At 37.2% G+C, this 72,089-nt stretch overlaps 3 pseudogenes across 1 annotated transcript; 1 reads left to right on the top strand and 2 right to left on the bottom strand.

Annotated features, from left to right (window-relative positions):
- VN1R75P (vomeronasal 1 receptor 75 pseudogene) overlaps positions 1-298 on the top strand; it is a 474-nt pseudogene extending 176 nt beyond the window's left edge.
- LOC644669 (ankyrin repeat domain 30B pseudogene) lies at positions 36,966-53,673 on the bottom strand (annotated as a pseudogene). Its single transcript, NR_027417.2, has 7 exons — positions 53,476-53,673; positions 49,303-49,417; positions 49,071-49,140; positions 46,666-46,772; positions 42,914-42,978; positions 38,909-40,175; positions 36,966-37,526 (listed from the first exon to the last, which is right to left on the bottom strand). The product of NR_027417.2 is annotated as an ankyrin repeat domain 30B pseudogene (transcript).
- Positions 44,250-44,354, bottom strand: RNU6-721P (RNA, U6 small nuclear 721, pseudogene; annotated as a pseudogene).
- Positions 53,674-72,089: the final 18,416 nt, after the last annotated feature.

Below are 72,089 nucleotides of genomic sequence, written 5' to 3' on the forward strand. Positions count from 1 at the left end.
TAATCATGTGAAACACAGCAAGAACTGCCCTTTTTGTGTCTTCCCTATCATTACCACCAGCACCAGAAACTCCAGTTGTCCCAAGCTCAAAATAAAAGCCCTAAGGTACATTGGCTTCTCCAATGCTCTGTGCTGGGTGCCGAACATGGTGGTAAATATTAGAGTTCATATGGCCATGACTGACTAGGTGACAAAACAGCACAGAAACTATGTATCTTTCATACTATTCAGACAGGTTTATGACAAAAACACAGGTCAGAATTTGAAACATTGTCATTTTAATAGTTTTTATAAATATATTTTTAAATTCACAGATGAAATATGTATTTATTTTGTGAAATAGTATTTTGAAGTAAATATACATTGTCAATGCCTAATTTTAGCTAATTGTCAAATGCTTTGCCTCACATAGTTACTATTTTTGTGGTGAGAAGACAATATTTACTGTCAGTATTTTTTCAGAAATACAATACATGCATTATAATCTCTTGAACTTATTTTTCTTATCCAACTGTAATTATGTAATCAAGATATGTTTTGTAGAATCCACATGTGAGTGAAATCATGAGATATTAACCTTTCTGTGCCTTATTTCAACAACTATAGTGTCCTTTAGGTTTATCTTTGTGATTAAAAATAAGATTTTCTGTTGAAAATACAGTATTCAATTGTATATATATACCATAGTGTCTGTATTTCATCATTGGATGATGGACACATGTTGATTCTATGTTTTGGCTTCCGTAAAGTGTGCTGCAACAAACACAATTGCAGATGTCTGTTCATCAATCTAGTTTCATTTGTTTTGTGATAGATATCCAGTAGTTCAATTACATGTTAGAGTTTAATTGTTTTGCAAAATTTCTATTTTTCATAATGGCTGTTTTTATTTACATTGACACAAACAGTGTGAAAGCTCCTCTCTTTCTCTTTTTTCAAGTTTACCAACAATTTTTTAAACATTTTAACAGGAGTGAGTTTATATGTTAGAGTTGTTTTTGTTTGCCGTTCCTTGATGATAATTGACTTTGAGCCATATTCATCTGTCTGCCAAGCTATATGTATGTCTTTCTTTGAAAATTATTTATATAGATCTTTTGCTTATTTTTCATGGTTATTTGTTTTTTGTTGTATAGTCCTATGAGTTTCTTGTACATTTTTGATATTAACTGTTTTCACATGTGTAATTTGCAAATATTTTCTTCCATTTTTCAATTATGTCATTCTGCTGATTGTATCTGTTGGTGTGCAGCAGCTTCTTAATTTTAAGGAATCTGATTTGTCTATGTTCCCCTAAAATTTTGAGGTTAAATCCAAGAGTCACTGCCCAGACCAATGTTATGGGGCATTCATTCTATATTTCCTCATCTTAGTTTTAGATTTTCAGGTCTCATATTTAAGTATCTAATTTGAGTTAATTTTTATATATGGTGTGAGATGAAGGTCTGATTTTATTATTTTGTATGTGGATATATATTTTCTCAATATCATTTATAAAACAGACTGCTCTTTTTTTAAAAAAAATTGTCATCTTTATTTACAATCAGTTGTCTGTAAATACATGAATTTATTTCTGGTCTTTCTCTTTTGCTCTGTTGGCCTTTGTGTGCATTTTTATGTAAGTAACACTCTGTTTTGATTACTGTAGCTTGTTGGACATTTAAAAGTCAGGTAGAGTGATTCCTTCAGCCTTTTATTTTTCATTTTTTGCTGGATTTTCTTAGCTATTAAGGCCTTTTGTGGGGCAATATACATTTTAGATTTTTAAAAAAATTTCTGTGGAGAATTTAACTGGTATTTTAATAGAAGTTTTATTATATCTGTATATCAGTTTGTGTAATGCAGATATTTAACAATATTAATCATGCCCATTTATGAATTAGAATATCTTTTTGTTTGAATATTATTTTCTAACTTTTTTTTTAGATTATAATGTACAGATCTTTCACCCTTTTGGTTACATTCATTTCTAAGCATAGTTACTGCTGCAATTATTGTAGATGGGATTGTTTTTTGGTTTTATTTTCAGATACTTTATTGTTAGTGTATAGAAATGTTACTGAATTTTTTATATTGATTTTGTATCCTGCAAGTTTAATAAATTTGTTTATTCTAATAATTTTTTGTGAAGTCCTAGGTTTTTCTATACTTAAGATTATATCATCTGCAAGGAAAATATAATTTATCTTCTTCATTTTATTTAAGATTGCTTTGATTTTATTGAATAATTCTTCTGTCTTGGTCATTTTGTATTATGTTCAGTAAGATCAAAGAAATTGGGCTGGGTGTGGTGGCTCACACCTGTAATCCCAGCACTGTGGGAGGCAGAGGTGGATGCATCACGAGGTCAGGAGACCAAGACAATCCTGGCTAACAAGATGAAACCCCGTCTCTACTAAAAATACAAAAATTAGCCAGGCGTGGTGGCAGGCACCTGTAGTCCCAGCTACTCAGGAGGCTGAGGGAGGACAATGGTGTAAACCTGGGAGGCAGAGCTTGCAGTGAGCCAAAATTGCACGACTGCACTCCAGCCTAGGCAACAGAGTGAGACTCCGTCTCAAAAAAAAAAAAATGGATTGGAGAAATTGGACATCCTTGTCTTGTTCTAGCTCTTAGAGAAAAGTCTTAGTTTTTCCTTATTTAGTATGTTAGGTGTGCATCGTTTTTACATATGACATTAACTTGAATTGCATTTATTTTATAACTGGTTCAAGAGATTTATTATGAGGAGATATTGTTACACTTTCATTATGCATCTATTTGAATGTTACATTTGTGTCATCCAATCCCACAAAAATACAAAAGATACTTGCAGACTACTATAAATATCTCTGTGCACACCAACTAGAAAGTCTAGAGGAAATGAATAAACTCTTAGAAATATACAACCTCCCAAGATTGAATCAGGAATAAACAGAAGTCTTGAAGAAACCAAAAATGTGCAAACAAATTGAATTGGTGATAAAAAAAAAACCTACCAATTATAAAAAGTGCTAAACCAGATGCATTCACAGCATGATTTTATCATGTATACAAAAATGAGTTGGCTGTAATTCTACAGAAAGTATTCCAAAAAATCAAAGTGGGACTCCTTCTTAATTAATTCTATCATATAATATCAGTCTCATCTTGATATATTAATCAGGTAAAGACACAACAAAAAAAATTACAGGCCAATATCCCTGATGAATACAGACACAAACATTATTCATGAAATGCTTGCAAACTGAGTCAGGAAATCAAAGTTATTTCACTGCAACTATGTGGACATTATTCTGTGAATGCAGGAATGTTTTAACATGTGCAATCTATAAATGTGATTCAGCATATAAAAATAATTAACAAACAAAACCACATTACCTCAATAGATGTGGAAATAGCAATTAATAAAATGTAATATCTATTTTTGAAAAAAATTCTCAAAAAACTAGGCATTGAAGGAACATACCGCAAAATAATTACACCCATATAAGACAAATCCTCAGCCAACATCATACTGAACAGGTGAAAGATTAATGCATCCTTCCTAAAAATTGAAATAAGAAAAGAATGTGCACTTTCACCACTCCTATTCAACACAGTTCTGAAAGTTTTAGCCAGAACAATCAGGCAAGATAAAGAAAGAAAAAGCACTCAAATAACAAAAGAGGAAATCAACTTATCTGTCTTTACTGATGATATAATTTTCTACCTACTTCAAAGACTACTCGAAAAGACTCCTAAGCCTAATAAAAGACTTCAGCAAAATCTCAGCAACAACAACAAAAAGCAAAACAACATTCAAAAATGAGAAACATTTCTATACACCAGTAACACTTAAGCAGAGCAAAATTAAGAACACAATCCAGTTTACAATAGCCAGAAACAAAAAATAAAATAGTAATCCATTAAACAAAGGAGGTTAAATATCTCTACTAGAAGAACTACAAACCACTACTGAAAGAAATCAAACACAGTGCAAATAAATGGAATAGTATTTCATGCTAATGGATTAGAATTATTAAAAAGTTCATACTGCCCAAAGCAATTGACAGTTTATTTCTATTTCTATCAATCTACCAATGCCATTTTTTATAAAATTAGACAAAAAAACTATTCTAAAATTTATATGAAAACAAAAAAGCTCAAATAGCCAAGGCTATACTAAACAAAAAGAATAAACCTGGAGACATTATGTTACCAAACTTCAAACTTTACCACAAGCTACGGTAACCAATATAATATGGAAGCAGATACACACACACACACACCCCTATTGAATAGAAGAGAGAGCCCTGAAATGAAGCTGAACTCTTGCAATTAATTGATTTTTGACGGCACCAACAGAAACAAATGGAAAGAACTCCCTACCCAATAAAAGGTGCGGGAAAAACTGTTTAGTCATATGCAGAAGAGGAAAACTCGACCGCTACTTCTCATGATATAGAAAATTAACTCAAGACACATTAAAGACTTATCTGTAAGAGTTCAACCTATAAAAATCCTAGAAGAACACCTAGAAAATTCTCTCCTTGGCATTGGTCTCTGTAAAGAATTAATGACTACATCCTCAAAAGTGAAAGCAACAAAAATAAAAATTAAAAATTGTGACCTGCACAGCAAGAGAAACTATTAACAAAATAAACAGACAACCTATAGTATGGGCTAAAATATGTGTAAACTGCATACAATAAATAACTAATATATATGTTTTATAAGGAATTTAAGAAAAAATGTTGACAAAAAATGTGAACCTATACTTTTAAAAGAAAGACAAAAAAAGCAGCCAACAAACATGAAAAATTGATCAACATTTCTAATTATTAGAGAGATGTAAATCCAAACCACAATGTGATACCATCTCACCCCAGTCTAAATGGCTATCATGAAAAAGTAAAAAAAAAAAAAGATGTTAAAATTGTGTAGAAAAGAGAACCCTGATATACTCTTAGTGGGAATGCAAATTAGTTCAGCTCCTGTAGAATGCATTTTGGGGGTTTCTCAAAGGACTAAAACCAAAGTTACCATTTGACCCAGCAGCCTCACTACTGGGCATATACCCAAATACAAATAAATTACACCTGCACTCATATGCTTATTGCAGCACTAGTCACAATAGCAAAGACATGGAATGAAACCATGTGCTCATAAATTTTAAGATGGATTTTAAAAATTATGTAATTACACACCATCCAATACTATGCAGCCACTGAAGAAGAATCATGTAATACTCTTTGCAGCAACATGGATGCAGCTCAAGGTCATGATCCTAAGCAAATTAACACAGAACAGAAAACCAAATACTACATTTTCTCACTTATAAGTGGAAGCTAAAATTGGGTACACATGGAAGCAAAGATGAGAACAATAAACACTAAGGATTCCAAAATGGAGGGAGAAGGGGGTACAAGGGTTTAAAAGTACTTGTGATGTATAATGTACACTACTTGGGCAATGGGATTATTAATTGCCCAAACCTCAACGTCATGCAGTATACCTATGTTACAAATCTGCACGTGTATCCTTGAATCCAAAATAAAAATAATAAAATACTTTGTGATATAATGCCATGTTAGATTTCTCCAGTTTTGTTTAATGGTTGGAATTAAGGGTGGAAGACATAGAATTTTGTCCCCTTTAGACATAGGGGTGAATGTTTCTATAACAGGTCTCCTGACATCCTATAAGCGATTTTCTCTGAAAGCTCTTGGCCTTAGTCTTGGGTGTGCAGCTAAAATAAATGACTGTCCATCAAGCTTGTCCAACTCACGGCCTACAGGCTTCATGTGGCCCAGTATGGCTTTCAGTGCAGCCCTAAACAAGTTCATAAACTTTCTAAAAGCATTATGAGTTTTTGGTGATTTTTTTTATCATCATTGGTGTATTTTATGTATGGCTCAAGACAATTCTTCTAGTGTGTCCCAGGGAAGCCAGAAGATTGGACACCCCTGCTCTACATTTTTATTTTTCATCTATTTACAGTATGCTAGATGATAGTGTTAACTTATTACTCTTTGGGAAACAAAGATGGTCTGTGGTTTAGTTTTTTTAGAACCATTTTTGAAAATATGAAGCTATGATAATCATACCTAAGTGACATAATAAGGAAATAAAATTTCTAGAAAAAGCATGAAAGTGTTATGGTTAAAGTTCAAGAACAATGAAACAGGAGTATTGGTTATTTAAGACAGCAGTCCTGCAAAGGCAATCATTTCATCACAACCATTTTGGTGACAAAGAATAATGTGTCAGAAGGAATTTTTAGAATAATTTTCTGATTATGTGGCAGTGTTAAATTTTTATTTGTATTATTTGTCATATATAAGTCTGTAAATCAAAAAGAAGATGGCATGACTTTCAGATGAATCTTTTCACACATATATTCTCTGTAGAAGGGCACTGTTGTGTTTTTAAAAAGGGTTAGCATTGCTGGCTTTCATTGTGCTGATATGCTTGCGTGCTAAATGAAGGCAGAAAGTGAAGCAGAGTCAACCAGGATGTCTCTAGTTTCTACATCCACATCATCTGAAATCTAGTGTTATGTCAACTAGAAATAATCCTGGGGCTAAGTATTCTAAAACTAAAAAAAATGCATTGATAAATATAGTTTTAGTTTATTTTTATAGTTTATAAAAATTTATTGTTTCTGACTTATTACAAGTCAAAACAATTTGAACATGCAGATAACTAAAAGTTCCATCTAGATGATGGTATTAATATTTAATAACTTATGATTGTGAGCCACAATTGCCCCATTTGGCTTACTGAAAAGCAGTATTTTAAATGGAGAATAGGATTTCCATAATTCCAAGCATACAGATCTTTTAAGATAAGCACTATGTTTAGATGTGAATAGATTGTGTTTGTAGTAACAGAAACTTTAATATTTTTTCTAATAGGAGCAAAAAAGCAATAAAAATAGGTAAAATTAGTTCAAAAGAAACTTCACATGTGGTCATTAAAGGAGTAGCTGGGTTTACAGGCATGTGCCACCATGCCCAGCTAATTTTGTATTTTTAGTAGAGATGGGGTTTCACCAGGTTCATCAGGCTGGTCTCGAATGCCTGACTTCAGGTGATCCCCCCACCTCGGCCTCCCAAAGTGCTGGGGTTACAGGTGTGAGACAACATGCATGGCCGGAAAAAGTATTCTTATGTTACTGTTTCTGAAACTTTCAGAAACTTTAGTCGACTCAATGGATGATGATGTACATGCAGACCACAAATTATAAATAAAATAATAGGCTCCTTTTAGCTTTTAACATTAAAACTAAATATATGTCAAAAGTAAAATTAGTGGCTCTTTTAAGTCATGAGAAGAATGTCAGTGTTAGAAAGCCTTTACCAAAATATTTGTGTTAGGCTTAGTAATGAGTGCTTTGCACCAAAAATTAAGTTCATTTGTTTTTATATGTGTCTTTTTTCTTTTTTTGTTATTTCTAGAAGTATTTTAATTTTAAAATGTAAACTATGACTGTGTTAAATGCCTTCATTTCCATGCCTTTTTGTTAATATTTTGCCTGACTGAAAAGATGAGTTTAAAAAAAAAATTTCTTGAATCAAGACCATTAATTAACATAGAGACAAAATAGCAATGAAAATCGACCTTGATTAGTAAAACAATTATCTAGCTCTTGGTAATCCTTACCTGTCTCACTCAACATAAAGTCTACATCTTTGCATCTCTCTTAGTTATAAGGAAGTGGCGTTTGATCGAATTGGTCAGCACAACATTGGGTAAAATGTAACTATGTTTTGGTCTGACAGTTACGCTTATTTATTACCAAAGAAGTTGATTTTTTTAGTATGTGATATTTTACTATTTTCTATTTATTTAGGGAAACTAAACTGACAAAGCATGAAATTAAAATTTTATTTCAAATGGAAAATGCTTAAACATGTTTTATCGTAACGAAAGCTAAAAATATTTTTGGATAAATTAAAGAACATCTCAAGTACTTCAAGTTACCTTCCCCTGACAGTAGATTATATTTTACTTTATTGCTAAAATTGAGTTTGGCTGTCTTTTTTGGCTGTATTCATCATTCTATTTTTTTGTGCAATATTTGCATCATGCATCTCACATTTTAATAGTTGTAGTTCATGTGATGTGATTTTCAAACAATTGTCCTATTGACATGGCAAGCCATCTGCTTAATCAGCAGTCACTTTATTTTCAGTCTTTTCAAAGCCACTTTGTCTGAAAAGCAAAGAGACAATTCAACCCAGTGTGCCAAGCTGGTCCCCTCCAGTGACCATCTATTCAAATTCACACAGGCAATCTCTGGTGAAGGAAGGAAGGTGCACTTCAACAGCATTTTCACAGCAAAGTGGAACAGATATTATAACATAAAAGATGAAACATTGCCTTCAAGGAAAAATAGTTGATTTTTCTTATTCTGTGTACAGGAGTATCTGATGGTTGTAAGGTTGAGAATAAAGAGTAAAGTTGTGCCAGGCTCGGTGGCTCAGGCCTGTAATCCCAGCACTTTGGGAGGCTGAGGCAGGTGGATTACAAGGTCAGGAGATCAAGACCATCCTGGCTAACACGGTGAAAGCCAGTCTGTACTAAAAAATACAAAAAATTAGCCAGGCGTCATGGCGGGCGCCTGCAGTCCCAGCTACTAGGGAGGCTGAGGCAGGAGAATGGGGTGAACCCGGGAGGCAGAGCTTGCAGTGAGCCGAGATTGCACCACTGCACTCCAGCCTGGGCAACAGAGTGAGACTCCATCTCAAAAAAAAAAAAAAAAAAAAGTAAAGTTAGAGAAAGAAAAAGCTTTACATTAGTAGTACCTTCTTGTTTGTCTAACACATCCTGAATGGTTTTGTCAAGTGTTAGGTTGCCATATCCATCATTTGTTAGACTCTGATAATCATTTTCTATCTTACCAGTGTAATTATGCAATTGACATCATCTGGAGTTGATGTCGTTGATTCTTAGGTTCTCAGACATAAAACTATTAAATTATTATTGATAAAAATATTAGGTTTTATTTGCCTGTTTGTTTTACTACAGAATATTTGATGCCAGTAAGCTTAAGTCCCTTGAACCTTTGAAAAAAATGCTTTAGCTTTTCCTGTTTGGAAAGTCAAATTTGGTCAAAAGTAAATATAACAACAAACTTGAATATAAATTATTTTTTAATTTTTAATTGAATCCAAACAATTGAATAAAACAATACATTTGATATTTACTTCAGTATATGTCAGAAATTTTCAAAAAATTCAAATAGATACAAATTTGTGACTGAGCTGAAACTTGAAAAATATACCTGCTTTCACTCTGATGGTAGTTTCTTTTGCTGTGCAGAAGATCTTTAGTTTAATTAGATCCCATTTGTCAATTTTGTCTTTTGTTGCCATTGCTTTTGGTGTTTTAGACATGAAGTCCTTGCCCATGCCTATGTCTTGAATGGTAATGCCTAGGTTTTCTTCTAGGGTTTTTATGGTTTTAGGTCTAACATTTAAGTCTTTAATCCATCTTGATTTGATTTTTGTATAAGGTGTAAGGAAGGGATCCATTTTCAGCTTTCTACGTATGGCTAGCCAATTTTCCCAGCACCATTTATTAAATAGGGAATCCTTTCCCCATTGCTTGTTTTTGTCAGGTTTGTCAAAGATCAGATAGTTGTAGATATGCGGCATTATTTCTGAGGGCTCTGTTCTGTTCCATTGATCTATATCTCTGTTTTGGTATCCATGTCCTTTGTAGGGACTTGGATGAAATTGGAAATCATCATTCTCAGTAAACTGTCGCAAGAACAAAAAACCAAACACCGCATATTCTCACTCATAGGTGGGACTTGAACAATGAGATCACATGGACACAGGAAGGGGAACATCACACTCTGGGGACTGTTGTGGGGTGGGGGGAGGGGGGAGGGATATCATTGGGGGATATACCTAATGCTAGATGACAAGTTAGTGGGTGCAGAGCACCAGCATGGCACATGTATACATATGTAACTAACCTGCACAATGTGCACATGTACCCTAAAACTTGAAGTATAATAATAAAAGAAAAAAAAAAGAAAACTATACCTGCTTTCATGACAAATCATTTTATGATCACATTAATTTTCAATTTAGCCATGTTTTGTAGTAGACTTCAGTAAAAGTCAGCTGTGGTCCAAATGTAAATACTGACATATTAGAGAAGAAAATGTTGATGATAAAGAATATAAAACAAAGCATAAAAGTGCTTGCCTTGATTTATTCCCAACCACCAACTCTGAGACCAAGATTTAACTGTTACATCAACATTGTCCACAGTGGAAAAAGCAGAATTTTAAAATCAAACACATCTCAGCTTGATTTGGGACATTAGCTGTGTGTCCAGGATAAATTATTCCACAAGCTTGAAGCTTTACTTTTTTTTTAGATGGATTCCCACTCTTGTCACCCAGGCTGGAGTGCAATGATGTAATCTCAGCTCACTGCAACCTCCACCTCCCAGGTTCAAGCAATTCTCCTGCCTCAGCCTCCCAAGTGGCTGGGATTACAGAGGCTTGCCACCACGCCTGGCTAATTTTTGCATTTTTAGTAGAGATGGGGTTTCACCATCTTGGCCAGGCTGGTAGTGAACTCCTGACCTCAGGTGATCTGCCCACCTTGGCCTCCCAAAGTGCTGGGATAATAGGTGTGAGCCACTGCGCCCTGCCTTAATCTTTATTATGTATAGAATTACTATTTCTTCCAGGGCTATTTTAATTCATACATTGTAGCTATAAGTATTTTTCATTAAAAGTCTTGTCTAAATATGGTAAATATTTGAAAATAAGATTATCATTTAAAAATATTTTATTGTAATTGTATACGTTCTGTTATATTTAATGTATTTTTTAAATGGTAATTTTTTATTTGTTGCAGGATGTCACAGTACCCAAACGGAGGGACTGGCTGAAGCCATGGCAGAAGAATGTGGATCGTGAAGATTTTATGGACATGTATTAGTTTCCCAAATTAATACTTTTATAATTTCCTATGCCTGTCTTTACTGCAATCTCTAAACACAAATTGTGAAGATTTCATGGACACTTATCAATTCCCCAATCAATACCCTTGTGATTTCCTATGCCTGTCTTTACTTTAATCTCTTAATCCTGTCAGCTGAGGAGGATGTATGCCACCTCAGGACCCTGTGATAATTGCATTAACTGCACAGATTGTAAAGCATGTGTGTTTGAACAATATGAAATCTGGGCACCTTGAAAAAAGAACAGGATAACAGCAGTTGTTTAGGGAATAAGAGAGATAACCTTAAATTCTGTCCACTGGTGAGCTGGGTGGAACAGAGCCATATTTCTCTTCTTTCAAAAGCAAATGGGAGAAATATCACTGAATTCTTTTTCTCAGCAAGGAACATCCCTGAGAAAGAGAATGCACCCCTGAGGGTGGGCCTATAAATGGCCTCCTTGGGTGTGGCCATCTTCTGTGGTCAAAACTGTAGGGATGAAATAAACCCCAGTCTCCCGCAGTGCTCCCAGGCTTATTAGGAAGAGGAAATTCCTGCCTAATAAATTTTGGTCAGACCGGTTGCTCTCAAACCCTGTCTCCTGATAAGATGTTATCAATAACAATGGTGCCTGAAACTACATTAGCAATTTTAATTTTGCCCCGGTCCTGTGGTCCTGTGATCTTGCCCTGTCTCCGTTTGCCTTGTGATATTCTATTACCTTGTGAAGTACGTGATCTTTGTGACCCACACCCTATTCATACACTCCCTCCCCTTTTGAAAGTCCCTAATAAAAACTTGCTGGTTTTGTGTCTTGGGGGGCATCATGGAACCTACTGACATGTGATGTCTCCCCTGGATGCCCAGCTTTAAAATTTCTCTCTTTTGTATTCTCTCCCTTTATTTCTCAAACTGGCAGACACTTAGGGAAAATAGAAAACAACCTACTTGACTATCAGGGCAGGTTCCCCCATATTTATTGGCATAATAGACTAAGGGTTTCTATATTGACTTTGGTAATTTTTACAAATGGTTTTTGCCTGGTACTGTTGAAGTTAGGTTGAATTTTGAACCAGTAGATTTGTTGTTTACCTTATGTGGTTTTGGGTTCATTTGTTCTATATGTATAATGCGTATCCTTTTGGGGATAATTTGGCTTTATTTCTGCTTTTTTATTTTTACATCTGGGACTGGAGAAATTGCTAGAATTTCAATAAGGTTGACTTGAAATCAGGCAACAGAAAATCCCAGAAAACACTGAAGGTTTTATGTACTGGATAATGCCTTTAGGTGAGGCTTATACATAAAACACAATTCAGTAAAATTTATATAATCATTACAAGTTTGTTAAATTTGATAACAAAATGCCTATGACATATTAGGCACTTGTCTTAGTTTGTCTTTGACATGCCTATCTTGGAGAAGCTGATATTACATGAAAGGATATTACTAATATAATATAATAAGAAGTGGAACAAATACTTATGTGCTAGAAACATTCCCCTTAATAACCCTTAAATACATTTTATTCTGGCTCAATTCTTTTTTTTTTGAATTGATGGAGTTTCTCTCTTGTTGCCCAGGCTTGAGTGCAATGGCATGACCTCGGCTCACTTCAACCTTCACCTCTTGGGTTGAAACTATTCTCCTGCCTCAGCCTCCCAAGTAGCTGGGATTACAGCACCTGCCACCATGCCTGGCTAATTTTTTGTATTTTTAGTAGAGATGGGGCTTCACTATATTGGCCAGGCTGTTCTTGAACTCCTGATCTCAGGTGATCTGCCCACCTCGGCCTCCCAAACTCCTGGGATTACAGGCGTGAGCCACCACACCCAGCTGACTCAATTCTTTTGGCACAACTATTTTTTGTCCCACAGGCTTCTTCCCACCAAATTTAAGCCATGGTGTTTTCAAGTTTGTATTTTTAGTTTTATTTGCTTGTTTTGTTTTTTACTTTTTTGGAAAGGGGAGTGTGGGCTTACCTCTGTGAAATGAGATCAGCCTATTTGTAGTTTTACCTAGTAAGCTTCATAGTTGACATCATTATATTGAGTTTCCCTAGGCCACCCTGAGCTTCAGAGCTGACCATCCTACCTCATTCCTCTTGGTTTTTCAGGCTCTGATGTTAAGTCCCTCTCACTTCAAATTTGAGCTTTCATAATGCCTCAGTTCGAAAGAAGCAGAAGAAAGTGTTGCCATATTTATCTGGGTGAGGATCAAGACTTTACATCCAACATTAATAGTAAAAAGCAACACTTTTAATAATGTGGACATGTTTCACTCAAATTAAATATAAGCAGTTTTAGCAACATGCCAATATAGTCAAAATAAATAACTATCAAGTTAACCAAAATGTTCTGCTTTAGATTTTCCCAGCACAAAGATCAATATGTATGCATTGGTGGATGTTAGGGTTTTTTTGGTTTAGGTTTTGTATGTTTCTTTGTTTTTATTTTTTACAGATTTTCATCCTACTTTACATTGATGTAAATCTAACTACCCAAGGCTTACCAGAAGCTTTATTTTACATTATTTCTACCAAAAATTCATATCCTCAAATATTAAAGGTGGCATTCTGTATTACCATTTTTCAAGTAATGTAGTCTGCATTTATTAGTACATTTCAATATATGTTTTTTACATGGGGTAAGGTTATAAAAATGCCATGCAGTTGATTTTCTAGGTAACAACAGAATCTGTTTTCTCAAACAGTAGCATGAGAATTCTTGATATACCACCTTCAGAGGTACTGAAAACAACTATATAATTTTGCTGAAATTTGGATTTTTTCATAATTTCTTCAGAGGCTGAGTCATGGCAACATATGACAGCTGAATTTATTCTTCTTGTCTAAATGTTGTGGAGCCACATCCACCTGTGTAAATAACACTAACTGGGTAAAATATTTTTTATACTAAGCCAGAAATCATTATACCTGGTGGTTTTATTTTAAATATATGAACAGTATTCTATAACATTCAAATAAGTAATAGAAATTTAATTCTATATATATGGAAAGAAAATTTATACAGGCACACTGAGAATAAATTGGAATCTGGAACTGAATGCTGGTTAGCATGGCCTATAAAATCATAAGCAAGTTAATTACTTCTAAGATACAATGAGGGTACAGGCATTGGATGAGGATGCTCCTATTCCAAATAGGAGAACTGGACAAAACAAAGGGGCTAAAGGCCCCATGCAAGTCCAGAATCCAGCAGGGTGGTCATTGAATTTTAAAGCTCCAAAATAATCTCCTTTGACTCTATGTCTCACATTCAGGTCACACTGGTGCAAGAAGTAGCCTCCCATGGTCTTGGGCAGTTCTGCCCCTGTGCCTTTGCAGGGTACAGCCCCATTCCAAGCTGCTTTCATGGGCTGGCATTGAATGTCTGCAGCTTTTCCAGATGTACAGTGCAAGCTGTTGGTTAATCTACCATTCTGGGATCTGGAGAACAGTGGCTCTCTTCTCACAGTTCCACTAGGCAGTGCCCCATTGGGTACTGTGTGTGAAGGCTCTGACCTCACATTTCTTTTCTGCACTGCCCTAACAGAGGTTCTCCATGAGGGCTCCACCCCTGCAGCAAACTTCTGCCTGTATATCCAGGCTTTTCCTTACATCTTCTGAAATCTAGGTGGAGGTTCCCAAACCCCAATTCTTGACTTCTGTGCACTCACAGGCTCAACGCCACATGGAAGCCAACAAAGCTTGGGGCTTGTACCTACAGAAGCAATGGTCTGAACTGTACCTTGGCCCCTTTGAGCCACAGATGTAGTGGCTGGGACACAGGGCACCAAGTACCAAGGCTGCACAAAGCAGCAAGGTCTGGACCCTGCACACAAAGCCATTTTTTCCTCTTAGGCCTCCTGGTCTGTGATGGGAAAGGCTTCTGTGAAGGTCTCTGACATGCCCTGGAGACATTTTCCTCATTGTCTTGGTGATTAACATTAGGCTTCCTGTCGCTTATGCAAATTTTTGCAGCTGGCTTGAATTTTTCCCCAAATAATGGGTTTATCTTTTCTATAGCATTATCAGGCTGCAAATTTTTCCAAACTTTTATGCTCTGCTTCACTTTTAAATGTAAGTTTCAATTTCAGATCATCTAAATTCAAAGTTCCACAGCTCTTTAGGGCAGGGGGAAAATGCTGCCAGTCTCTGCTTAAGCATAGCAAGAGTGACCTTTGTTCTAGTTCCTAATAGGTTTCTCATCTCCATCTCCAGACCCAAAGTCGCTTTTACATTGCTAGGTATCTTTATAGCAGTACCCAACTCTACCAGTATGAATTTACTGTATTAGTCCATTCTCACACTGCAATAAAAATCTTCCCAAGACTGGGTAATTTATAAAGCAAAAAGGTTAAATTGACTCACAGTTACTCGTAGCTGGGGAGGCCTCAGGAAACTTACAATCATGGCAAAAGGCAAAGGAGAAGCAAACTGGACCTTCTTACATGACAGCAGGAGAAAGAACATGTGTGTGTGTGCAGAAAAAACTACCATTTATAAAACCATCAAAATTCATGAGAATTTACTCAGTATCACAAGAACAGCATGGGGGAAACCACCCCCCATGATCCAGTCACTTCCCACCAGGTGTCTCCCTTAACACCTGGGGATTACAATTCAAGATGAGATGGGGGTACACAAAGCCTAACCATATCTATCATAAAGACATAGTCCCAATTCCCTGATATCCCTGCTTCCTGACCCCTGTGTGAGACAGGCTATGTGTGTCCCAGAATGGCCTGTTTCTCTTGATTTGGGGGGCAGTGTATTAAGCACCTTTCAGCAAAATTCACCTTCTCTTTATGAATTAAGTCCTAGGCACCATTCACAATGCCAGCTCTCAATAAATTTGTTACTGTAATTTTTTTCCAGAAGTGATATCGGAGCGGAAACACAAAGCAAAAGAAACCTAAAGATAGGTAATGCTGAATGGTTGGAAAGTATATTTATGAAAGAGCTATGCTTCACAAAAGCATCTTTGCTATGATTCAAGGGAGAAATCGTTAAACACCAACCCCATCATATCCACATAAATCCAGCAATCTAGAGACTGTTGGTCTTTTTTCTTTTCTGCATTATGTTTCTGCTCTCAGTAAAGCAAGTTTTTAATTGTAATATTGAAGCATTGGAAATTTAACACTAAGATACTTTCAAAAATAAGTGCTTTTTTTTTTTTTGTTTGTTTTTGTTTTTTTTTGACAGAGTCTCACTCTGTCATCCAGGCTAGAGTGCAGTGGCGTGATCTCGGCTCGCTGCAATCTCTGCCTCCCAGGTTCATGCCATTCTCCTGCCTCAGCCTCCTGAGTAGCTGGGACTACAGGTGACTGCCACCACACCTGGCTAATTTTTTTTTTTTGTATTTTTAGTAGAGACGGGGTTTCACCATGTTAGCCAGGATGGTCTTGACCTCCTGGCCCCGTGATCCACCAGGCTTGGCCTCCCACAGTGCTGGGATTACAGACGTGAGCCACCGCGCCCGGCCAAAACTAAGTTTTAATTATAGTAGGGAAACTAATGCAAGGCCAGAAATTATTGACTTTGTTCACAGAATGCTAATTTTCCCCACACAAAATATGCAGAGCTATGTTTCATTAATATGCAGAGCTATGTTTTATTACCAAAACACACTATTCCAAATGCTCAAAAGGAAAAAAGATATTTGTACTCTGTGCTAAAACAGATTCATCTGTGGTATTTAAATGACAAAACTAGAATTGTTTCAACCCAGAAATCATTGGTTAAAATTTCCATGATTAAAGTTTTGCTCAAGCAAATCTTAAAACACAGGTATGTATTTCAGAAGATCAACCAAATTCAAGAGTTTGGATCCCATTTTGGGTACCTTATAAGTAGAAATTTCAAAATCTTCCTCAAAAACATCTGCATCTGTTTTCCAGATTCTTGCAACCCAAAACAAAACTTCATAGAAACTCTCCACAAGAGTTGGTAGACAGCTAAACCTTCTCCAAATTGAGTTATGGACAATAAGGTCTTGATTATAGCAGAACTGGAAGGTCTATTTACAAGCCTGCACACAGTACTATGTAAGTTGGCTGCTGGGGCACATAGATTGGCAGGGAAAGGCCAGGGAGGCAGTTGAATTCCTGGCATTTTTCAAAGCTTTTTTTCCTAGTTTCATTATTCCTAGAATTTTGAAGCTTATTAAGACATTCCCTATCCTATGTCATACTCTAGAGCACTCTAGTAAGAATCCTGATAGAATAAACTCTTTTTTTGTTTTTAAAAGTGTACATTTCAATGACTTTTAATAATTTTTTTATACTTTAAGTTCTAGGGTACATGTGCACAACTTGCATGTTTGTTACATATGTATACATAGGCCATGTTGGTGTGCTGCACCCGTTAACTCGTCATTTACATTAGGTATATCTCCTATTGCTATCCCTCCCCCCTTCCCCCACCCCACAACAGGGCCTGGTGTGTGATGTTCCCCTTCCTGTGTCCAAGTGTTCTCATTGTTCAATTCCCACCTATGAGAGAGAGCATATGGTGTTTGGTTTTTTATTCTTGCGATAGTTTGCTGAGAATGATGGTTTCCAGCTTCATCTGCGTCCCTACAAAGGACATGAACTCATCATTTTTCACGGCTGCATAGCATTCCATTGTGTATATGTGCCACATTTTCTTAATCCAGTCTATCATTGATGGACATTTTTGTTGGTTCCAAGTCTTTGCTATTGTGTAATAGTGCCCCAGTAAACATACATGTGCATGTGCCTTTATAGCAGCATGATTTGTAATCCTTTGGGTATATACCCAGTAATGGGATGGCTGGGTCAAATGGTATTTCCAGTTCTAGATCCTTGAGGAATCACTGCACTCTCTTCCACAATGGTTGAACTAGTTTACAGTCCCACCAACAGTGTAAGTGTTCCTATTTCTCCACATCCTCTCCAGCACCTGTTGTTTCCTGACTTTTTAATGACCGCCATTCTAACTGGTGTGAGATGGTATCTCATTGTGGTTTTAATTTGCATTTCTCTGATGACCAGTGATGATGAGCATTTTTTCATGTGTCTGTTGGCTGCATAAATGTCTTCTTTTGAAAAGTGTCTGTTTATATTGTTCACCCACTTTGTGATGGGGTTGTTTGTTTTTTTCTTGTAAATTTGTTTGGGTCATTTGTAGATTCTGGATATTAGCCTTTTGTCAGATGAGTAGATTGCAAAAATCTTCTCCCATTCTGTAGGTTGCCTGCTCACTCTGATGGTAGTTTCTTTTGCTGTCCAGAAGCTCCTTAGTTTAATTAGATCCCATTTGTCAATTTTGGCTTTTGATGCCATTGCTTTTGGTATTTTAGACATGAAGTCCTCACCCATGCCTATATCCTGAATGGTACTGCCTAGGTTTTCTTCTAGGGTTTTTATGGTTTTAGGTCTAACATTTAAGTCTTTAATCCATCTTGAATTAATTTTTGTATAAGGTGTAAGAAAGTGATTCAGTTTCAGCTTTCTCCATATGGCTAGCCAGTTTTCCCAGCACCATTTATTAAATAGGGAATCCTTTCCCCATTGCTTGTTGTTGTCAGGTTTTTCAAAGATCAGATGGTTGTAGATGTGTGGCATTATTTCTGAGGGCTCTGTTCTGTTCCATTGGTCTATATCTCTGTTTTGGTACCAGTACTATGCTCTTTCAGTTACTGTAGCCTTGTAGTATAGTTTGAACTCAGGTAGTGTGATGCCTCCAGCTTTGTTCTTTTGGCTTAGGATTGTCTTGGAAATGTGGGCTCTTTTTTGGTTCCATATGAACTTTAAAGTAGTTTTTTCCCAATTCTGTGAAGAATGTCATTGGTAGCTTGATGGGGATGGCATTGAATCTATAAATTACCTTGGGCAGTATGGCCATTTTCATGATATTGATTCTTCCTATCCATGAGCATGGAATATTCTTCCATTTGTTTGTATCCTCTTTTATTTCCTTGAGCAGTGGTTTGTAGTTCTCCTTGAAGAGGTCCTTCACATCCCTTGTAGGTTGGATTCCTAGGTATTTTATTCTCTTTGAAGTAATTGTGAACGGGAGTTCACTCATGATTTGGCTCTCTGTTTGTCTGTTATTGGTGTATAAGAATGCTTGTGATTTTTACACATTGATTTTGTCTCCTGAGACTTTGCTGAAGTTGCTTATCAGCTTAAGAAGATTTTGGGCTGAGACAATGGGGTTTTTTAAATATACAATCATGTCGTCTTCAAACAGGGACAATTTGACTTCCTCTTTTCCTAATTGAATAATTTTTATTTCTTTCTCCTGCCTGATTGCCCTGGCCAGAACTTCCAACACTATGTTGAATAGGAGTGGTGAGAGAGGGCATCCCTGTCTTGTGCCAGATTTCAAAGGGAATGCTTCCGGTTTTTGCCCATTCAGTATGATATTGGCTGTTGTTTGTCATAAATAGCTCTTATTATTTTGAGATATGTCCCATCAATACCTAATTTATTGAGGTTTTTAGCATGAAGCGTTGTTGAATTTTGTCAAAGGCCTTTTCTGCATCTATTGAGATAATCATGTGGTTTTTATCATTGGTTCTGTTTATATGCTGGATTACATTTATTGATTTGCGTATGTTGAACCAGCCTTGGATCCCAGGGATGAAGCCCACTTGATCATTGTGGATAAGCTTTTTGAGGTGCTGCTGGATTCTGTTTGCCAGTATTTTATTGAGGATTTTTGCGTCGATGTTCATCAGGGATATTGGTCTAAAAATCTCTTTTTTTTGTTGTGTCTCTGCCAGGCTTTGGTATCAGGATGATGCTGGCCTCATAAAATGAGTTAGGGACGATTCCCTCTTTTTCTATTGATTGGAATAGTTTCAGAAGGAATGGTACCAGCTCCTCTTTGTACTTCTGGTAGAATTCGGCTGTGAATCCGTCTGGTCCTGGACTTTTTTTGGTTTATGCCCAATCAAAAATTTTTATCCAGAATATATGAAGATTTGTAGGAGATTTTTATATATTCTGGATATAAATTTTTGATTGGACATAAACATTGCAGATATCTTCTCCCACTTTAACTTGTCTTTTCTTTCTCTTAATGGTGAATTCGTTAATACCAATTTCTTAATTTTAATGTAGTTCAAGTTATCAGACTATTTCTGTGTAGTTAATGCTTATTTAGTCTTGCTTAAGAAATTTTTGTCTACCCCGTTGTCATAAAGGTATTCTTCTATGTTACAGAAGCTTTTCTTTTTGAATTTTTAACGTTTCAGATTGAGCTTTATAACCCACCTACGATTGACTTTTGTTTGTGAAGTAAGATAAGGGCTAAATTCTTTGATTCCCCCATTTTGATATCCAAATTATCTACCACCATTTATTGAGAAGATTATTATTTCCTCACTGCACTGCAGTTTCACCTTTGTCATAAATCAGGTGATGGTATAAGTAAAAGTTTGTTTTTGGTTTCTCTATTTGTATGTCCTGCTAATACCATCTTATTTTAATTGTAATAAAGTTGGAAACATCTGATGGTACACATTCTTGAGCTCTGTTCTTCTTCAGAACTTTCTTGGTTCTTCTTGTCCTTTTAAATTTTCAAAAAAATTTTAAATTAGCTTGTCAATTTTCAAATTACCTGATAGGATTTTGAGTAGGATTGCATTCAACCATAATTTAATGAGTAGAAATTACTTATTCACAATATAAAATCTTTCTATTCATAAACATTGTATGTCTTTTTTATGTATACAATATTTATATCTGTTTTAAAAATTTTACTTTAGGTTCTGGGATACATGTGCAGAATGTACAGATTTGTTACATAGGTATACATGTGCTGTGGTGGTTAACTCCATCTATCAACCTGTAATCTAAGTTTTAAGCCCCACATGCATGAGGTATTTGTCCTAATGCTCTCCCTCCTCTTCCCCTCCAACCCCTGACAGGTCTCTGTGTGTGAGGTTCCCCTTCATGTGTCCATGTGTTCTCATTATTCAACTCACATTTGTGAGTGAGAACATGCACTGTTTGGTTTTCTGTTTCTGTGTTAGTTTGCTGAGAATGATGGCTTCTAGTTTCATCCATGTTCCTGCAAAGAACATGAACTCATGCTTTTTTTATGGCTGCATCATATTCCATGGTGTACTCTAATTTGTACATGTACAAATTAGAACTCAGGATTAGGAAACTCACTCAAAACCACACAATTACATGGAAATTGAACAACCTGCCCCTGAATGACTACTGGGTAAGTAACGAAATTAAGGCAGAAATAACAAAGTTGTTTGAAACCAGTGAGAAAAAAGAGACAACATACCAGAATCTCTGAGACACAGCTGAAGTGGTGTTAAGAGGGAAATTTATAGCACTAAATGCCCACAACAGAAAGCTGGAAAGATCTAAAAATCGACCCCCTAATATCACAATTAAAAAACCTAGAGAAGAGTAAACAAATTCAGAAGCTACCAGAAGACAAGCAATAACTAAGATCAGAGTAGAACTGAAAGAGATAGAGACATGAAAAACCCTTTGAAATATCAGTGAATCCAGGAGATTAATAAAATAAATGGACCACTAGCTAGACTGACAGAGGAAAAAGAGAAGAATCAAGTAGACATAATAAAAAATAATAAAGGGGGCTGGGTGCAGTGGCTCATGCCTGTAATCCCAGCACTTTGGGAGGCTGAGGCAGGTGGATAACGAGGTCAGGAGTTTGAGACCAGCCTGGCCAATATGGTGAAACCCCATCTCTACTAAAAATACGAAAATTTGCTGCATGTGGTGGTGTGTGCCTACTGTCCCAGCTACTGGGGAGGCTGAGGCAGAAGAATTGCTTGAAGCCCCGAAGTGGAGGTTGCAGTGAGCCAAGATTACACCACTGCGCTCCAGCTTGGGTGACAGAGTGAGACTCCATCTCAAAAAAAAAAAAAAAAGAATGATAAAGGAGGTATCACTATTGATCCCACAGAAATACAAATTACACTCAGAGAATACTATAAATGCCTCTCTGCAAATAAACTTGAAAATCTAGAAAATATGGATACATTCCTGGCACATACCCCCTCCCACGACAAAATCAGGAAGAAGTAGAATCCCTGAATAGACCCATAACAAGTTCTGAAATTGAAGCAGTAATTAATAGCCTACCAACCAAAAAAAGCCCGGGACCAGATGGATTCATAGCTGAATTATACTGGAGATATAAAGAAGAGCTGGTACCATTCCTTCTGAAACTATTCCGAACAATGGTAAAAGAGGGACTCCTCCCTAACTCATTTTATGAGGCCAGCATCATCCTGATACCAAAACCTGGCAGAGACTCAACAAATACAGAAAATTTCAGGCCAATATCCCTTATGAACATTGATGTGAACATCCTCAATAAAAGACTGGCAAAGTGAATCCAGCAGCACATACAAAAGCTTATCCACCATGTGCAACACTTTTTTTAAAGGCATGCTTCAATAAAGAAACATTTCCATTTAGTCAGGAGACTATCTCTTTGAGTCTAACATAGATTACAGCCTTGACATGAATAAGATTCTTCTTTTATGTACTCAATAAATGTTTACTTACAGCCTATTTTATGCTGGGTAGTATTATGGGAACTGGAGAGAGAAGGTCTGTCTTTATGGAGCTTGCAGTACAGTGACAGAGATAGAACATAAATGCATAAACAGTTGCACACTGAAGTGATGGATGTACTAAGTGCTATGAAGAAATACATTAGCCAAGTGTGGTGGTGCTCACCTGTGGTCCCAGCTACTTGGGAGGCTGAGACAGGAGGTCTGCTTGAGCCCCAGAGTTTGAGGCTGCAGTGATCCATGATTGTGCCACTGCACCCCAGCCTTGGTTACAGATTGCGGCCCTGTCTAAATAAAAAGTATAATAATACAAAGAAAATAAGGTAGGGTAATCACATTCATGGTGTCAGCGACTGCTACTTTAGATAAGGAGCTCTGGAACAATCTTTTTGAGGAGATGACACTTGAGCAGGTTAGAAGAATGGTATGACGGAGTAAGTTAAGCGAATGTCTAGAGGGCAGAGAGAAGAGACACTGTGCAGAGTCTGAATACAGACAGCACTTGATGAGCTCAAAGATCACTACAAAGTCCAGTCAGGCTGCAGGCACTGGGAGGAGGAAAGGAGAATGCACCGTCTGAGGAGCAGATAAACACAGACCATAGTAAAGAGCTTGGATTTCTTTGTTAATTGTGATAGGTAACCACTGGAGGATTCAGAGCTGGGAATGAAATGGTATAAGATATGTTCTTACAGGAATAGCCCAGCTTTGTGGGAGTATAGATTACAGATTACCATAAATAGAATAATAATAAATGTAAAGGCAGCTTAGGAATGGTTATATCTGTCCAGGGGTTGATACTGGTGGTGTTAGAACTGTGAGGTCCAGTATGATAGCCACCAGCTGCTTTTAGTTTTTTACACTTAAATTAATTAAAATACCATAAAATTTATTCCTACCAGGGACTTGGGAGGAAAGGGAGAATGAGGAGTTGTTGCTTAATGAGTACAGAGTTTCAGTTTGGGGTGAAAATTTTTTTGGGAAATACATAGTTTTGATGATTGCAAAACATTCTGAATGTAATTAATGCCTCTGACTTTTATGTTTAAAATGGCAAAGCTTATTATATGTGCTTTACCACAATAAAACATTATAAAATTAATCACAGAACCAAAACTCTAAAACCATTTTTTAAAATTGTATAAATTTAAGGATTGCAAGTGCAATTTTGTTACATGGGTATATGGGGTAGGAGTGAAGTCTGAGCTTTTAGTGTGTTTATCACTGGAACAATGTACACTGTATCCACTAAGTAATTTCTCATCACCCTTACCCCTCCCACCCTCTCACCCTTCTGAGTCTACAGTGTCTTATCATTTTACACTCTTTGTTTATGTGTACACATTATTTATTTCCCATTTTTAAGTAAGAACATGCAGTATTTGATTTTATGTTTCTGAATTGCAAAACTATAAAACTCTTAGAATAAAAAATAACAATAAATCTTTATGGCCTTTGATTTGGCAGTAGTTTCTTAGATATGGCACCAAAAGCACAGTGATAAAAGAAAATGTACTGGGCTTCATCAAAATTAGAAACATTTGTGTTTCAAAGGATGTAACAAAGAAAATAAAACGACAACCAGAAAAGTGGAGAAAATGTTTGCAACTTATATATTTGATTAGAAATCTGTATCCAAAATGCACAAATAACTTTTACAACTCAACAACAAAAAGAAAAAATACATAAAAATAGGCAAAATATTTAAATAGACATTTTTGTGAAGAAGATATAAGAGCGTCCAATAAGTACTTGAAGAAAAGCCTAACATCACAAGCCATCAAGAAAATGCAAAATCAAAACCACAAGCAGATATCACTTAACATCCACTAGTGTACCCACAATAAAAAATGACAAATGGTTGGGCACGGTGGCTCACGCCTGTAATCCCAGCACTTTGGGAGGCTGAGGCGGGCGGATCACGAGGTCAGGAGATCAAGACCATCCTGGCTAACATGGTGAAACCCCATCTCTACTAAAAAATACAAAAAATTAGCCGGGCGTGGTGGCAGGCGCCCGTAGTCCCAGCTACTCGGGAGGCTGAGGCAGGAGGATGGCGTGAACCCGGGAGGTGGAGCTTGCAGTGAGCTGAGAGTGCGCCACTGCACTCCACCCTGGTGAGGCCGTAGAGAAATTAGATCTTTCATACATCGCTGGTGGGAAAGTAAAATAGTGCACACATTGGAAAACTGAGGTGATTGCTGAAAAGGTTATGCATAGGTAACTTATGACCCAGCAATTCCATTCTTAGGTACATACCCGAAAGAAATGAAAACTTATGAATGAAATATACAAAAGTTTGTACCTAAATATTATAGTGGCATTATCATAATTCTGAATAATACATACTAAATCGAAGGGATATTAAAAGTAATATTGATGAAATAAAGTTAGAAATATAAAATTTTTACCAGCGATTGATTGAGCTGATTCAAATTACTTCTTACAGTCTTCAATTCCATATTTTGTATATTCGGAGAGTGAGTTCAAGTTGCTTCACTTCTAACTTTTTCTTTTGTTGCTCTTCGATTTTTCCTAATTCTTCCCTAATTTTTTCATTTAATATATTGGCATTTCTTCTCTTCTTCTTGGTTTAAAGTCAATCTGCCATTAAATATACTTATCTTAAAATTCATTTTGTTAGAAAATAGAATTCACTTTGAGATCTACTTCTTTGTATATTGGTTTATTATTCCAATAAAATTTCTATATTCTTGAATATGTTTTTTCTTTCTAGTTCTGAGGTATTTAATTTATTACTGAACTCTCTTCCAAATGATGCACATACTTGAAAAATAATGAGAAAGAACACCTTCTAGTTAGAAAGATTCTGTTACTAGTAACTTCAACAACAGTTATGGAAAAGAATACTGGAAGTTATCCAGTAAAATTATAAGTTGAAAATTATTATTTTAAAAATATAACAGTCAAAATTACTCCTCAATAAGGACAGATCATTTAGAGTTAACTAATTAAAATGACGTTACTTTTTATAAACAAGTTTACATATTCATTAGACATAAATATTCATCTTTATAAAATAAGGCAAGTATCCTTAAAAACAATTATAATATTAAAATCTGAGACTAGGCTGAAAAATCTAATATCTGTTATCCCATATATGTTTTGTTTCTTTTTTTAGTAATACTTTAAATGTATCTTGTTGATTATTATACATTTTATCAACAAATTTTAAATCTCTTTTAGAATAACACAGAATATATTTAATTAAAATATAAAAATAATAAGCATAACCCTGAATTAATTTTATTTATGTAGGAGAGAGAGAGATGTTGAATATACTAGTCATAAATTACTCTATATTTTTCTTTATACTCCATGCATATTAACATTACAAGTGTATAATTAAAGGAAAATGATTATTGGGGGTAGAGGAACCTATAATTTAAGCAAATATTTTTATAGTGAAGAATTTATTCCAAGTCAATAATTAGAATGATAGAAAAAGATTTACATGCAGTTATGCCTTGCAGCACTTATTATAACACAAAAAATTAAAAATAAAAAATTAATTTGTTAAGTAATAATGGGATTTCCAAATAATGGCCTTCTATGCAGCCATTAAAATTGTGATTTAAATAAATATGCATTTAATTAACAGGAGATGTATTCACAGTTAAGAAATTGTATTGTTTAGTTGAATTTGACACTCTACAAGGCAGAGATTTCTTTCTCCAGTTAAACCTCAGAAGGTATGTCAGCTAGTACAAAAAGTATCCTATATACTAGTATGTCATACCTCACACTGCAGAGCTCTTGTTCTCTTTTAAGTTTTTGATTCTCTATGATTTTATTTCTTTTGCTTCTGTTAGTTCCTTCTGTAGTACACGAAGCTTATTTTTCATTTGTTTCATTTTTGCTGTAAGTTGTTCACAGGGATTTTTTTTTCTTTTTTTTTTTTTTTGACGGAGTCTTGCTCTGTTGCCTAGGCTGGAGTGCAGTGGTGCGATCTCCACTCACTGCAAGCTCTGCCTCCCGGGTTCATGCCATTCTCCTGCCTCAGCCTCCCGAGTAGCTGGGACTACAGTCACCTGCCACCACGCCTGGCTAATTTTTTTTTTTTTTTGTATTTTTAGTAGAGACGGGGTTTCGCTGTGTTAGCCAGGATGGTCTTGATCTCCTGACCTCATGATCTGCCCGCCTTGGCCTCCCAAAGTGATGAGATTACAGGCGTGAGCCATGGCGCCTGGCCCACAGGGATATTTTTTAAGTTCCCTTGCTCTTTCACAAGAAATAACTGCATCCAAGATTTTTGATAGGCTAGTTGAATCTGTCTCAAGGAGGAGATAGAAATAAAATATATTAGTACTTTTGGGATATAGAGAACTGCATATTTTAACAATCACTAATTCATACACTGATCAAATATATATTGATTGCCTGCCACGTGGAAGGCATTATACTAAGCTCTGCAGATTAAACAGAAAAAAACAAAAACCTCTGCATTTGTTTAACTTAAAATGTGCTAAAAGACAAAGCCCCAGAAAAGTGACAGTTATAAATTCAGATAAATACTGTAAGAAACAGATTGCTAAGATTTAGATCTATACTAGGCTCATGGAAAATTCCCCCAAGGGATGTATAGCTACACTGAGGAATGAAGAATGAAAAGGAAGCAGTTGAGCAAACAGGGAAGGAAAGAATTTTAGCCAGTCTGTGGCATGTGCTGAAACTCTAGTGTAGTCTTCCTCTAGCCAAGGGAGAGCAACAGGTATGATTTTTCTTCTTAGCTAAAATAACTAAAATCAAAACACACAAAATAAATTAAACAATTTTTCAGATACTGGACATTAGGCAAAGAAGATAATAATCCCTGAAAAACAGAAAATAAAAAAACGAAAGAAAGCAAACCTTATGGATGTTTCAGCTTCCTGTCTTGGCAGAGATTCCGAGACATGACACAGGAAGAAAAAACTGAGGTGGGATCTACCAGACTCTCTTGGTTACACTGATGAAGCTTAGAGTCTGGTAAAACCAAAGCAGGCAGATATTACAGAACAAACACTGAGGAGGAGAGAGAGATACAGAAGCAACGGCAAGAAACCCCCTGTCAGTATTTAGCAAAATTTTGAAAATTGCATGGGAGATAGAAAACTACCTAAGAACAAACCGGGTGGGGGTGGGGGTTGGCTTATAAAATTAGAGGAAATCACACCTGGTACTCATACAGTGCCAAGAAGAGTGTCTGTTTTTATAGATTTGCCTGGGAAAACTCAGACTTCACAGGAAAATGAATACTCAGAAAGGCCTTGTCTCAGGTATGGGGAGTTAGCTCACACCATAAAAAGAAAAATGAAAAGGATCAAGCTGTTTATAAGTAACTCAACTCTATTCTACTATAAAAATCAAGAAAATAAATAAAGTAACAGAAGATACTTTTAAAAACCAAATTGCACTTTTAGAGATACAAATTACAATGCTGGAGATGAAAGCTACACTGAGTAGATATGAGCATAGATTAATTTGCCATCATGAAAGAAAATATTTACAAATTTGAGACACTAGTGAACTATGAGCAAACTTCCAGCAGGTAGTATATAAGTCCCCAAAGAGGTAGGAGGAGAGGCAGAATCAAAAATTTGAGGAAAAATTGGCTAAATATGTTCTAAACTTAACGAAAGCCATAATCCCACAGATCTAGGCTGGGATCTGGTTGATAGAAAAGAAATGAAAATATGATTGTTATTTCTTATACCATCTATGATATGATATAATATTACTTGAAGGTGGATTGTGATGAGGTAAATTCATACATTATAAATCCTAAAGCAACTACTAAGACAGCAAAGAGTTATACCTAATACCAAATAAACTTATACCAAAAAAGATATGACTAAATTGTAAAGAAATGTAAAACTAGATTAATAACTAAAAAAGTTATGCATATACAGATATGTAACTAAATCATAAAAATTACTAAACTAGTCTGAAGGAAGCAGAAAAAGGAAAAAAGCAAAGCAAAGAAGATCTGAGACTAATAGAAATCAAACAGTGTGATGACAGACAACTCTAATCATATCAATAATTACATTATAAATTAAACTGATCTAAAAACCTCTGCTCAAAGGCAGATTATCAGAATGGATAAAAGAGCAAGTCTTATCTGTATAATGAGTATAAGAAATAAACTTTAAATATAAAGACAAAAATTGGTTAAAAGATGAAACAAGATATATCACACTAACACTACAAAAGAAGGCTGAGGAAGAGTGGTTGTATTAATACCAAAGTACATTTCATAGCAAAAATATTACCAGAAATAAACAAGGTCATTTCATAGTGACAAATGGTTCAATTAATCAAGAAAACATAACAGTCCTAAATATTTATGTATATAATAACATAAATGCTTCAAAATACATGATACAAAAATTGATAGAACTGCAAAAGAAATAGACAAATTCCCAAGTATAGCCTAAAATTTCTAAACCCCTTACTCAAGTGGTATAATAAGGAGGCAGAAAATTCTGGAAAAATGTTGGCATGTGTACTCACCACTCTAGACATTTTCCCACTACCTGTGTATGTATGCCGCTTTAGTTACAAAAAGTTAGGTAGGATCTTGGGAGATTTCTTCTTGGATACCAGAATTATCAACCACATCAACAGTATACCTAACAACCAAAATAATTCTTTTGAACAGATTACCACGGAAGAACTTGTAAGTTAAATCCAGTAGCCTTTTGAGTAATTTTACTGCTTGAAATTCTCACATTTAAAAGAAATTTGCAACATCACTTTCTCAGACTCCTCTCCTACATTTGTTTAACCACTGCTCAGTCTCCTTTACCAAGTCCTTTGACTCTTGTGAAATGTTGATATTCCCAGGGTTTTGTCAATGGCTTTCTTTTTATTCTACATCTTCTGCCTCATGGATAAGCTCATTGAGATCTATGCCTTTGCCTAATAATTATAATAAAGGTATTCTAAGCCTGCATCTTCAACCAGAGTTCTATCTCCAGCTAGAAATGCATATAATCCGATTACCTACTGAAAGTATCCCTCATGAATGTTTCATTGAACTCAATATGTAAAGAAAACTGTTGGTCTGTCCCATGACTGTTTGCACTTCCCTGTTAACCTGACAAATTCCTACTCCTTCCCCATGAGCATTGTAAATGCTTGTGCACAATCTGAAAACTTATGAATGACCTGAGATTTTATCTGTCCCTAGCTTTTTAAACTCAATTATCACTAAGCCATATTAACTGTACCTCTTTTCTGCCTTTGCTTTATCTTTCCAGTGCCACTGGAAATACAAACTTATTTATTTTATATTTATATTTCCTTGTTAAACGTGGCCCCTTAACTGATGGCTTTCACAGGGAAAAAGAAACCCTACAAATTACTGTTCTTATTTTTTAAGTTAAAAAAATTAATCAAAATAAAATAATGCCAAAGAAGGACCTACATGTTTAAATGTGTAAATTGAGCTTCTGAACTTTATTCATTTTACCCTTGATGGATCAAACTTTCATAATAGATTGATACTAGGCCACAGATTGGTTACAAAAAAAAAAAAAGACTATCACATGAACTACTACAAAAGCTTAATCTTTCAATCTTTTTATGTGATTATCCTCCATCTATCTTCTATATAAAGGGCCAGAAACTATAGGCCACAGGCCAAATTCAGCTTTCTAAATGGTTTTTTATACAAACTTTTATTGGAGTACAATCATGCCTCTTTGCCCATACATTATCTATGACTCCTTTCACTCTACAATGGCAGAGTTGAATAGCTGTAATAGAGACTACATGGCCCAACATATTCGCTATCTGGCACTTTACAGGAAAAGTTTGCCAATCTCTGCTTTATACCATGACAAGAATGCCCTGATACTCAAATCTAATCTTGTGACTCCCCTGCTCAAACTTTTCCACTGAATTCCTGCAGAAAACATTGCTGGCTTCCTATGCATAGTCATTATTTATTCTTTATTGCTGCAGAAACACATGCTCATTTAGATATTTATTATTCCATTACCCCCATCCCATCTTAAAAGAAAAATCATTATTGTAAGCTAATCACAGTAATTACATTTGCTTTCCTAGTGATTGGTATAGAAATAAGCATATGATATAATCCAGCCAATAAAATGTTACAGAAAGATTACTGAAAGCTTCCAAGTTTTCTTCCTATTTAAAAAAAAAAATGTGAACAAAAGCAGCCCTCCCAGCCTTCAGATATTGTTTTCAGATAGCATGATGATTGGAGCTGTTGCTAATTAGCCAACCAAGAAAGGAAACATGAACAAAACACTGCCAATAGCACAACTAATAATGGGGTGGGGAGTGAGATCCTATAACATCCCTGTACCACCAAAACAACTTTGGTTTCTATGGTTTTAGCAATTGTTAGTTAGTTCATCTATTATTTACAGCCAGAACTATTTTGGGAATTTTTCCAGGGCCTACAGAATAAGATCTACTCATTTCTACACTATTGAAATGTGTTACCTAAGCTTGCGTTATCTAGACATTCAAGCCATTCCTGACTACTCCCATACCACACTATTTCCATTAGGGAACCCTAAGTGCCAATAAACTCTACAAAGTTCACTCAAGCATCTTACCATTTGTACTTGCTTTTGTAGCTGTTTTTTTGTAGGACATGTGATCATCTTAGATGTTCCTTCTTCCAAAACTTCAATTTTATTAGATGTTACTCCTGCCACTCATTCAGTCTTTACAGATGTTTCTTTTTCCTCCTGTGTGGTCTTTGAAGGTCTTTCTTGTGGCCATGCAAATTTCTCAGATGTTTCTTTCACAGGCCTTGTAATTTTCCTAGGTGTTTCTCCTGCTGACTGTTCAATCTTTCCAGATATTGCTTTCCCCAAACATTGAACTTCGTCAGATGTTCCCTCCACCAAGGGTGCAGCTTCATGTTGGAAATAACTTTTTGATGACACAAAGAAGAGTTAGCACTCCAGCAACAAGTTAACACTCCAGCAAGGCAAATTTACTTCTATAGAAGGGTGAGTCTTGCGGATGGAGCAATGGCAAGAGCATACTGGATAAGAGAGGGGAAAGGGTTCTTATTCCTAATGCAGCTAGTCCCTACTTTTGTGTCTCTCCCCTATTGGCTAGGGTTGGACTGCACACTCTAAGCTAATTTTGACTGGCTACTTCAAAGAGGACAGGGGTGCAAGCCAGAGTGGCAGGGTGGGTAGTTTCTGCAGGAAGGATGGTTACAGAGCGGGCGACTAAGGATGACTAAGGACAGAGCAGGTGACTAAGAATGACTAAGGACAGAGTAGGTGATAGGGACTAGGAGGGGGTCGTTTACTGAAACTAGGGTCAAGGAGGCATAAATAATGAGGAAGTTAAACTTTAAAATGGAGAACAAAGAATAGAGAAGCTGAACATATTGACATATTTGTTCTTTGAAGAGGAACTCAGAACTCACTGTGCTTAACAATCTTCCCTCTCTTGAATTTTAAAGGACATTAACAGGCTAAAACCTTTGAAGAGGAATTCACTGTATTCTACAATTCCCTCTTTCAATTTTTATAGCCCTTCCTCTTCAAACCTTTTTAACATGTCTTGGCTTTTTTTTTTTTTTTCAACTTGATCCTCTAAGAAGAAAAGCCTATCTGAATAAGGTGGAGGACAGCTAAGGGAGGTTTTAGAAAGTGTTGTTTCTATAAGCCTTTGCACTAGCCCATGGATGCATGGTATGACACAACACCCAACAAGAATGAGTACAGCCGTTACTTCTGTAAGAGAAGTAAGAATTGAGGCTATGATTTCTTTCCATTTACTGAAACACCTTTCTAGCCATCTGGAGAAAGGGTTATTGACCCCAGAATTTTTAGCTAATTCATTGGATAAAGTGGTAAATCCTTGTAGGGCCCTTGTTATGCTCCCATTGGGGGCAGTGTTGTTTGCCCCCAATGGATAAAGGTGTATCACTGAGTCTTAATCATAACACAAACACCACCTTTTTCAGCTAATATCATATCCAGGGCCATTCTGTTTTCCCAGGCCGTCTGGCTAGTTGGCCTCAATTGTTCTGCTATTCCTTTGACAACATCCCTGGTGGAATTAATAAACCACTGTTGATTATTATAGATGTAATTCATCAAATCTACATTTTTATTGTCACCCACCAAAATATTGATTCAAATCCTGTAGCTATTTGATCTTAGGCTTAAATGTATCTGGTACTCCTCATGGGATTCCAATAGCATCTAAATAAATGTGGGAGTCAAAAGACCTGTAAGGGACTTCCCTTGCTTTACAATGTTGTGTTTTCCCTTTTTCTGGTTGATGAAATGCCAGAGTGAAAAGTATAGCCAACAGGACTAGAGCACGAGGGCTGCTCCAATTACTTGGCAGAGTGTCCAGTAAAGGTCCACCACAATACCACCATACATCTGCTCAGGGGTGTAGAAGGGATGACTGATTGGTAAGCTCTTGGAAAGTCTTAAGCTTACTGCATCCTTTTAGGCCTCCAAACAATGCTAAGTTTCCTCCTTGTTGTGAGAGACATGAAGTGAACTTAGTGTCGGGAGACGGAAGCTGGATGGCCCTTGGAGGCTGACCTGCAGGGTGTTGAACTTTGGGATATAGCAGAGAGAGAGATTTACATGACTTGTTACCCCAGGCTGTGGAACCCTGGAAAAGAGCTACCATACAGACCATGCCTGGTCGACTGAAGGACCAACCTAGTGGAAAGGGGACAATCTGGGCCTCTGGTGTGCTGTGTGCACAAGCGTGACAATTGCCTTTGTTTAAAGTGCGAACGGAGTATTTGATGCATTCCAACCAGGCATTCACATCTTGATATCTTGTCTCAGTTGCCAAAGTTTGTTTTAGGTCTTTAACTTATACAATAGCTACCTTGGTCTTCTCATTAGATGGAGGAGGAACAACAGTTTCATTGTGAGAGTTTTTGGAAGAAGACTTAGGGGAAGCTGTAGGCAGTAGGGGAGCAATGAAGCATATTCCAAAAGATCCAATAGGATCTGTTTCTGAAAACTCAGACCCCATATCATAAAACCAGCTTAAAGAAGGGAATTGGCTTAGAGAAGGGGAAGAACTTTGAGGGTTTGAAATAATAACCTGTATTGGATCGCACTAGTTTACCTGAAAGTTAGGGGGAGCTATATCTTTAGTAAAATGAATGTATGGTTTTAGGAATTACAACTACTGGTTGGGGCAGTCCATCCTTGCTCTCACTTGCACGTAGTTGGACCAACTATGTCATAAAAGCTCTGTGTCAAGGGGGCAAGACTCCCAGTTGACACTGGGGTCTTCATTGAAACTTTCGCAGACTAAATGATCCAAATTCCCTAATGTCCAGTCTGAGGAGAGCCAGGAAGTACAGAGGTACTTTTCTGAAGTGGAGAGCTGTCTTCAACTTGACAAGTCTCCACAAGGTATAACAAGGCAAGGATCAAATATAATAGTTTCAGGCAAAATGGGTTCCATTTTCTGAGTCAATGTTTTCTATTAGCCTAAACCTGGGCAATATATTTTCAATTAAGGCCTTAACTACATCATTTGCCATCACGTTTGAAAAGGGAATAGCTTTGACCCAGTGAGTAAGGTGATCTACTGTCACTAGTAAATATTTTAGACGACCTATTGGAGGCATCTCTGTGTAATCAATCAGGATACTTTAAGTCTGGACTCCTTCTCCCAAGGGGTAATCTTTTTATAGTTTGTTTATTAGTTTTCTTACATACTAAGCAACTGTCTGTAACCTGTTTGGCCAGAGTATAAATTCCTATACACCCAAAAACTTTCAGAACTGTGTCACACATGGCTTGGGACCCCCAGTGGGTCCCTTGATGCAGTTGGGACAAGTTTTCCCTCATAAAGGGTTTGAACAACATTTCCCTCTGGTCTGACAATATTCATTTTTATTCTGAATTCTCTTTAGCACCTATTTTTATTAGTTTCTCTTTTCCGTGGAAGAGAAAATGGAGATTATGGTAGGAGGAGGAAGGTAAAGAGTTCAGTGAAAAATAGATGTTTTAAAAGAAATGGCAGCCTGTTTGCCTATGTAATCTGCTAGGCTATTTCCTGGACTGTCAAAAGAAAGACTTTTCTAGTGTCTGGGGACATGGACAATCACTATTTCTTCTGGCAACTGAAGGTTATTCAATACTTAGGTGATTAGATCCTTATGAACAAGATCTTGACGTTTACTATTAATGAGACCTCATTCAGTCTAAATTTTTCCAAATGTATGAGCCACTCCAAAGGCATACTTAGAATTGGTATAGATGGCTACTTCCTGGTTCTGCAAGTACTTTAAGGCTCAGCTGAGTGCAAACAGCTCACAAGTTTGGGCAGACCAATACTTAGGCAATTTTCCTGCCTCAATTTCTTCAAGAGTTTCCCTATCAATTACTGAATACCCATTGCATCTTTTTGCCTCAATCACCTGGGAGCAACCATCTATAAATAAGTGTCATCCCATCCTGAAGGGAGTTTCTCCTAGGTCTGGTCAGACCTTTGTATGGTAATCAGTTAAATCTAAACATGTGTGCTATCTCTTTATATTTGGATCCCCTATTAGGAAAACTGCTGGGTTAAGGGAATTATCAGTGGTTAATGTTAAATCATCTTTTTCTAACAGAATAGTCTCACACTTTAAGATTCTTGAGTCAGTAAGCCACCTCCCTGCTTTCTGGTTTAAGATAGTTCTAACTTGATGGGGCGTTATTACTGTCAATTTTCCTCCAAAGGTTAACTTCCTGCTTTCTTTGACCATTAGTGCTGTAGCCACAATGGATTGGATGTATTGAGGCCACTCACAAGTAACTGGATCTAAGACTTTTGACAGGAAGGCCACATGGGCTGCCGATGGCCTCCGTGTTCTTAAGTGAGCACTCCTAAAGCTACCCCATTATGCAGGTTGACAAAAAGGTGGAATGGCTTTTCTAGGGAAGGTAAGGCTAAGAGAGGGGCTGTTATAAGCCTTTTTTTCAGCTCTTCAACCTAATCGACTTCCTCAGAAGTCCACAGGAAATGGTCAGTCTTCCCCTGGGCAAGTTTTGGATATAGAATTTTACTGTTTAGTGCATGTGAGTTAATCCATAAGCAGCAGTATCCAAATAACCCTAAAAATGTCCTGAGTTCTTGTTTAAGTTTGAGGCAAGGGTAGGGACACGATTCCCTCAACTCGTTCAGACCCTATTCTTCACTTCTCTGCACTTATCAAGTGGTCTAAATATTTAATTTCAGGTTCTACATACTGAAGCTTTCCTTTTGAGACTCATAACCCCTCGAACTGCAGATGGTTGAGAATATGTGTAGAGAAGCCAGCTACCTTCTCTATATCTTCACCAGATATAAGAATATCATCAACGTATTGGAGCAGGCATATTTGTTTGGGATGATAACTTTTTCTAATACTTGTTCTAAAATTTGACTGAAAAGGTTAGGGGAGTTTGTGAACCCTTGGGGTAAGACTATCCATCGATATTGTTGTTTCTACCTGAATGGGGATCCTCCCACTCAAAAGCAAATATATCTGGCCTATCTTCAGCCAGGAGACATACCCAAAAAGCATCCTTCAAATCTATTACAGTAAACCATTGATTATTATATGGAATCTTGCTGAGAATGGTGTAAGGATCGAGGACAATGGGGTGGGTAGTTTGGACTATTTGGTTAATAGCCCTAAGGTCCTGTACCAGCCGATATGACCCATCTAATTTCTTGGCTGGCAATATTGGGCTGTTATAAGGGGACATAGAGGGCCCAAGAAGCCCATCTGTAATAGACCTTCAATTATAGGTTTCAACTTTATCCTGCCCTCTAGGGGAATGGGGTATTGTTTCCTCCTTACTACTTCCCTGGGGTTTTTTACCTTGATGTGCTTGGAGGGACTCAGAGTTTCCCTCAGTTTCCTTCTTTGGATCAGACATTAGAATTAATATATTTTTCATCTGCAGTGGTGAGTAGCTTTAATGAGGTGAGGAATCTTCTTGGGCTGAGTTGCAGGCCTATGCCTAACTTCAACATTAAATCCCTGCCTAGTAAATTAGTCCCTGCTTTAGGGATTAACAAAAACTGAATATGAGCTGATTGAGCCTGGTATCTGACTTCTGTGTTTTCTAAAATTTTTGCTTTAAATCCTTCTCCCTTTACCCCACAAACCAAAAGTTCCTCTGAAGAGCAGGCGATATTAGATGGGGGGGGAAACAGAGGATCGAGCCACTCCTGAATTGACTAAAAAGGTTATAAACTCATGCTTAGGTCCCACTTCTAGACTTATCAAGGGCTCCTGGTGGGACTCAAGATAAAAGAGACAGAACCCCTGACACCATTATTCTTCCTCAAAAGCCATGAGTGGAAGGGCTTCTTTTTCCTTTTCTAATTTGGGACATTCTCTCTTGAAGTGGCCTGTTCTTCCACATTTGTAGTGCCTACCTTGCCCTTCCCCACTCTCAGTTCTGGGATTCTTTGATTTTACTCCCCCATGCTATTTAGATGGCCTGGTAGACAAGAGCCTTGATCCTCCCAGTGGAGGCTTGGGTCCTTTAAAGGAGGGTTTGGAACCTTTACAGTTTCTGGCCCACTGGAAGCTCTGTTTAGGGGTACATGGGTTTGGAGCCATCTGTTGGAAGGTGAATAACATAAGTTTTGTCTTTTGTTTTTGCTTTTCTTCGTCTCTCTTCACAGATACTTTTTGAGTCTCTCTGAGGTTCACTTGAGGTCACTTCACTTGAGGTTCACGTCTCATTGAAGTTCACTTGAAGTCAGTTTTCCCAATCTTCTAATTTTTGTAACTTTTTTGAAATATCTGGACAATGTTGGCCAGGTACAGTGGCTCATGCCTGTAATCCCAGCACTTTGAGAGGCTGAGGTGGGTGGATCACGAGGTCAGGAGATTGAGACCATCCTGGTTAACACGGAGAAACCCCGTCTCTACTAAAAATACAAAAAATTTGCTGGGCGTGGTGGTAGGCGCCTGTAGTTCCAGCTACTCGGGAGGCTGAGGCAGGAGAATGGAGTGAACCTGGGAGGCGGAGCTTGCAGTGAATCAAGATCGCACCATTGCACTCCAGCCTGTGTGACAGAGAGAGACTCCATCTCAAAAAAATAAAAAGAGACATCTGGACAACTTTTAGTGACAAAAATGGAGATTTAACATTCCCTGTCCCAGGGGATTTTCCAAATTTAGGCCTGCATATTTTCTCATTTGCTCCTTTAGTCTGTCTAAGAATTTCATAGTCCACTCATCTCTCTCCTGTTATATATCAAATGCTTTAGAGAGATTCTGAATTTAGGGTACTGATTTCCTAGTTTCTTTCATTATCATTTCCCTTATGTCTTGCATGTTTTCTTGGTGAGCTGCTTTATTATTATCCCACCGAGGATCTTGGGCAGGGAATTTTTGGTCCGTGGTAGGAACGTTTTGACAAGGAGTGTGTTCATATTCCCAAATTGCCATAGCAGCCCTATGGATCAGATCATGCTTCCTTCCTCCTCCGAAAAGAGGATGCCTAGGATGGACATAAACTTGACCAAAGTGTATAACTGAGGTCCCAAGAATTGATCAACCTGATCTGCCACCTCATAAGGGTCGTCTAACAATGGCTTAATTTCCTTTTTCAAACTTCAGACTTCTGAACTGGTCAAGGGAGCATTCACAAATACAATGGCTCCTCCTCCTTGTGGCATGTCTTTTAAGGGGAAGAGAGTTGGGGCCGACTCTTTAGATGTGGAGGGAAAAGGGAAGCTCTGAACGTCCTTTTTACATTGCTGTACCTCATGATGGAGTCCCTTTAGGGAGAGGTATTTAAGCTGACAGGGGACAGGCTCATGGGATGATAACTCCCAAGAATTAGAGTTGTAAGGAGGAGTAACAGCGTGAGCAGGAGAAGGATCTGGGGTGGGAGATGGGGTGGCAGCAGCTGCCCGAGGGGAAGGGTCAGAGGCACTGAGCAGAGCAAAATGGTATAGGGGATCCCATGTGCTGGCTTTAGGTGTGGGAGTCAGCTCGTCTGACTTTTCAATTTGAGATACTGGATCGGGTTCTTCCCTAGTTGTCTTTACGGGAATAAAGACAGGTCCCTGTCTCCAACAAAGAGCATAGTCTAGTTCTTCTTGAGAAACCAGATTTTTATCATTAACATATTGAATTAGAAGTTGACATATTACATTCTCAATCGGCCCAAACTTTGGCCAGAAGATTGAGTGTTTGAAAATGGGAACTTGGGTCCAAATGAAACAGCAATATTTTATCCTCTAATGCTTTTTCTTATGTTTAGTACTCTCATTATCCTTCCAATATTTTAACATGAGACCCAGGGGACTATCAGGGGCATGTCTTTGTTACTATCCTCTTCTTTTTTGCTCCCTATCTTACTTGGGTCTTTTCCCATGTTAGGTCCTGGTTAGGCTCAATCCCGCATGCTAGAGATTTCTTCCCTATCCTTTATCCCCACCTGCTGGAGGCTCCTCGCACCCTTCTTTCACTTCATCCACTCTGGCTGCTTCCCTCCCAGGAATTTTAGGTCCCTCTTAGCATTGGCATCATGGTATAAACCCCACAGCAAGATCTGCCCTGAGCCCTATGAGGATACAGTGAATTCCTCTCCAAAGGTTTTTTATTCAAATAAAAAACCGCAGTTAGGACCCACTCACTCCTCACAGCAATAATGCTTAGTATCATCCACACAAAGAGCACCACAAGCAGTAGTGCTTGTGATCATTCACACACACTTTCAACCTCCAGAATATCCCAACCACCAAGGAAATACTTTGTCACCCCTGCGACATTTCTTACCTCGGTCTGTGCACAGTTACCTGGTCGCCACGGTATGTGAAGATCCTTTCCCCAAAGTTGCTGGTCTGTTTCTTTCCACGTTGCTGAGAGCCCGGATTTATTAATCGCACCAGTTGAGTCTTGATTCCTTACCTTTATGGCCACTGCAACGAGGCAGCGGGGTGCGCCTCCTCAAGGGAGAGGACTGGACCCTCCCCCAGAGGAGAATGGGAATGCTGGGTGGGCCCTCAAATTTGTGGAAAATAATTTTCGTTGCCGCAAAGAACCGTCAGCACTCCAGCAACAAGTTTTTACAGCAAGGCAAATTTACTTCTATGGAAGAGTGGTCTTGCAGATGGAGCAAAGGCAAGATCACACCAGACAAGGGAGGGGAAAGTGTTCTTATTTCTAACTCAGCTAGTCCCTACTGTTGTGTCTTTTCCCTATTGGATAGGGTTGGACTGCACACTCTAAGCCAATTCAGATTGGCTATTTCAAAGAGGGCAGGGGTATGAGCTGGAGTGGCAGGGTGAGTAGTTTCAGTGGGAAAGACAGTTACAGAGCAGGTGTCTAAGGATGACTAAGGACAGAGCAGGTTACTAAGAATGACTAAAGACAAAGCAGGTGTTAGAGGCTAGAAGGGGGTTGTTTAATGAAACTAGGGGCAAGGAGGCATAACGAACGAGGAAGTTAAACTTTAAAACGGAGAACAAAGAACAGAGAAGCTGAACATACTGACATATTTGTTCTTTGATGAGGAACTCAGAACTCATTGTACTTAATCTTCCCCCTCTTGAATTTTAAAGGATATTTACAGGCTAAAATCTTTGAAGAGGAATTCACTGTATCCTATTCATCAGGTGTTCTTTCCACCAAGCTTTCAGCCGTGTCAGGTGTTCTTTCTGCCAAGGGTGCAGCCTCATCAAGTGTTCCTTCAGATGTTCCTTCTGCCAAACACACAGTCTGGTTAAATTTTCCTTCTGCTAAATATCATCCTTCTGACTCTTTACCTGGAAAACTTCTACTCATTCAGCTTGCTTTCCTTAAATACTACCAAACTTTTGTTTTCTCCTTTTTTTTTGTTTTTTTTTTTTGAGACAAGAGCCTCGCTCTGTTGCCCAGGCTGGAGTGCAGTGGCACGATCTCAGCAGATCACTGCAACCTCCGCCTCCTGGGTTCATGAAATTCTCCTACCTCAGCCTCCCATGTAGCTGGTATTACATATGCATGCCACCCAGGCCCAGCTAATTTTTTGTATTTAGTAGAGATGGGATTTCACCATGTTAGTCAGGGTGGTCCCAAACTCCTGTGCTCAAGCAATCCGCCCGCTTTGGCCTTCCAAAGTGCTAGGATTACAGGAGTGAGTCACCGCTCCTGGACACTACCAAACTTTTTAAAGCTTTAATTCTTCACGTTGGATATAAAATGTCTGACACATACTGAATATGGTAATGACATAATAAGTGATAATTATAAGCTCCCAAAGGGGTTCTGGCACAGAGGAAGCACTAAATAAAGTAGTAAATAATAAAAAAGATGATAATAACAAGAAAAATGCTTAGTACCTTAATAAAGTAGTAAATAATAAAAAATGACAATGATAATAACAAGAAAGATGCTTAGTACCTTAAAGATACCTGACAGTTATTTGTTAAGTGGACAAGTGGATAAACAAATAGAAAACATAGTTAGGAAATTCTGTTGGAAAAATGAAGAAATTCAATAGCGACAGCTCTATTGTATTATGAGCACCTTAAAGACCCAGACTATGTGTATTCCATGTTGGTCTCCTGCAACTTGCAAAATCTAACTTACAGAAGTCCTTTGATAAATATGTAATAAATTAAAGATGTGTTCATACAGTTCATATTGTACAATGTATTGTGTCACATTTAGGTATCACAGTAGCACTTTTGCTATTGTGAAAATTTTTTCCACTTTTATTATAATTCGTTGAGCCTAGAGTTGAGCTAGTTGTATATTTATAATGATAATATTTTGGCTAGTAGGAACAGAGTAACTTGTTGTAACAAAATTACTATTAACACACTAATTATCCAGCAGATAGAACAACACATCTTGTTCTAATGAAGTAAATATATCTTATTTGGTTTCAACTTAGAGGGAATGAAGTTGATAATAGTGAGACCTTGTTGGTACAAGACTTTGTAACATAACCTGTGCTTCTCAACAAAGAATTGCTTTTCTGACTTCTGCACTCAGTAGGTATCTTTGAAAAATAATCTCCTATTGGTACTGATGCACCCTTGCTAAGTTATGTTAATTCTTATTGACATTCATTTATGGTGCAAGAAAAGTATTATTGAGTTCCAAATTCTAAAGATAGTTACTTTTTTAGTGACGAAAGTCACTATGCCACACAGTTGATCTTTGAATAAGGGTTCTCACTCTAGGAGCCCACTAATAGACAGATTTTTTCTTTTCCTTTGTCACTGCAAGATACTAAGACAAATCTCGCCTCTGCCTCCTCCTTATCAGCCTACTCAACATAAAGGCAATGAGAATGAAGTCCTTTATGTATAATAATTCACTTCCATCTAATAAATAGCGAATATATTTCTTCCTCTTTATAACAGTTTCTTTTCTCCAGCTCACTTTATTCTAAGAATACAGTATATAGTACATATAAAATAGAAACTATGGGTTAATTGACTGCTTATGCTTTCACCTTTTTTCAGGCTCCAGGTCAACAGTAGAATGTTGTAGAGTTTTGGAAGAGTCAAAAGAAACAGATTTTCCTATAAAGCAGATTTTCAGCTGCATGGGGGGATCAGCACCCTAACTCTCATGTTGCTCAATACTCAACTGTAATTAATTCTAATTTTCTAAATGCAAATCATTTATTGTAAAAATTAAATAAAGCCCAGAAATTCAAGACCAGCCTGGGCAACATAAGGAGACCATGTCTCTACAATAAAGAAACAAACAAATAAATTATTTATTTGTTTATTTAACAAATAAACATTTTATATGTTTATGTTTAATAAACAAACAAATAATTATGTATTTGTTTATTTAACAAATAAACATTTTATATGTTTGTTTATGTTTAATAAACAAATATTTGTTTATTTAACAGTTTAACTGTGTTCCTTTATAGGTTATAATATTCAAATGTTGCAGTTTTCTGTTATTAATTCCTACTTTTCATTATTAGAAGTTCTATTATTTGTGGCTTGTAATTCAAGGCACCTAAGCTATTTTATAATTTGTAATAAAATTTATTTATAAATATAATAATTCATTAAATTGGATAAGCTGATAATCCCCTATTACTGAGCTCATCAATCACACCAAGGATTATACATTTTATAACAAGCATAAATTTTTATGACAGTTGAGGAAACATACAACAGATAAACTTAAAAATTGTTTTACTTATTTATACAAAAGTATTATATAGGATATTAGGGACCACTATTAAACAAATATTTTTTCAGATAATATTTTTGAGATTATAAACTACCTATAACTAAATTCTTAATGAATTCTGAATTATAAACTAAAAAATTAAATCAAAGCTTTGTATATAAAATAACACATATAGGTCTATATGTAAACACATGCTACTTACACATTGCTTTTCTAATAGCTCTTTTGTGATTAACACTCCTATAATCTTATGGTAGCACCACCAAGAGTAGTTTACTATCAGAGGTCTTACCTGGATTACTATTTTGAGAATTTTTAGATATCTTTTGTTTATATTCCAAAAGTTGTTGATGAATGCTATGTATAAAAATGAAATAAATAAAATCACTATTTTAACATTGATATAAAAAAATTTACCAAATTTATTACATTCTTAGAGTATTTCAGACAATATTAGAACTAACATCAGAACATTACTTTTTCCATAGACTTTAAGTTTGTAAGCTCTATGAACTTATTAAGCTTCTAATTAAAGAAGAAAGAAAGATAAAACACTCATGAAGTGAGGGCAGTATAACTCAGTAAATTAACTAAAGTTAGCTTGACATATGGAAAATGTCCTTAACTCGGAATAAGTCCTAGCATGGCTACCAACAGGTATTTTTTCTTGAACAAGTTGCTTCTCTTAGACTCAATGTCTTCTAAAAATGAGGATTTTAGGGCCTTATTTCACTAGGTTATTATAAAGATTTAACAAGATAACATTTTAAAAATGCTTAAAATAAAAAATGAAGCAAAAAAATTATTTGTTCTTGAAACTTATTGCTGAAACAATTTAAAATTCCCAATAAAACCCAATATATTGGCCTGGTGCAGTGGCTCGTGCTTGTGAGGCAAGCACTTTTGGATGCTGAGACAGGAGGATTGCTTGAATCCAGAAGTTCAAGACCAGCCTGGGCAACATAGGGAGACCATGTGTCAACAAAAATTAAATTACAAAAAAAAACAAAAACAAAAAAATGTTTTTCTTCATAGGTTATAATATTCAAATATTGCAATTTTCTGTTATTAATTCCTACTTTTGGATATTAGATGTTCTATTCTTTGTGGCTTGTAATTCAGAGCATCTAAGCTATTTTATATTTTGTAATGAAATTTATTTATAAATATATTAAATCATTAAATCAGATAACCTAATTATACTCTATTACTGAGCTCATCAGTCACACCAAGGGCAGAAAACTAATAGATGTCAGCATCTGGCTTGGACTACTACTACTCTTCATCTACCTCCTTAAACTCTGAACCAACAAATCTTTGTTAGAATGATGCTTAGTCACTATGTTCATTTCCAGCTGCTGTGGAAGACAAAACCCTACCTTTATTTTTTGTAAGTTCCACAAAGAAGATGCAAGTTGGTATTTTCTCATTTCTGAGATCCCTACTAACAAAATATTGCACACAAGATCCTATGTGTTACCACAACTCATTTCATAGATCACCTTACGTAAATAATTTCTTGTATGAAAATCACAATTGCAATACTGGGTGTCACCCATTTTGCTTTGACTCACACCATTTCCTTGGAGCTAGTTAGAAAGTAGTAAAATGTCCTTTTGGGGACTGCAAGAAATATGCAACACCTTACAGATTTCTATGTCATCCTTGTGCGGGGACCATGCTGATCTTCTCAACGTTCTTAATTTTACTATATGTACCACTGAAGCCAGCACAAATCCTTACTTTTATATGTGAAGACTGATCAGTGATGGATGAGGCTTAGCTCTGTTAAATCTAACCAACTTACTTGAGATTTAGTGAAGTCTATTGAATGGCTTCATGGTGATGCAGCATTTGAAAATATTTTAGAAACTCGAGGTGGAGATGTAAGTAGCATGGGAGATTTTTACTTTTAGGAAAAAAGAATCACGTGAGGGGACAACCACAAGTTGGAACCCACTACAACTTGGGAAAGATGACATGGGATTTTATAGAATAAGATGAGACCTTCCACTACCTACAAAATGGTGCTACACAGGATATAAAGGGCCAGGGATATAGATCTGGTAACAAAGACAAAATGGATCTCTAATTTCTTCCTGTAACATTATTTCAACCTGACTTACAGTTTCAAACTACCACAACTAATATTGGCTAGAGAAAATAGAAAAAAGCCACTCAAAGGATAACTTACCATGAAGGTCTAGGCCATGTCCAGGCTAAGATGTGGGTTTCACATCAGGTTTTGAGTGTGAGGAGAAGGGTCCATTTGCTCACTATGTGTGTGGCTAAAGCTAAAAGTTCTAGCTGCCAGAGTGGGGTGCTGGTACTTTGGAAACAATGGCTGAGAATATGTACGTGAACTTTAAAAACATGTCATAACTTGGAAGTCTATACCATGAAGACTGAGGAATCTGTGTTAGTAAGGGCATCCTGGTCACAAAGGTCAATCATTACCAGACTGCAGGAGCAGTTTCAATGGCAACGATGCAGCAACAGAATCAATGGAAACAGCAAAATGAAGAGAATGGCCATTTCCCACCCCCCAATCCTTCTGACTTGTACAAAAGGAATGTCTTCCTTGGACTTAGGTTCAGATTCTTTTTAAAAATTCAAGAATGAAGGTATGGAAGACAACCCCCTGGGGACACTATCAGGTTTTCTGCCTAAAGTGGACATTTTGAGACCCAAATAACTAATTAGAAAAACCAAAATTTTGACATTATATTTATCCCATGCATAGGGGTTATACTTCAAATCAAGTAGACAACATTAGCGTCCCTAAAGCCCTAAAATAAAGAATCCTGGAGCCATTAATCTTTCTAACTAGTCTAGCTTTTTGCCTAGTTTCTGGCTGATGAAGTGAACTAACTCACTGTCATTCAAAAACTACCTGAAACAAACTATAAAATCTCACCTAGCCTTTAAATGTAAACACTTAGAGATTAAATCCACAAGCAACAGCATAACGTTCTGCAATCATTCCACATGTAGCTTCAGCACAGATGTCAACATTTTGCTGAAGAACCATGCCAACTATCTCTGATGATCCATGACATATGGCAAGCATGAGGGCTGTGCTAAAATAACAGAGATAACTTCATTATTAGGAAGGAACCAATTTAATATGTGCCTGTCAGTATAGAATTAACCATTTACATGTATTAACAAATGTTAAGTATCTTGAGTGCTCAAGTGTTTATCCTTGTAAATCATGACCAAGGCTAAAAGGAAGGGGTGAAAAGACTCATGTCTCACTGGGATATGGCATAGTAGAATTGGCTAACATAAAGTCCACTGAGGGGCAAGAAAATATGTTCTGTTCACTAATCTAAAAGAGGCAAAGTTTTAAGTGAAGAATTATCTATTTCCTCCTTAGTCTGATATAATATTTTGTACTTCAAAATTAGCTAGAAGTTGGACAAGTGAGAGCAATCTGAAGACTTAAAACAATATTAGGAATAATATTGTCCTGAGTACCTGGGACTACAGGCTTGTGCCACAATGGTTGGCTAATTTTTATATTTTTCATTGAGATGGGGTTTTACCATGTTGGCTAGGCTGGTCTTGAACTCCTGGCCTCAGGTGATCTACCCACTTGGCCTCCCAAAGTGCTGGGATAACAGACAACAGCTACCATACCCAGAAAATATTGCATTTTTAAAAAGTGTATGAAAAACAGAAGTTAGTAAAATACTATAAAGGTGTTAATAATTCAATATTGAATTATAAAGTAAACTAAAAATTTATACTTCTTAAAACTAATACAGAACCACTTTAGCTAATAGAAGATAATTCAACCAAAAACATCAGATTACAAATAAGAATCAGTCAATATAATAAAAGAAGAAAATCCTACTGTATACTGTTCTTTGTGTTGACCAGTCCAAATAATTGCTTTTCTTCCTAACTGATAATTTGTGTTGGTATTTTTCTGTATAATCTAATAATTTTAAGTAAATGTTATTAATTTAATATTTCTGACTTGAGTGTTATTACTCTAGCACACTACTCAAGTGTTTTTTAATAAAAAAACTACTATACCATTTAAACTTATCAACTGCAATTGCATTTGCATTTTTTGTCAGTAAAAATTCCACAATTTGCTCACTTCTTTTCCTTATGGCCAATAAAAGTGGTGTGTGGCCAGCCTGTAAAACAGCAAAAACAATTTATAATTCATGAAATTACATATTTCTCAGCTCAATTGAATACCTTATATAATATCCTATGAACTTAAACAATGGAAAGTAAATCAATAGCAATCCCTTCTTTCTCACTTTTCTGTGCTTTCCCATGCACTGCACCTTCTCTTGTAAACATTCAGCCTCTGCATCACCACATTAACTCTGGTTATCTCCAAAAATCATTACATTGTAATGATTTTATTGTTTCCCATGTAAACCAAGAGCTTCTTGAGGGCAGGGGCTGTATCTTTTACCTCTCTATCCTTAAACCCTAAGACATAGTAGTAAATACTTTATTTTTTACTAAATTAGTAATCTAAATTATTACCTCTAGAACAGTGTTTCTTCAACTTTATTCCAAAGAATAATTACCTTACCAGAAGCACTGTACCCCAATAGATTCCACCATTATCTATGTTCAAGAAATGTTATAAAACTGTGAATTAAATGTTCATTATTCAAGAAATGAATTGAACTTTACCTAATTCTTATTTGACAGTATATTTTTGTGGCAAACATTAACATTTGACAAATTAGAATTTCAGGGATGCAGTTTTGAAAGCTTCCCCCCAAAAATGGAGGTTTCCTCTGGGTGATACAGACTCACTTGATTCTCTTCTATCAATGATCCCAAGATTCCAAATGCCAATGTCAGGCACTCCTGCTCTAAATGAGTCACTAAGGAAGTGGCTCTAAATTAAAAGAGATTGGCTTCAAATGAACTTTGATTGCTTATTCTTAAATGGTCCATGGGGTTTATCCTATTACCAGACAATAGGATTTTATCTCAGCTATTAGAAATTCAGTATAAAAGGCCAGGCAAAGTGGTTCATGCCTGTAATCCCAGCACTTTGAGAGGCCAAGGCGGGCAGATCACAAGGTCAGGAGATCGAGACCATCGTGGTCAACATGGTGAAAGCCCATCTCTGCTAAAAATACAAAAAATTTAGCTGGGCGTGGTGGCACATGCCTGTGTCCCAGCTACTCAGGAGGCTGAGGCAGGAGAATCGCTTGAACCAGGGAGGTAAAGATTGCAGTGAGCCGAGATCACACCACTGCACTCCAGCCTGGTGACAGAGCAAGGCTCTGTCTCAAAAAAAAAAGAAAAAGAAAAAAAGAAAAGAAATTCAGTATAAAAGTTTATTCTCTATTATAATGATACTCCTAGGATCCTAATGCATATCTACTTCTTAAAATTCAATAATCCATTTTTATTCTGGTTTCTATTGTAATTGATACTATTTTTTGGCAAAATATCAGAAGTATGAATAAAATGGCTTATTAATGAAAGTTCTAACTCATGTATGTGGCTTAGCAAAATAGAAGCCACTAAATCACTTGACTTTTAAGGGACAATTCTGTGGAGAAAGATATAATATTTTTTCTGCAATATGCATAACCTATTCAAATATAACCATGATTAATCTAAAAAGGCTTAAAGGCCTTCTAATAGAAGATGATTATTTATGGTTTATATGAAGAAAAATCATCATTTAAAAAATATTCTAAATTCTAGAAGACAACCCCATTATTAATGAATTAATGTAAAATATAAACTACATATTATAAACACCTATAAACTGTCTTCAATAACTTGAAATCTTTACCAAAATGTACTATGAGAGAGGAATTGATAACTGAAATATTTACAGAGGCAAAATAGGTAAGTTGAATAAGTGATGTAACTAGGTGGGCACAGTAGCAAACTGGAAACATATGCTTTATGTAAAACTAGAATGTCTTCATAGTATACCAAACAGTTATACGGGCTCAAGATTCAATCCTTTAAGAGGAAATCCAGATTTCTGCATGTCTCCTAAATTTTACATGTTGACTCAATTTATGCAGGCAAATTTTACTTTCTTGTAGTTTTACACTAACTGGAAAGAAAAAAAAAACTTGGGTGGGAAAGAATATTTGAAAATGTTTTACCTTTAACAAATTTAAATATTTATCATAATGCACAGAAAAGCCATACTAATAGTTCTTGTAAAAATATTAATATTTAAAGCAAAATCCTAGACAATTAAGTTTTGTCAAACTATTTTCATAGAAAAATAGGAATGTTTGAGCTTCCAAATATAAAACAATTTACATATGTTAATGTTAAAACAAACGGATTTCAAATATTTTGAAAATAACATTGGTTAATGTCTACCTTGTTCTTCAATTCAATGTCTGCACCACAGGACAGCAATTTTGCCACCACTGACAAATTCTCACTGTTAACAGCATAATGGACAGCTGTGTTGCCATACACACCTACAATATTTGGATCAGCACCAGAATCTATGAGAATATTTGCACAAGCCTCCCTCTGGCATTGCAGAGCCTGTCAGTATTAAAGCAAGAAGTAAATTATAAATTATAGGAAATATAAATAAATATTCCACAGGTTTCACAAACTAGTTATATTTCAATGAGATAAATTCATTTTTATTCTACGTATTTAAACCACATCCATCTCCTGCTGAAAGAACTGGCTACCATTTACCTTCATCAGAGTTGTCCTGTTTTCACCATCAAGGACGTCAAGCTGGTACTTTCTATCTGCCAGAAGTGTTACTACTTCTGCATGGCCATTGGCACAGGCCCAGTGTAGAGCAGTCCTACGAGAGTGAGAAGCCTTTTAAGGAAAGTTTAGTCCACTGTCTCAAAACATAGAATGATTTATGTAATTGTCAACATTAAATACCATGCTCTTTCTCTGCCTTCAAAACAAATATTTAATATTCTCCTGAAGAAACTACAACATTCATTCACTGTTATTACTCACTACATTAATGAAAGAGTGGCCTATTTGAATAGAAAGAGCTTGGCCTTTGGATTCAGTTCAACTTGGGCTTGAATATTACTTTAAAGTCTTTCACCTTCTAGCTATCACTTAACCTTTCTGTGCCTCAATTTTCTCATCAATAAAGTGAAGATGAATACAGCAGTTATCTCACAGGACATCACTGTGATGCCTCATGAGAATCTGTGCAATGTATTTCGAAGAATTCCTAGCACATGTAACAGCTCAGTAATTGATAGATATTGTAATTATTTCTACTACTTAACAAAGAAAACATTTTAAGTTAAATGGTACAATTATGCCTACTTTGTGGTATGTTTTAAAGGTTAGAGATAAAACTATTTTAATAATTCTAAGATACTCTATTTCTCATATTTTAACATCTCTGACATTGAAATGCCACTTATAAGTCATTCTTTGTTACAAGTATATTTTGCAGAAATTTAAACGATCTTTTATTGGTACATAAATAAGGAGGCATCACACCATTCACCGTGCCTTCCATGAAGTGGAATATGGTATATACAACAGGATGATGGCAGTTGTAGTCATAGGATTAACACTTAAAGAAATTTTAGCTTTTAAGAGTGCTATACAAAAGGAGAGTTGAAATAAAAACAAACTGTTAAAACAAAGTACTTCTTTAATATTTTTAAAACTTCAAGCCAAAGAAAACTTGGGATTCAAGTAGGTATGGCTCATTTTATTCCATGTTTAGATTTACAGAATGTATGTAAATTCATATTTAAATTTATAGAATGCATGTAAATTAGGTATTTCCAATGATTAATATTACTATTTAAAGCTGTTATAAATTTCCAAAATCGTGGTTGGTAGTTATCTTTTACTAGTTTCTTACTTCAGAAGTGTTTTTGTTTTAAAGATGAGAGGAAAAGCTTCAATTGAGATTCATTCCTAGTACTCCAACTTTAAATCTCTCACTTTGCTAAGGCTGAGCAGGTAAATGCGAAATTTTTAAGGATGAAAGGATCTTGAGAGTTAATGTATCTTCTACATAATAGGCATTCAGCTTACATGTGATAAATTGATTAAAAGGATAAATACAGTTGAAAAGTTCAATACCTTAAAAAAACTGCTATAAATAAAGCACTTATATTTTCTATTTTATTTTCTTAATAATAAAACTACACTAATTAATCTATAATTATTGACATATATGTAAGAAATCTATATATAATAAAAATATGTGCCTAATAAGATGTATATGTAAATCAACAAGCACAGGTAAAAAGACTGTCTTTTGAAGATGTTAAAAGTTCACAGAATATACTAATCCACAAAAAATAATAATTAAAATATGGAAAGTGAGAAATTATTTTTATTGGTGCAAAATTATATCCCTGCTCTTCCCAAAAATTATTTCATTAATAATAAACTTTTTCTAATAGCATTGTACATGCTCAATGTGGAAATCAAAGATAATAAAAAGGAAAAACATTTTATATTAAAACAAATGCCCTCAAATAACAAATGTTATCATATTTCATACACAACTTCAGATAACGCAAGACTGTAGTCTGTGTGTATGTATAATCAAAGTGAACTTTACCCTCACTTGATACACCAAAATACATTTTCAAATGTCACCTACTTCTCTACATATTTCTACCTTTAGTGGTCACATATTATCCCATGCTGTAAATTCACTGAAATGTATTTATAAAAGTCATTATATGGATTCTTCTTAATAATATGGTACTTACCACCAAATTGTCTATTTGAAAAGGTATCTGCAACTTAAACTTTAAACAGCAGTATAAATATCACTGCTCTTTATCCTCACAAACTTTGTAGATAGAAAGCAGTATTTGATTCCTCTTTTAACTTAAATGCCTTCTGTAACCAGGAACACTAAATATTGTTTTCTGCGTGCATAGGTCACTTACAGATCTTAAGAAAATACTTTCCAAATTTTAAATTAGAAGCAAAGTACTATTTTTAGATCTGCAATTTAGATCTCTAATTTAAATTGCTCAATTTTAAATTAGAGGGTTTTTTTGTTGATTTAAGTGAATTATCTATAAAATGATGATTTAAAAATCTAATATGTATACACACACCCACATACATGTGTAGTAAATATTTTACAAGTATGCTGCCTTTTATTTTTTCTCATTACAGTTTAATTTAATTTTGTTTTGCTTAATTATCCTTCAGACTGCTTGCTTCTGAGCTTCTTAGAAAGGTGTTGTCAACATAAAAATGTACCTGTGTAAATAGGCATTTATGTTTTCTTCTGGTGCTTTTATCATTTTGTATATTCCGTCAGAAATTTACTTTGTGGCATAAAAATCTAGTTTTCTCCAAAAAGCAGGCATTTCACTTATGAAACTAATTCTTTCCCTACTAGTATAAAGTGTGAGCATTATCAAATTCTGAATTCTTAGATATTTGGGTGTTTCTGGATTTTCTACTGTGTTGTATTCATTTACCTGTCTTTTCAGCTGTTATCAAATAATTTGTGATTCATTTATTTATTTTTGAGACAGAGTCTCACTGTCGCCCAGGCTGGAGTGCAGTGATGGGATCTCAGCTCACTGCAACCTCTGCCTCCCAGTTTCAAGCGATTCTCCCTCCTCAGCCTCCCGAGTAGATGGGCTTACAGGCTCCGGACATCATGCCTGGCTAATTTTTGTATTTTTGTAGAGTTGGGGTTTCACTATATTGGCCAGGCTAGTCTTGAACTCCTGACCTCAGGTGATCCACCCGCCTCGGCCACCCGAAGTGCTGGGACTACAGGCATGAGCCACCACGTCTGGCCCTTTTTTTTTTTTTTTTTTTTTCAAATTTTATTTATTTATTTATTTATTATTATTTTGAGACGGAGTCTCACTCTGTCACCCAGGCTGGAGTGCAGTGGTGCGATCTCGGCTCACTCCAAGCTCTGCCTTCCAGGTTCACACCATTTCTACTGACAGCCTCCCAAGTAGCTGGGACTACAGGCGCCCCCCACCACGCCCGGCTAATTTTTTGTATTTTTAGTAGAGACCGTGTTAGCCAGGATGGTCTTGATCTCCTGACCTCGTGATCCACCCACCTCGGCCTCCCAAAGTGCTGGGATTACAGGCATGATCCACCGCGCCTGGCCATGGCCCATTTTGTGCAAATTAATAGCACATTTTGAAATCTAGAAGGGCAAGACTTTTCTACTCCGTTACAAAATTTGTTAAATGTCATCACAATAGTAAAAGACAGCGTGTGTAATTTTAAAAATGTTAAAACGTTGATAACTTTATTTGGTTTATGTAAAACTGATAAAGAACTTGCATCTTCAGAAAAATGAGTCTTCTTAAATTCGAAAACATAAACCATCTTCCCACCTCAAAGTTACCTTCTAAGGTCCCTCAGCAAAGAATATATTTACATAGACATTCATTGATATTGAAATGGATACTGGACTTTATCCAAAAAATTTTTAGCCAAGAAGTTAATATATTATGGAATTATTTCATTATGCACCATTTCATAATGTATCTAACATTATCTTTTAAAACCTGTACATTAAAAGTAAAACCCTGTATGTACTTAATTTTGTAAGTTAAATCACTTTAAAAGTCTCTACACAGTGCTCTATGAGAGGAAGTGGGAGTGAAGGAGAAAGCAGCTAACTAAAGTTTGGGGTTGATTTTAAGGTGGCCTGTGCCCTCCGCCCTGCAGGGCGCCCCATCCAAGGCCTGGGGGCCTTCCCGGGAAGAAGATCAAGACCTCGGGGGCCAGGACGGCCGCCCCGCTGCCCGCCACTCCTCCACCTGCTCCCCTCGTCCCCAGGACCCCCAGCCCCCACTCTGAAGGGGCGATCCTCCCACAGCCTCCTCCTCCTCCTGCAGCCCCGGCTCAGGCAGGGCCTGGTACCTCTTCTTCGCATCTCTTATGTTCAGGTCCATTGTCGTCTTCTTCATCATCCTCTCCAGCTTCCAGGCTTGGCCCGGGAGGCAGCTTTGTGGATCTTCCTGAGATCCCCATGGTGAATCACGTAAGAGTCGTTGTTGGTGTAGAACAGCTGACTGAAGGGGCTTGGGCGCTCTGGGCCCGTCTGGCCCTTGACAGCGGTGGCACAGAGCCTCTCCATGGCTGCAGCCACCTGCTAGAGAGAGCCCGTGCCTCCCGCTGCTCGCCCTTCCCCAGTCCCCGCCACTCGCCCTTCCCCAGTCCCCGCCGCTCGCCCTTGCCCTTCTTCAGTCCCTGCACCCGCCCTGACACGACTAGAAATCTCAGTCGGCCAAGCTTTTGGACACTCCAGCCTCTCCCGGGAGAAAATGGCTGCCCAAAACCGTTAGGCAGCTGAGCAGAACCGTTAGGCAACAGCACATGCGCAACTCAGCAGACCTGGGAGACACGCGAGGCAGGAAACCGCCCTGGCTGCGCTTCGCCCAGCACGGCGTGCAGGTGGCACCTGCCACTGAGGCGCTATCGGGCTGGCGGGGCTCCTTGCAGCGGAACGTGGGGGGCTCCCTGCCACATAGCCTGCTTGACAGAGCCGCCCCTGGCCCCTCCTCAACCTGAGATCCAGGAGCTGGGCCCTGGCGCTGGGCATCGTGCAGCCTCCAGGGTGGCGCTGAGTGTCGGTTCCCGGCCTCCTGCAGCCAGGGACCCAACCCCTGACTGAGGCGCCCTGGAGGCTTCTGGCCCAAGTATCCGCGTGGCTGGTGGCGCTGGCAGGGTCAGGGTTGCAGCCTCTCCTGCCGCGTGCCGTGTTCAGGTGGCAGCTGCAGCTGAGCCCATGGTAGAGGCTATAGGGCTGGGCCCAGACCGCTGAGCATCGCCGAGTACATCGCCCTTCCACCCGGGGCTCTGCTCTTCCTCGGCTCGCGCTGGCAGCGCAGGCTTGCGACCACTGGGCCCTGTACAGCTGCGGCGACGAGGCTTTGCGGCAGGTTCCCACGATCCGGCAACTGAGGTCCCACTGCCTGACTTAGGCGCAGTGGCGGTGTCCGACCCTGGGGTTCGCCTGCTGGTGGCGCGGACAGGTTCTGGGGTTGCCACCGCTGCTGCCACCTTCAAATGCCAGCTGCAGCTGAGCCCATGGTAGAGGCTGCAGGGCTGGGCCCAACGGCCTAAGGGTAGCCGTGTGGCACACGCCCTCCCACTCTAGGCCCTGCTCTTCCTTGGCTCGCGCCCTGAGCGCTGGTTTGCAGGCTCTGGGCACTGTGCAGTCACCAGGATACGGCTGAGCAGCAGGTTCAGCGCCGCCTGGGCCCAGAGGGGAAGAGGGGAGTTTGGGGTTGCTTGGCCATATTTGCCTGTGTGCCAAGTGCAGGTAGCGGCAACAGTTCTGACAGGCACGGATGGCGGGTCCCGTTTAGAGGGCTTCAAGGTTCCTGAGAGCGCCCGCTGCCAGGCCTCAGGATCCCTTCCTCGTTGACCAGCGTCTGGAGTATGGCAGTGGCGCTGGGTCATCTGCAGCCATCCTGGATGGGGCTGAGCTGCAGTTCTCACCCTTGGACTGAGAGGGAAACTCGGCTGAGTGGAGCAGATGGAGAAACAGTTAAATTGAACTTATCTATAAAGACTTCCAGGCTGGGTGCAGGACCTCATGTCTGTACTTACAGCACTTTGGGAGACCGAGATAGGAGGATCACTTGATCCCAGGAGTTTGAGACCACCTTAGACAACACAGGGAAACTTTATCTCTATAAAAATAAAACCAATCAGCCAGGCATGGTGGTGCATGCCTGTGGCCCCAGCTACTTGGGAGATTGATTGTGGCAGGATCACTTGGGCCTGGGAGTTCGTGGGTACAGTAAACTGATTGTGCCACAAACAAGGAATGAGAGGTCCTGTTGCTCCCCATCCTTGACAGCATTTGACCTTTTCAGTCTTCTGGATTTTGGTTATTGTTTGATTGTTTGTGCCGCTGCACTCCAAGCCTGGGCAACAGAGACTCTCTCTCAAAATAAATAAATAAAAGACTTCTAGTCACTATATCTTATCTATGTCGAATTGTTTACACATCTGGCTTGAAGAGTTAAAACTCACAGCACCCTCTGATTATGTGATAGGGACCATGTGATTAAAGTGGGTGACCATGTTCTTGCCTCCAGGGGGCCCAAGTCAAGGGATGGTTCCCCAGCTGCAGGAGGGTGGGAATGGATGCTCAGCACCATCCCGGAGGCTACACAATGCCCAGCCCCAGGGCCCAACTCCTGGATCCCGGATCATGAACAAAAACCCAAGAATTGAAGACTTGAGTGTTAGATATGCTCATTTCTGCTGGGATATCATTCGTTCTAGACCGTCTTAGTTTACAGAGCAAAGAAATAAATGTGTGTATACAAAGCTGTGTATACACATAACTATAAATATTTCTAAATGTAATATGTATAAGTGTTAGTTCATACTGATGTCTACGACTCAATTCTTTTATCACATGATCATTCTGGCCTTCTCCCCTTGCTTACATGTAACCTCCCACTTTCATAGTGAGAAACCAGGCTCCTGTCATTTGTCATCCATTTGCTTAACTGTCTAGTTCCAATATACATTTATTCTCTATCAATATCAGAATCGCTATCCCATTTCCTGTAGGACACAGCTATACCAACCAGATCACATGAGTTGTTTGCAGTTTCTCTTCCTTTCAGTCTTCATGCATTTTCTTTGTTTCTTTTTCTTTTTCTTTTTCTTTTTTAAGATGGAGTTTTGCTCTTCTTGCCCAGGCTGAGGCTGGAGTGCAGTGGCGTGATCTCGGCTCACTGCAACCTCTACTTCCCAGGTTCAAGTGATTTTCCTGCCTCAGCCTCCTGAGTAGCTGGGATTACAGGCACCCGCCATCATGCCCAGCTAATTTTTGTCTTTTTAGTAGAGATGGGGTTTCACCATTTTGGCCAGGCTGGTCTCAAACTCCCAGCCTCAGGTGATCTGCCCACCTTGGCCTCCCAAAGTGCTGGGATTACAGGTGTGAGCCACCACAGAAGGCCCATCCATTTTCTAAGATGCTTATGTCAGCACGTTTTTCCCACTCCCTAGAGTGAAGTGGCTTTATACATTTGTAGTACTTTAGATTTTCTATCACATTCTGCATTCCATCCCAGGATCCCCAGAACACCTACTTTGTTGTTGTTGTTTTTTTAAAATTTACATATATTAAGTGACACTCTTTGTGCTGTGAGATTCTTTGTTTCTTAACAAATGCAGGCCGGGTGCAGTGGCTCACGCCTGTAATCCCAGCACTTTGGGAGGCCGAGGTGGGCAGATCACAAGGGCAGGACATGGAGACCATCCTGGCTACACGGTGAAACCCCGTCTCTACTAAAAATACAAAAACAAAATTAGCCGGGCGTGGTGGCAGGCACCTGTAGTCCCAGCTACTCGGGAGGCTGAGGCGTGAGAATGGCGTGAATCCGGGTTGCAGAGCTTGCAGTGAGCCGAGATCGTGCCACTGCACTCCAGCCTGGCCGACAGAGCAGACTCCGTCTCAAAAAAAAAAAAAAAAAAAAAGAACGCAAATGCATACTATCATGATTCCACAGTTGTGGTAACATGCAGAATACTTTGACTGGTCCAAATAATGCCCACGTGCTTCACCTATTAAACCTCCTCACTGAATCTTTCGCCAGATCATTTACTTTTTTAGGAAGTAATATTCCTTTATATGACGTATCACAGTTTTTTTTTTCCATTCATCAATTATGAGACCTCTTGGTTTCTTCCAGTTTCGGGAATTATAAACAAAGCTGCTATATATATATTCATGCGTCAGTTTTGGTGTGGATATAGTTTTCAAATAAGGTGGATAAACACCTAAAAACACATTTGCAGCCAGGCACGGTGGCTCACACCTGTAATCCTAGCACTTTGGGAGGCCGAGGCTGTCGCATTGCCTGAGCTCAGGAGTTGGACAACAGCCTGGGCCACGTGGTAAAATTTCCCACATCAACAGGTTATACTGTCTCTAGTAAAATACAAAAAAAAAAAAAAAAAAAAAAAAAAAATTAGCCGGGCATGGTGGTAGGTGCCTGTAGTCCCAGCTACTCTGGAGGCGAGGCAGGAGAATTGTTTGAACCCAGGAGGTGGAGGTTGCAGTATCCTTCTATTGCACCACTGCACTCCAGCCTGGGTGACAGAGCAAGACTCTATCTCAAAACAAACAAAAAAAAAACACAATTGCTATATTACATGTAAGACTTTTTTTTTTCATATAGTATAGCAACTATGGGCATAAGAAATTGCCCATCTGTCTTCCAAAGTGGTGGTTTCATTTTGCAGGTGGTGAAAGAAAAAAAACAAAAAACAAAATTCTTCTTGCTCCTGGTTTTTGGGAAAAAGCATCCCATTTCTCATCATTAAGTATGATAGTTTTAGGGGTTTTCTAGATGTTCTTTGTCAAGTTATGAAAATTCACCTCAATTCCTAGTTTTCTGAGAGTTTCTCAAATTATAGATGGGTGATAGATTTTGCCATAAGCTTTTTCTACATCAATTGATACAGTCACATGATTTTTCTTCCTTAACCTGTTGATTTAGGAAATTCTGCAGATAATTTTCTAATATTGAATCAGTCTTGCATACTGTCTTACCTAAAATAAATACATAGTTAGATTCAGTTGTCTAGTATTTTGTGAAGTATTATTGAATCTTTGTTCATGAGAGATATTGATATATTTATTTTATTTAATTTTATGTCTATTGGATTTGGTAAGAGGGTAATATTTACCTCATAGAATGAATTAGGAAGTGTTCTCTCTAATTCCATTTTCTTGAAAAGTCTGTGGAAAATTGGTATAATTTTGCCATTAAATGCTTGATAGAATTCACCACTAAAGTCATTTGGGCCTGGAACCATTGGAGGGGTGGGCGGGTTATTAACTATTTATTCAATTCCTTTTATAGATATAAGAGTACTCATGTTATCTATTTTTTCTTTTGTGAGTATTGGCATATTGTGTCTTTCAAGGTATTTGTCCATTTTATATAGGTTATTGAACTTGTGAGTATAGAGTTTTTAATATAGTAAATATATCATCCTTTTAATGTCCACAAAATCAGTAGTCATAAACCATACCCCTGTTTCACTTCCAATATTTGTAAGTTGTGCATTCTTTTTTTCTTTATTAGTTTGTCTAAATGTTAGCAAGCTTATAGATCTTTTCAAAGAAACAGCTTTCTGTTTCATTGATTTTCTCTATTGTTTTCCTGTTTTCTATTTTACTGATATCTGCTAAACTTTATATATTTTTTCCCTTGTTATTTACTTTGGATTTTCTTTTTCTAGTTTCTTAAGGCAGAAGCTTAGGTTATTGATTTTATCTCTTTTTTCATAATAATATGCATTTAATGCTATAAATTTAGGTACTAGTTCTACTGTATCTCATATATTTTAATAAGTTGTGATTTCATTTTCATTTAATTCCAAATATTTTAATTACTGTTTAGTCTTCTTTTGGGATGCATTTAGATGTTTTGTTAAGTCTTCAAATATTTGAAAAATTTTTCAATTCTTCCTGCTATTTATTTCTACTTTAATTTTTATTGTGGTCTGAGTGTGTACTTTGTATGAACTTTATTCTTTGAAAAATTTTAAGACATTTATGGCCCATAATGCAGTGTGTCTTGTACAAACTAGAGAAGAATGTGTATTCTACTTTTGTTGAAGTAGAATATAAACATTAATTATATTCATTTATTTTTAATTTTATTTTATTTTATTTTATTTTATTTTATTTTATTTTATTTTGAGATAGAGCCTCACTCTGTCACCCAGGCTGGAGTGCAGTGGTAGTCTTGGCACACTGCAACCTCCACATCTCAGGTTAAAGTGATCCTCCCACCTCAGCCCAGAGTAGCTGGGATTACAGATGTGTGCCACAACACCAGGCTAACTTTTGTATTTTTAATAGAGACGGTGTTTCATCATGTTGGTCGGGCTAGCCTCAGGTGGTCCACCCACCTTGGCATCCCAAAGTGCTGGAATTACTGGCAGGAGCCACTGTGCCTGGCCTGCCTTCTCTTATTTTAATTGAGCATCTTCTATGATTGCATTTTTGTCTCAGCTCTTGGTGTATCTCATCACCTCATGAGATGTGATCTCATCACTTCTTTTAAAAATTTGCGGTGTTTTTCTTAGGATTGATTATATGCATTTTAAGTCTATCTTTAAATTAATTAGAATTGATTATATACATTTTATATCTATCTTCAAATAAAATTGTTACTTCACACGTAGTGTAGGTATCCCATAAAAATACTACCAGATTGTACCTCCTGTACCTTATGACATTGCTATTGTTAATTTCATCTGTCCACATTCTATAATTACCCATTTTTTGTGACTAAACAGTTATCTTATGGATCAATAAGAATAAAAAAATTTTTAACTTTAATTTATTCTTTTTCATTTATTACTTCTTTATTGTGTATCTGAATTTCTCACTTGCATCATTTTCTCTCCACTTGAAGAACTTCTTTTAGTATTTTTTGCAAGACAGGTCAGCTGATGATGTATCACTAAAATTTTGTTTTTCTGAGAAAGTTTTCTATTTGCTTTCTTTGTTAAAGGAAATTTCAATATATAGAATTGCTTTATCCCCCTAAAGTCATATGTTGTTGAATATATTTTCAAATACTTATTTGCCATTTTTATATTTCCTTTGGTGACTTATCCATTTATATTGTTTCCCCATTTTTAACTGAATTGTTTGCTTTCTTGTGAAATTTGAAGTGTTTCTTGTGTATTTTGGATAATAGCCTTTATTACAGATTAGTGGATAAAGAAAATGTGGCATATACATACAATGGAATATTATTCATCCTTACAAAAGAAAGAAATCCTAAAATTTGTGATAGCATTGATGGACTGAGAGAACATAATGCTAAGTAAAATAAGCCAGACACAGAAAGACAAATATACTGCATAATCTCATTTATCTGTGAAATCTAAAAAATTTAAACTCATTAGATGCTAGGGATTAGAAGGTAGGAAAAATGGGGAGATGCTTTTAGTTAAAAGATGAATAAATTCTGGATACCTAACATATATAGCATAGTAGCTACAGCTGATAAGAATGTATTGTATACCTGAATTTTGCTAACAGGGTAGGTCTTATGTATTTCCATACAAGCACACATAGACACACACAGAGAAAGTGTAACTTTGTAAGTTGATGAAAATGTTAATTGACTGCGGCTATTACTTCACAATGTATACATACATCACATCATATTATATAACTTAAATATGTACAATTTTTATTTATCAATCATACTTCAATGAAGCTAGAAAGAAAAATAAGAAAAAAACATTTGTACAGCATAATTAATTATGAAACGGATACATTTTCTAACAATTATGATATCTTTTTCTATGCTTATTTTAGAATATTGTATTGTCATTGGGATTATTGCCACCATTTTCTTCTCTGTACCTGTATTCCTATCTTTATCACAGTGACCAAATCTCCTCTGATAACACTTAATTTTTGCCCATCTGAAATTATATCTTAAATTCCAAAAAGTAAATATTTTCTGATTTTTAGGGAAAAATAAGAATTTTTTAGATTTCCTAGGTGACCTCTAGAAAAACTGTGACAATTTTTGCCTTATAAAATGGATAAGGCTAAAATAAATTGGGCTTCTTTGGTATGCCCCATATTTCTTCATTAGTTCCACACATCTGTGTGAGTTGCATGAGGTCAATTCTAAAAGACTCAGCCTTCTCAGTTCATTTTACATAATCTTACATATTAAGATGAATGGTGGTGGGGTGCGGTGGCCCACGCCTGTAATCCCAGCACTTTGGGAGGCTGAGGTGGGCACATCAGGAGGTCAAGAGATCAAGACCATCATGGCCACCATGGTGAAACCCCATCTCTACTAAAAATACAAAAACTAGCTGGGTGTCGTGGTGCATGCCTGTAGTCTCATCTATTCAGGAGGCTGAGGCAGGAGAATCACTTGAACCCAGGAGGCAGAGGTTGCAGTGAGCCAAAATCGCACCACTGCACTCCAGCCTGGTGACACAGGGATACTCTGTCCAAAAAAAAAAAAAAAAAACAGGTGAATTGTTTAGGAACTGTAGACATTTAACTCACAGATTAGAGACTGTAATAGGAAATTGGAGAGGTATATGCCCCCAGGTGAAACATTGGTCAAGTCTTTATGAGATAGTATTGAACCTAATGCAGAATTTTATTCTTCTCCATTTTTATATTATTGTTTACTATATAAATTAAACAGCCATTTAGTTGCTTCTCTAGGTGGTTTTTGTTTTCCTCTGACACTTACTTGAATGTTCTCCTATAAAGTACTGAGCATAACAACTTACTTTTAAATCTCATTGTTTTAAGGATTTATTTTTTGCCTCATTGGTAGATAATTTTATCAAAGCAAAAAACTGACTCAACATCCAGTAGAAGGAGTATTAATTACACAGTTTCTTTTTCTAGCTCTGATCCTCAATTTTATGTACTACAGCTTGTAAGTGAAATACATCCTTCAAACGCTGTCTAATTTCTATTTTTCTCTGAGAATTCAGAAAAATATATTTGTACTGACTCTCCATGCTTGTAAGACAACATATTATTATTGTAGGAATTTCTCCTTAGTTCAGCTAAAAGCTGCGTTCTTGTCACACAGCCATGAAATATTAGGCTCACCGACGCTTCGAAGGGTAAGAAAAATGGAATTTATTGGGCAAAAGGGAGAAAAGGAGAAACAGAGACTCTCAGTAAAGTGAGTCCTGCTACCCAGCTTCCTGCCTCATAGATTGAATCCCAGCCTCCGTCCTGGAACAGAAGAGGCCAGGCTCCTCCCCGCTGCAAACTTCCCCAGGCTCCACCTCAGTGTGCACTCCTGCCAGTGTGCAAGCTGGTCGGAAGTTCTGCTGGGGAGCCCTTTTTACTTGTTGTCTCATTATTTGCATAGTTTCATCAAGAATCTGTCCTTTTTTCCTGGGATTTAATTGGACATCCAAGGTCATACATGTGTTTATAAGGTATGAAAATACCTATTAAGGAAAAAGATTGTACTTTAAATGTTGAGCCAATACCTACTAAGTCCTCCACCTGTTCTATGGTTCCAGCCTCACATTGGTAAGGGAGTGTTTTCAGAAGGCCATGAATCTTACATTTTAGAACCCGGTGGAGGGAAGACTTCACCTATGTGTTTAACTCCTCTTTCTGAAGCTACATAAATAATCAGGGTCTAATATAGTCAGATAAACTTTTTCTTTTTTTGATTAAGAATAACACTTGGAGGCCGAGCCGGTGGCTCACGCCTGTAATCCCAGCACTTTGGGAGGCTGAGGTGGGCGGATCACGTGGTGAGGAGATCGAGACCATCCTGGCTAACACGGTGAAACCCCGTCTCTACTAAAAATACAAAAAATTAGCCGGGCGTGGTGGTGGGCGCCTGTAGTCCCAGCTACTCGGGAGGCTGAGGCAGGAGAATGGCGTGAACTCGGAGGCGGAGCCTGCAGTGAGCCGAGATCATACCACTGTACTCCAGCCTGAGAGACAGAGCCAGACTCTGTCTCAAAAAAAAAAAAAAAAAAAAGAATAACACTTGGAGATTACTGACATGAAAATAAGGAACTGAGTTAGTTATGGATTAGCACTAACAGAGGACATATTTGTGATAGGGGACTGCTAAGGAAAAGTATCTAAAACTCTGACATAAAACATGTATTTTTAGTGTAATATTACATTATTAAAAGCTATCATCTCAAAGGCCAACCCAAAGATTACTTCATTTTCTTTTGACTTGGCCATGTATTAGTTGATTTGATCCTAGATGCTATGCAATTATGTGATAACTTCTAGGTTTCTCTCTAGTAGAAAAAGACAATGCCAGACCTTATGGATCTGTTTCCATGAAGGATATTAATCAGTTTTAATTCACAACTGATAGGAGTTCATCAAACATCAGAAAAACTGCTCTTGAGTGCATTTACTGTACACATTTTTGTGAATTGCTTCATTATATCACATTTCCAATTCCCTTTTTCTAATAAGTTTAATAAAGTTTAAATTTTATGCTTAATAACAAAAAATACAGTGCAATTGGGAATACATTTTTTTTCTTTTAATTTTCTTCTTTAAATTGTGGTAAAATACACATACTGTAAAATTTATCACTTTAATGAATTTTAAATGAACAGTTCAGAGGACATTACATTCACCAAATTGCACAACCTTTACCACCGTCCATTTCCAGAACTCTTTAATCATCCCATATAGAAGCTCTGTACCCATTAAACAATAACTTCTCACCCACACTAGTCCCTGGTAATGATTATTCTTTCTCTATGATTTGCTTATTCTAAGTACTTGAAGCAATATTTATCCTTTTGCATCTGGCTTATTTCACTAAGCATAATGTTTTCAAAGTTTATGTATGTTGTAGTCATTGAAGTTCTGTAGTGTATATTAGAATTTCATTCCCTAATAAGGCTGAATAAATTTCCATTATGTGAATATGGTGTATTTTGTTTATTCATTCATTTATTGATGAACCTTTGAGTTGCTTCCTGCTTTTGGTTACTGTAAATCATGGTACTGTGAACATTGGTGGTTAATATCTGTTGGAGTCTCTATTTGCAATTACTTTGGGCATGTATATAGGCATAGAATTGCTGGATCATATAGTAGTTCTATGTTTAACCTTTGAGGAGCCACCTAACTGTTGTCCACAGAAGCTACACCATTTTACATTCCCACCAGCAATGCACAAGGGTTCCCATTGACTCTGAATCCTCACTAACCCTTGTTATTTTCTGGAGTTTCTTTTTTGTAATCATCCTAATGGGTGTGAAATGATATCTCATCATTACTTTCATTTGTGTTTTTCTAATGCTAGTGATATTGAGCCTCTTTTCATGTGCTTGTTGGCCATTCGTATATCTTCTTTAGATAATTATCTATTCAAGTCCTTTGCCTATTTAACAAATTGAACCATTTATTATTGTTGAGTTGCTGGAGTTCTTTATTCTATTATACATATTATATCCACATATACTGATGTCATATCACATATGTGATTTGCAGACATCTTCTCCCATTCTTTGAGTTGTTGTTCCACTGTCTTGAGGGTGACTTTTTTTTTTTTGAGATGGAGTCTCCCTCTGTCGCCCAGGCTGGAGTGCAGTGGCACAATCTCAGCTCACTGCAACCTCTGCCTCCCAGGTTCAAGTGATTCTTTTGCCTCAGCCTCCCAAGAAGCTGGGATTACAGGTGCACACCAGCATGCCCAGCTAATTTTTGTATTTTTAGTGGAAATGGGGATTCACCATATTGGCCAGGCTGGTCTCAAATTCCTGACCTTGTGATCCACCTGCCTCAGCCTCCCAAAGTGCTGGGATTACAGGCGTGAGCCACCACACCTGGTCAATGGTGACTTTTAATGCACAGAACTTTTACTTTTGATGAAACTATTTTTTTTGTTTTTTTTTATTCCCTGTACCTTTGATATCATATCTAAGAAATCATTGTTAAATCTAACATAAAGAATATTTTCTCCTACGTTTTTTTTTTCTAAGAGTTTAAGGGTTGTAGTTGTTACTTTTAAGTCTTTGATCTATTTTAGCTTATTTTTGTATATCATGTAAGTTAAGGGCCCAAACTTTATATTTTGCCTGTGGATATCCAGTTTACCCAGTACTATTTGTTGTTATTAATCAATTTTGCTTCTTTTTTTTTTTTTTTTCGAGGCGGAGTTTCACTCTGTTGCCCAGGCTGGAGTGCAGTGGCGCAATCTGGGATCACTGCAAGCTCCACCACCTGGGTTCATGCCATTCTCCTACCTCAGCATACTGAGGAGCTGGGACTACAGGCCACCATGCCCGGCTAATTTTGGTTTTGTATTTTTAGTAGAGACCGGATTTCACCATGTTAGTCAGGATGGTCTCGATTTTCTGACCTCCTGATCCACCCACCTTGGCTTCCCAAAGTGCTGGGATTACAGGTGTGGGCCAGCGCTCCCAGCCCAGTTTTGCTTCTAACATAGTTGTCTTATTCTAACATTTCTTGTTTTGGGGGAAAGAAAATCTGTAATTTTTTTTTTTTACTTGTTCTTGGAACCAGCTTTCCCACCTACTGATTTCCTCAGGAATAAGTGAAATAAATTTTGACACAGGTTTATTTTGTATTTGTATGTGAGTTTTATTATTAAGCTCATTATTGTTTTATTATTAAGCAGAGAAAATTATACTCTGGCCATATAAATATCCACAGTGTATTACTTTCAGAATGTCCTGATTTTTTCTCTTGCTATAAAGAAGACTCAGGGAATTTACAATAACACACCAGATTGTTAGAGTCAGGCAGCCATTGTCAGTTGGTGGGTCAGAACTGTACATAGATTTTGAAACAAACAACAGCTACAATGACAATTTCTTATAGACAGAAAATGTAAACCCATGCTTTATTTACTTCTCTCCCAACGAACATAACTAGGCCTATTTTTTATTCTGAGACTTCTCTAAAGGGGCCTTTCATTTGTTCTATGACAGATAACTTGATGGATCAAGTGGGTTAAAACTAAAATAATAGTGTGAAACACCAAGTTATGTCCTTGTAAGCATTATATGTTGACATTTGCATCTAGACATTTAAACATCTAGAGAACACTGATACCATCTTCACTTATTGACAATGGCATATTATCAATTCACTTTTCCAAAGAGATAGAAGTTACTTCTTTTGACTTACATCTGACTTCTTAAACTGTCAAATGAAGTAGCTGAGTATAACTCAGCTACTGAGTTATAACAGTATAATCATGAAATGATTTGAGGCTTTGAGACCCTGGAACAAACTTAAAACCACTATATTAATAGTGGCTACAAACTAGTATTAGCTGGAAGGGTTTTGAAAGATTATGTTGATTTCTTAGATATATTTGTGTCAGAGAGGCAACTGCAAGTTAATCTCTACTCTTAGTGAAAGGCTTAATGTGGACACCTATAAAATCCCCAGTGGTCATAACTTGCAGGAATCTCTCCAGAGGGACAGCATCATACCCAGTAGGGTGACATTAATTTCCTCAGGACAGATCAGCAATTAAAAAAAAATACAGAACTAGGCATGAGTCAACTTCTCCCTTAAAATTGTATTTCTCATCTAAATGAAAGCACATTTTAAAGAGAGAAAGATGTGTAAGATATAGAAATATTAAAGTAAGGGCTACAGAACATAATACAAAGCAAATGAAGAGAGGAGGCTAAATATCAAAGTTGTAGGTGGTGAGTTATACTCAGCTACTTCATTTGACAGTTTAAGAAGTCAGATCTAAGTCAAAAGAAGTAACTTCTGTCTCTTTGGAAAAGTGAATTGATAATATGCCATTGTCAGTAAGTGAAGACCGTATCAGTGTTCTCTAGATGTTTAAAATATTGTAAGACATTTGTTCATATAAAAATTGTTAATCATCTTGCTTGCTATGGGCTTTTTAAAAACAATTAAGGGCTACTCCTTTTAGTAAACATGTAACTCTATACATTGAAAAAATCCAATTGTAAATTGACTTGCTATCCTTTCCTTCAATACAAACATTAGCCTCAAATGCAAAAGTGGCATAGATTCAGAGTAAATTAAGTGAAAATATGAAGGGGTGGCCAGCCCCTCCACACCTGTGGGTACTTCTAGTCAGGTGGGATGAGAGACTGAGAAAAGAAATAAGACACAGAGTCAAAGTATAGAGAAAGAAAAGTGGGTCCAGGGGACCAGTGCTCAGCATACCAAGCACCTGCACCGGCACCGGCCTCTGAGTTCCCTCAGTTTTTATTGATTATTATTTTCATTATCTCAGCAAGAGGAATGTGGTAGGAGAGCAGGGTGATAATAGGGAGAAGGTCAGCAAAAAAAGGTGAGCAGAAGAATCTGTGTCATAATTAAGTTCAAGGGGAGGTACTATGCCTGAATGTGCACGTAGGCCAGATTTATGTTTCTCTCTGCCCAAATATCTCAGTGGAGTAAAGAACAATAAAGCAGCATTGCTGCCAACGTGTCTTGCCTCCCACCATAGGGTGGTTTTTCTCCTATCTCAGAATTGAACAAAGGTAAAATCAGGTTTTATACCGAGACAGTCCATTCCCAGGAGCAGGCAGGAGACAGTGGCCTTCCTCTATCTCAACTGCAAGGGCTTTCCTCTTTTACTAATCCACCTCAGCACAGACCGTTTATGGGTGTTGGGCTGGGGGATGATCAGGTCTTTCTCATCCCATGAGGCATATTTCAGACTATCACATGGGGAGAAACCTTGGACAATACCCGGCTTTCCAGGGCAGAGGTCCCTGCCATTTTCCGCAGTGCATTGTGCCCTTGGTTTATCGAGACTAGAGAATGGCAATGACTTTTACCAAGCATACTGCTTGTAAACATTTTGTTAACAAGGCATAGCCCTAGATCCCTTAAACCTTGATTCCATACAACACATGTTTTTGTGAGCTCAAGGTTGGGGCAGAGGTTGGGGCAAAGTGATTGGGGCAAAGTTACAGATTAACAGAATCTCAGGACAAAGCAATTGTTCAAAGTACAGGTCAAAATGGAATTTATTATGTCTTCCCTTTCTACATAGACACAGTAACAGTCTGATCCCTCTTCCTTTTCCCTACAAAATAGAAATGATCGTTAGCAACAGAAGAAAACTAAAATGAATAACTTATTTTTTAAAAGTAACATATTGGCTAGGCATAGTGGCTCTTGTCTGTAATCCCAGCATTTTGGCAGGTGGAGGTGGGCAGATCACTTGAGGTCAGGAGTTTGAGATCAGCCTGATCAACATGGTGAAACCTCACTTCTATTAAAAGTACAAAAAATGGGCTGGGCATGGTGGCTCACGCCTATTATTCCAGCACTTTGGGAGGCTGAGGCAGGTGGATCAGGAGGTCAGGAGTTCGAGACCGGCCTGACCAACATGGTGAAACCCTGTCTCTACTGAAAATACAAAAATTAGCCAGGCATGGTGGCACATGCCTGTAATCCCAGCTACTCAAGAGGCTGAGGCAGAAGAATCGCTTGAACCTGGGAGGCAGATAGCCGGGCATGGTGGCACGTGCCTGTAATCCCAACTACTAAGGAGGCTGAGGCAGAAGAATTGCTTGAACCTGGGAAGTGGAGGTTGCAGTGAGCCGAGGTTGTGCCATTGTATTCCAGCCTGGGTGACAGAGCAAGACTCTGTCTCCAAAAAAAGAAAAAAACATAAAAACAAAAAGCAAGCTGGGTGTGACTGGTGTCTGTCTGTGATCCCAGATACTTGGGAGGCTGAGGCAGGAGAATAGCTTGAATCTAGGAGACTGGGGTTGCAGTGAGTCAAGATGACACCACTGCACTTCAGTCTGGGGGACAGAGTTAGGATCTGTCACAAAAAAAAATGCAGCAGTGTATTATGCTTATGCTTAGGATTTAGGCTGAACTATCATTTAAAATATATTGTATCCTTTCACTCTTCCTTTCCTAAGATCCCACATAGATATTGTAGAGAAGTCCAAACTCAACACCATTTGTTTACATTACTAAGGTCTTTAAAATTTTAAATAGATTTAAGTATTTAACTTAACCAAAACTAAACGCCTAGAGACTTGTCTCCACAGAAAATGAGCTTAATTCATATTTTTCTCAAACAGTTGCCAAAACCTTAAACTTGAACCCATTTTCAATGCAAGTAGTGGCTAACTTTTTTTGTGCATATCTTTTTGCCTTTTTGCCATTTCCTTAGCCAGATGTGCCTATTTATCTTCTTATTTTTGAGATGGAATTTCACTTGGTCACCCAGGCTGGAGTGCAATGGCACGTTCTCATCTCACTGCAACCTCAGCCCCCCAGGTTCAAGCGATTCTCCTGCCTCAGCCTCCTGAGTAGCTGGGACTAAAAGTGTGCACCACCACGCCCAGCTAATTTTTGTATTTTTAGTAGAGACAGAGTTTCACCATGTTGGCCAGGATAGTCTCGATATCTAGACTTCATTATCTGCCCACCTCGGCCTCCCAAACTGCTGAGATTACAGGACTGAGCCACTGTGCCCAGCTGTGCCTATATTTTTAAAATATCAAAGGTTTATCTGAAATAAAGAGAAACTACAGGATTTTGTTCTGAGATTCAGTCAAGACCTGGTAAGACAGATAATTTAGAGCAAGCTTTGATCTTATCAATGTTTATATCAGCTGAAAGAAACACTCTCACACTCAGAGTCTTTCCTAGTGATTAAAGAATTTAATTTTCATTCACAATTCACAGTAAGGAATTGTTGTAAGACAATACTGGATTTCAATGTAGCATTTTCTCCTTTTTTTGTTGTTTTAATGGCATAATATGCTATGTGTGAGGTCAACATGAGGAGTGACAAAAAGAACAAGTTTATAAATGTGGTTATATTGTCCCCTAACCTAGGAAAAAATGACAATATTAACATTAAAATTTGCATTGTTTGCCTCTGGCTTTCATGGGAATTGTTTTGTTTGTTTGTTTGTTTTTGTTTGTTTTTTTGTTTTTGATTTTTACAGTTGGTATGCCATTTTTTAATGTTACCTATAACTAGCATTAGAATTGTATGGGAGCTTTTGTTTCTTTTGTTTTGGAGGATGTGATTCTTAAAATGAAATTAATTTTTTAGAACATAAAATATATCAAGGGAAGGACATTTCTAAGAGTAATACTGGAAAAGAACAGTTAATCGGTGAATTCACCAGTAAGTTTAAGTCAATTTAAAATTAACTTAGCAAATTATATGTTCATAGCACTCTGTGAACCAGTAGGGAATACAAAAATGAAAAAATCCTGACGCTGTTTTATCAGTGAAAAGAGACAGGTCATTAACTTACTAAAATGTACGGCAGAGTAATGTAGGTGCTAAATTATGACATATACAATAAAGTCTGCGGGAACCAAAGGATATGTCAATGAGTTTCAATAAATGTTCAGGGACATCTTCAGAGAGGACAGAACAGTGGAATTTTTTAATTTAAATTTTATGGGGGATAGTAGGAAATTCCAGGTGGCCAGATGGTTTGACTAAATGCATGGTAGTTAGAATGTGTTGGCTTTATTCATGAAACAATGAATTCCATATGTCTGGGACATTAGGTACTGATGTGAACATGGAAGAAAAGTGTGGGGGCAAAGGAGAAAAAGGATAAATGGGAATTTCTGTCTACATTATGCCAAGCATTATAATTTTACTTTCTAGACCAAGAAGATATTTTTATGTTTTTTTGGGGGCATACAAGTGACAAAGTGAGATATTTATGCCTTAGGAAGGTTAGTTGTATCAAAATGTAGAAAATATTTTAAGAAATAAGAAATAAAGACTGTATGGAAAACTTTGAGATATTTTAAAAATAGGCTAAATTAAGAGCTTAAACTAGAAAAATGTTTTTCTAAGAGAAATAATGTGTTGGTACTATTAAACATGATAGGGGAAAATTGATGGGAATCAGTGACTAATTAAACATGAGATGTAAGGAAATGAAATAATTTGATAGAATTCTGAGGTTTTAAGCCTGGGTAACTGGGAGAATGGTGATGCATTTTGCAGAGGTAGGAAATGTTGAAAATACAACTGATTTTTGAAGACTAGTAATTTTACAGTCATGCACCATGTAAATACATTTCAGTAAATGGTGGACCACATATTGGTCCTGTAGGATTGTAATGGAGCTGAAAAATTCCTGTTTCCTAGTGATGTCATTGTCAATGTAATATCATTGCACAATTCATTACTCACATGTCTGTGCTGATGCTGGTGAAAACAGACCTATTGTGTTGCCAGGCTTCTAGAACATATAATTACTTACAGAACATAATACCTGATAATGATAATAAGTGACAATATTACTGGTTTATATATTTACTACTCTATTCTTTTTATTTTTATTTTTATTTTTGAGATGGAGTCTCCCTCTGTTGCCCAGGCTGGAGTCGCAATGGTGTGATATCGGCTCACTGCAACCTCCACCTCCCAGTTTCAAGTGATTTTTCTGCCTCAGCCTCCCAAGTAACTGGGACTACAGGTGCCCACAACTGCACATGCCTAATTTTTGTATTTTTAGTAGAAACAGGGTTTCACCATGTTGGCCAGGCTGCTCTTGAACTGCTGCCCTCAAGTGATCCTCCCGCCTCAGCCTCCCAAATTGCTTGCATTACAGGTATGAGCCACCATGCCTGGCCCTTTTTATCATGTTTTGAGAGGGTACTACTTACTAAAAAAGAAAAAGAAAACTGAACAGTAGAGCAATTTCAGGCAGGTCCTTCAGGAGGTATCCAGAAGGAGGGATTGTTATCATAGGAGATGTCAGCTTCATGTGTGTTATTGCCCCAAGAAACTTCCACTGAGACAGAATATGAAGGTGGAAGACAATGATGTTGATGATCCCGACCCTGTATAGGCCTAAACTAATGTGCGTGTTTGTGTTTGTTTTTATAAAAGAGTTAAAAAGTAACACAAAAATTAAAAATTGGAAAAAGCTTATAGACTTAGATATAAAGAAAATAATATTTTTTTAAAGTTGTACAATATGTTTATCTTTTAAGCTAAGAGTTG

The sequence above is a fragment of the Homo sapiens genome, chromosome 18, assembly GCF_000001405.40.
Source record: "Homo sapiens chromosome 18, GRCh38.p14 Primary Assembly".
Taxonomy (NCBI): Eukaryota; Metazoa; Chordata; class Mammalia; order Primates; family Hominidae; genus Homo; species Homo sapiens.